The sequence below is a fragment of the Zingiber officinale genome, chromosome 2B (assembly GCF_018446385.1).
Source record: "Zingiber officinale cultivar Zhangliang chromosome 2B, Zo_v1.1, whole genome shotgun sequence".
Lineage (NCBI taxonomy): Eukaryota > Viridiplantae > Streptophyta > Magnoliopsida > Zingiberales > Zingiberaceae > Zingiber > Zingiber officinale.
Window position 1 is genome coordinate 108,682,354 of NC_055989.1, and position 71,320 is coordinate 108,753,673.

General features: G+C 40.6%; 4 protein-coding genes and 1 long non-coding RNA gene across 14 annotated transcripts; 3 read left to right on the forward strand and 2 right to left on the reverse strand.

Annotated features, from left to right (window-relative positions):
- Positions 1-18,414: 18,414 nt before the first annotated feature.
- On the forward strand, positions 18,415-22,194 carry LOC122046739 (protein BRICK1). The gene is made up of 2 exons (XM_042607583.1): positions 18,415-18,696; positions 21,794-22,194. The coding sequence occupies exons 1-2, from the start codon at positions 18,564-18,566 to the stop codon at positions 21,913-21,915; spliced, it is 255 nt and encodes an 84-aa protein (XP_042463517.1). The 5' UTR covers positions 18,415-18,563; the 3' UTR covers positions 21,916-22,194.
- Positions 22,195-25,446: 3,252 nt separating this feature from the next.
- On the forward strand, positions 25,447-26,984 carry LOC122046743. The gene is made up of 4 exons (XR_006130372.1): positions 25,447-26,367; positions 26,434-26,528; positions 26,631-26,731; positions 26,924-26,984. It is a non-coding gene; the product is annotated as an uncharacterized LOC122046743 (long non-coding RNA).
- Positions 26,985-27,977: 993 nt separating this feature from the next.
- LOC122046742 (ubiquinone biosynthesis protein COQ4 homolog, mitochondrial-like) lies at positions 27,978-33,851 on the forward strand. Of its 7 annotated transcripts, none has more exons than XM_042607586.1 (5): positions 27,978-28,069; positions 29,072-29,137; positions 30,358-30,423; positions 30,522-30,718; positions 32,165-32,838. In XM_042607586.1, the coding sequence occupies exons 4-5, from the start codon at positions 30,539-30,541 to the stop codon at positions 32,657-32,659; spliced, it is 675 nt and encodes a 224-aa protein (XP_042463520.1). In that variant the 5' UTR covers positions 27,978-28,069; positions 29,072-29,137; positions 30,358-30,423; positions 30,522-30,538; the 3' UTR covers positions 32,660-32,838. The 7 variants fall into 7 exon arrangements, with proteins under 7 accessions (XP_042463520.1, XP_042463524.1, XP_042463525.1 ...); XM_042607590.1 differs by having other exon boundaries at positions 30,369-30,423; XM_042607591.1 differs by having other exon boundaries at positions 27,978-28,040; positions 30,369-30,423.
- A 704-nt stretch (positions 33,852-34,555) lies between these two features.
- On the reverse strand, positions 34,556-39,928 carry LOC122046741 (photosystem II stability/assembly factor HCF136, chloroplastic-like). Its single transcript, XM_042607584.1, has 8 exons — positions 39,434-39,928; positions 38,074-38,309; positions 37,541-37,671; positions 36,771-36,903; positions 35,806-35,928; positions 35,103-35,177; positions 34,870-34,985; positions 34,556-34,753 (listed from the first exon to the last, which is right to left on the reverse strand). The coding sequence occupies exons 1-8, from the start codon at positions 39,777-39,779 to the stop codon at positions 34,687-34,689; spliced, it is 1,227 nt and encodes a 408-aa protein (XP_042463518.1). The 5' UTR covers positions 39,780-39,928; the 3' UTR covers positions 34,556-34,686.
- Positions 39,929-52,746: 12,818 nt separating this feature from the next.
- LOC122046744 (auxin efflux carrier component 3a-like) lies at positions 52,747-55,802 on the reverse strand. Of its 4 annotated transcripts, none has more exons than XR_006130373.1 (6): positions 54,402-55,802; positions 53,982-54,332; positions 53,749-53,906; positions 53,574-53,650; positions 53,380-53,499; positions 52,747-53,286 (listed from the first exon to the last, which is right to left on the reverse strand). XR_006130373.1 is itself a non-coding variant. In XM_042607594.1 (5 exons), the coding sequence occupies exons 1-5, from the start codon at positions 55,555-55,557 to the stop codon at positions 53,433-53,435; spliced, it is 1,794 nt and encodes a 597-aa protein (XP_042463528.1). In that variant the 5' UTR covers positions 55,558-55,802; the 3' UTR covers positions 52,747-53,432. The 4 variants fall into 4 exon arrangements, 2 of the variants coding, with proteins under 2 accessions (XP_042463528.1, XP_042463527.1); XR_006130374.1 differs by having other exon boundaries at positions 52,747-53,292; XM_042607594.1 differs by having other exon boundaries at positions 52,747-53,499; positions 53,982-54,317.
- Positions 55,803-71,320: the final 15,518 nt, after the last annotated feature.

A 71,320-nucleotide genomic window follows, 5' to 3' on the forward strand; every position in this document is an offset into this window, starting at 1 on the left:
AAATCGGCTCAGACAAAGCATAAAAACCTAAAGGTGATGTGAGATGAAACATCGTCAGAGTCAGAGATTAAAACTCACGTCGGACTTGTGCTAATGACAAGTCATCAAGAAGAAGACGAAGTAAGCTCATCCGAAATGAGCATCGAGAACATCGATGAAAGGAGAACAACGTCAGACGGAAGCGACACTATAGGGAGAGCATCAGATAACGAGATCAACGAGGTAAGTCAGGTACGATCTCTACCTCCTGACCAATTAAATAAATTAATTAAAATGATATAAAAAAATCTTGTCAATTAGAAAATAAGAATAAAAAATTATTAAAAGAAAACCAAGAGCTAAAAGGAACTTTAGTAAAATCTTGTCGACTATAGAAGATTTTGAAAAAATAAAAATAGAAAATGAAAATTTAAAGAATAAATAGAAAATTTGAAGAATTCTGCATGTTCGAATTTTACTACTTCAAATTTTAGAAATTATCAAGGACTAAATTGACATTTTAAATATTAGAAATGCCAAATAAGAAAATTAACATGAAAATTTATTCATAAAAAGTATATGGTTAATCAAATAGGAATGAACCTATATTGAGTTCAAAAATCATGCTTAGATTAAAAATCTTTATGCAATGTATTATTTTTAAATTGATTTAATATTTTTTAGCTTAAAATTGTTTAATATTTTCAAATAATTTTTTTCATATAATTTCTATTTGAAATTAGTTAGATATTAATTTTTTTGAGAAAGTCGAGCTCATTTCTTATTTGTAGAAAAAATTTAAATTGTTTTTACTGTTATATTATTTTATATAAATTTTTTAACAAAAATTAGATTTTTTAATTTAAAATTATTTCGATGAGTCATTTTTAAAAATTTTATTTTTTTGATAAAATATCTTGTTATCTATCATAGAAAATAGTTTCAAATTTTTTTTACCGTTATTGAATTTTATGTGAATTTTTTATAAAAAAAATAATTTTTAATATTAAAAATTCTTGAATGTTTAATTTTTGAAAATTTATTTTTTTTTCAAAAATACTTGCTCTATCACATTTTCAAAAATTTTCAAACTTAAGAACTATTTTTAAGTATTTTTTAAAGAAACAACATTTTACTATAGAAAATAATTTATTACTACTTAAATTATTTTTATTTTTTTAGTAATTAAAAAATAATTTTAAAATTATGTTTCCAAAACTGATTTATAAATCACAAAAGTTCAAATTTTCAACATTATAAACTTCATTATTTTTCTGAATGTTGATCATTTTTCCCCCTTAGAGATTATTTTAGATTTATTTCAAAACTTCAAAGATTTTTCCAATTTTTAATATGATCAAAGAGAAAGAATTAGAGATTAAGTCTAGGGAAGGGTGCATTTTTGATTTTGCATTTCATGTTATAATTGTAAATTATGTACTTGTTATTTTACTGTTATTTGTTTTGGTTTACCCTAACTTAATTTGGGTTGCTCACATTAAAAAGGAGCAGATTGTAAGTACCCTATGATAGTTTTGATGTAATCAGCCAAGTCAAGTTAGGTGTTGTTGTATTTTGATCATTGTGTCTAAGTGTGCAGGAACTTAGGAGCACAAGAAGTCGAGTGAAAGACGCAGCTAACGAGAAAGATGACACGGGAAGAAGTTGACGGGCTCAGTGTGTCCGAGGGACAAGGTGCTGCGGAAGAATACGTTGGCAGATGAGAAGGAAGTGCGCGGAGTTTCTGAGGGACAAGAAGCCAGAGCGACATATTGCTCGAGAAGGCCGGAAGATGGGTTCGAGTGAGCCCAATTCTAGATGGCCAAAATTGTTGGTACCCCAAGGTTGTTTTGACGTGATCAAACAAGTTAAATTAAATCCTGTTGTGTTTAATCTTGTGTCTAAGTGTGCATGAACTTAGGAGCACAAGGTATCGAGCAAAAGATGCAGCTAGCGAGAAGGACAGAATAGGGAGAGAGCCAACGGGCTCGGTGCGTCTGAGGGTCGAGGTGCTGCGGAAGAGTACGCTGGCAAACGAGAAGGAGGCGTGCGGCGTTTCTGAGATATGAGAAGCCAGGAGCGGAAGCTTGCTCGAGAAGGTCGGAAGTTGGGTTCAGGTAAGTGCTATTCTGGATGGTCGAGATCACCCAAGCAAGAGGAACCGGAGCGGAAGACCCGGACCGAGGCAAGCAAAACCAGAGCGGAAAGCTCGGACTGAAAAAGTCAACTTGGTTGACTTTCCTAGTACGGGTGCCCGGAGTCCGGGCGTTCAGAGTCGAATTTTACCCGGATCATATTTGACCGCGATCCGTTGCGAAGGGGATAAAATTTTATCCCCCTCCAGGCACCTAGAACCCTTCCAAGCACCCCGAGCAAGACTATATAAGCAGCCTTACTCCTAAAGCTAAAAAACAACGTGAAATACAAAGAAACAACACTTGTGCGTTTTAGTTTTTGTTTAGCTTCTTTTCTATGCGTTCATTGCTGTAAGAGGCTTCTCCGTCTGAAGGAGATTCTTAGTGCGATTCAACTTCTTTTGATTAACAACCTCCCCGGTTGTAACCAAATAAATCTGTGAGTCTCGTCTTTTTTGTTTATCTCTTATTTTGTTTATGTAAGTGTTCATTTTATTTAAGTTATAAGTCCATGGAAGATATTTTTGTTTGTTTTTGTACAGGGGCTATTCACCCCCCTCTAGCCGGCCGCCAAGGGTCCCAACAAGTGGTATCAGAGCCAGGATGCTTTAGGAGACTAATCGCCGAACAAAGCACACGAGATGGCCGGACCGAGCAACTATCCACCGAAGTTTGAGGGGGAGTTCACGAGCTGGAAAAAGAAAATGGAGGTATTTTTTAAAATCGACTTTCAATTACTTTTAATAATGAAATTCAGTTTTGTAACGCCCGAAGGAAAGGAAGAATACCAGTGGATGAAGAAGGAGCTGGCCAACTTCATGGCAAACAGCAAAGCAGAGTTCCATCTACTGAGCATCCTACCGCCACAAGAAGTCAACCAGATCGGCACCTACGACTCGGCAAAGGAGTTTTGGGAGAAGTTCCTTGAGCTACACGAAGGGACGTCCGAAGCTAAGTTCGCGAGATGGGATCTGCTAAGGAATCAGTTAAGCAACATAAAATTGGAAGCAGAAGAAACCATTGCACATCTTCACTTGAGAATGAAGGAACTAATCACCAGACTCACGAATCTCAGAGAAAAGGTAAGCAACTGAGATTCGCTAAGGTACACACTTAATGCATTTCCTAGATCTACTGAGTGGGCATCATTAGTAGATGCTTACTATATTTCTATAGATTTAGATTCTGTTACCTTAGAAAAAATGTTTTCAATATTTGAAGTCCATGAAATGAGATGTGCAGATCCGAAGAAGGAGCCGAAGTACAAGGTTGCCTTTAAGGAAAGGATGGTCGAACGAGATTCAGAATCCTCTCTGGATGATGACGAAATGATAATGATGGTAAGACAATATAAAAAATTATTTAAATCTAGAAAAACTAACCATCTGCAGGGTAGAAAAAAAATAACAATCAGATGGTACCACTGCAACGAAGAAGGGCACGTTAAAGATAACTGCCCCAAGTTAAAGATCAAGGATAAGGACAAAGGAAAGAACAAGAAACCTATCTAATCCAACAAGTACAAGACACTAAAGGTGACATGGGACGAAACTTCGCTCGAATCATAAGTTGAAGTTGTTGTCGAACTTGCATTAATGGCAAATCATCAAGACGACGAAAATGAAGCAAGCTTGTCCGAAATGAGCATCGATGAAGGGGGAGCGATATCGGAAGAAAGCAGCAGTTCACAGGGAGCTACGGATAACGAGATCGACAAGATAAGTCAAATACGATCTCTTCCTCCCGATAAGTTGTTTAAATTTGTTAAGTTATTATCTAAAGACGGTTGTAAATCAGAAAAAGAAAATACAGAATTAAAATTAATTCTAGCCAAATCTTGCCTATTAGAAGATTTTGAAAAATTAAAATTGGAAAATAATGAATTGAAAATACAAGTAGAAAACTTGAGAAATCATGTATATTTAAATATTAAAAATCAAAATATTAGGAAATATAATAATTTGAACTGATATTTTAATTACCACAAGGGACAAATTAGGAAAATTTCTCAAAAATATATCTCTAAAAGATTTTTAATTAACCCAGTTGGCTGGAACCTATATTGGGTTTCAAAGTCTTGTCTAAATTGAACTTTAATTAGAGTTAGGGCTTTCAGGGAGAAAATTAAATGTTTGAATTTCCACTACAACAAAAATTGCAAACGACAACAGATATTATCCATTGTCATAGGGTCAAAAAATCATTGTAACTGACTATGTTGTAAAAGGCATTGCCCTATGACAACGGTTTTGAATTCGTTGTCTTTGTAGACATTCAACAACGGTTTTTATCTGTTATTGTTTATATGCTCAAAAAATATTTACCCTATACGACAACATTTTAAAATCATTGTGATAGATAATTTCGATAACAGATATAAACCATTGTGGTAGACCCTTTTTTCAACAGATATAAATCGTCATGGTAGATAATATTTACTGTTTTGTATTTTACAACAGTTATAAACTGTTGTAGTATATAATTTTTAATATGTTTTTACAACGGATAAAATCGTTGTCTTTAATCACTTTTCACAAAAAAATACCGTTGTGGTTTATATATTTTTTACAATGTTTCTAACCGTTGTCTTTAATGTTCATGTTTGTAATATGATAATACCAAACAATCAATACAAAACTAAATATTTACTACATTCAATCCAAAATAAAAGTCCATAAATCATCTTGTAGCCACACATATTACAAAATATACAAAATGAGTTGTACTCATCAAACTAACAAAAGTATCAAACCATAAATCACATGTTTTCCAGTACTGTTCTCCATATGGCTTTTACACATTAGCAAGGCAATCTACATGCAACCTAACAAAGCTCACTCCTTGTATCAAAAATCTCAAGCCTCACGAATTGGTCGAGTTACGTACCTAGCTGCAAGAGAAAAATTAAAGAAAACTTATCAATTCCAGATTTAGATTTATTCATATAAATCTACATAAAATACAAGCAATATAACCAACTTATAGTCTAAGAAATAAAACTTATGCAATACAAACTTATGCAATACAAGCAATTCCACGATTTCGCGTAGCTCTAATATAAAGCAATTCCATGACAACACTCAACTCCAGAATTCCAAACTTTTGATTTAGATTTATTCATATAAATCTACATAAAATACAAGCAATATAACCAACTTATAGTCTCAGAATTTAACTTATGCAATACAAACTTATGCAATACAAGCAATTCCAGGATTTTGCATACCTCTAATATAAAGCAATTCTAGGACAACACTTAATTTCAGAATTCCAGACTTTTGATTTAGATTTATTCATATAAATCTACATAAAATACAAGCAATATAACCAACTTATAGTCTCAGAATTTAACTTATGTAATACAAACTTATACAATACAAGCAATTCCAGGATTTCACATAGCTCTAATATAAAGCAATTCCAGGACAACACTCAATTTCAGAATTCCAAACTTCTGATTTAGATTTATTCATATAAATATACATAAAATACAAGCAATATAACCAACTTATAGTCTAAGAAATAAAACTTATGCAATACAAGCAATTCCAGGATTTCACATAGCTCTAATATAAAGCAATTCCATGACAACACTCAATTCCAGATTTAGATTTATTCATATAAATCTACATAAAATACAAGCAATATAACCAACTTATAGTCTTAAAAATAAAACTTATGCAATACAAGCAATTTAACCAACTTAGAGTTGTCTTGGTAACTTCCATAATAAGATAATCACTATACGTCTCTGATATATGCTTTGTTCCTGGAAAAATATCTTTATATACAAAACATGCTCATAATTCCAGTCAACATGATACAGACTCCATCTACTAACTCAGTCGAATTTAATCACTATATGATGAGATTAATTATTTCCCGGAGGCAAAGTTTAATAGACAAAACAAAAACAAAATTATAAGGACACCACAACAATACCTATAACTAAATTCACAAAATGTTCAATCAACAAGATAACACATGGATGTATATTAGGTATTGACATATCGAAGCAAAAGACGAGAACTAAGAGAGGCAATAAATTATTGGGCAAAGGAGTCAGCTAGCAGTGAACAAAAAAAAATATTTGCAATAAGGAATCAAAATCAATGAGTCATGGAGTCACAAACAAACTATTTCAAATTGATACACACTTCGCCACGCAATGATACTTGGACTGAGCCTTCTTGCCTAAAACACTTGGATTCCAACTAAAACCTGGCATCCCTATCAATCACCTTTAAACCTTTTCTAGAAAGTGACATAAGAAACTACCATGTGCACTGCATTTATACTTCAACAATGAGGGAGTTAGGTTCAATGGTTTAAAACTAGGAACTAATGTAATAATAACTAGTAGTAGATCCAAGAACTAAAGAAAAGCAGAATTTAGAACTGATTTTAAAATGAGAGAAGGATAAAAAGAAAATCATCAACCATAGAATTTACTAAATGATTCAGAAGTATCCTAAATGAAGTTCAGCCATCTTTTGAAGTTTAGTAATTTATACCTAGTAATGAATATAGTCTAGTACACAATTCGCCCATTCGGAGCGCACTTCATCAATTTCTTCGTTAGAGTAAATTGTTTTCATGAATTGTTAAGAAACCCAGATTATATTAGTAAAAAAATCAGTAATAAAGAAGCAAAATCAAATAAAAGAAATTATTTGAAAAAAATTGAGAATATGTCAAATATTACCATTGAGATAAGTGAATCATTCGCGCAGGTAGCATTTCCTTCAATAATTTCTCTCATACATTTCATCACATAAAACCCACATTGTTTCACATCAGCTTGTTGAGGACCCTATGTTAACAAAAAATTGTCAATGAATAATGCACATTTAAATATTTTTTAATTAATTACAAGTAGACATATGTGTGTATATATAATATACAAACCTTTACAACTTCCCACATAGGCTTCTTTTTCCCTTTCCTTGTTCGAATTGAACAATTTCAAGCTCCTTGTACAACAAGAGTTGACATATGAGTAATAAATTAAATGCTTAATTAAAAAAAAAATATGTACTCACATATCCATTACGTATTTCCAGTCCTCATAATGATTGCGATGATTAAGTGAATCGAACAAATAAACCATCTCCACATAAGGGTCGATGATAGTCTAAATCCAATGACAACTATGCACAAAAGAGATAGTCTATGCATAAATTCAACAAAATTGTCAAAAAAAAATCTATTAGAAATAAAATATTAATATTTATTTACCCAACATTGTGTGGTGCAAAAACTAGTTGATTTCTTGCTGCACCACTCAACCTATCAGCTAAAACACTTGCCTAGCTATTCAAGTATTCAATCTTTTCATTTTTGTCCAGTTTGGATACATATGGCATTACTGGGAGGGTTTGTGGATCCACAAATCTAAACTTATCGACCTTATTTTCTTTTTTCATCTTTTTGAAGAGAAACCTTCCATTCAAGCAAAATAATATTACTATGTTAAACAAATAAAAGGAAAAAATTCGAGTGTAGCGAAAACTTACCACATGTAAGCAACCCGACAATTAGCAGATATTGGCTCCAACTCATAAAAAGGTGTGATGTCTTCAATGTTCACAAGCAGTTCGTACTCATTATCAAAGAAATCATGATAAAAAAATAATTGATATATTTTTTTCGGGCTGTCCAAAACACGCTTAGAGTAGCAGTATAATAAATGTAATGATCGTGGGACATTTGATGGCAAGACAGGATTACTTCTTGCCACGACACTTTTCTTCCTTTGAGGCTTCTACAAATTGCAAATATAAACATGTTAGTAGAAAGTTCTATCTCTTATGTTCAGCATCTTAGTGGAAAGTTCTATCTCAAAGTACAAATTACATGTGTGTGCTAGCTCTTTAAGTTAAAACGTTAGAACATGAAGTACAAAAGTATTGATAAAAAATGCAGTTTAGAAGAGTTCGACATCATAATATTTCTAGAACAAAGATGGAGCAAGCATGTTCTAATAAATGCCTATCCTTTTACAAGTATTTCCCTTATTGTTCTTTTTCATCCACCTTTTGGGGAGGAAACTGACTTGAGACATGATCATTCATCCTTCAGGATTTTAAGATTTCGACACTAGCAGTTGATGAATTTCATAATCTAGCAAAATTTCCAGCGCCTCTTTTGTTAAAAGTCCAACAAGAGGCAAAGAAAAAGGGAACCGGAAAAGCGTTCTTCAAACAAAAGCAAGATATCTAACGTCACACACACACACACACACATGAACGCACAAAGTGAAGTCAACAAATGAAGAAATAATTTACCATAATTGCCCTGATTCTTTACGGCGACGACGCCGCCCTTCTACCTCCAATCGATGGAATCGAGCAGATCGTCCCCTTCTCTCAGCCGGCGCCTGCTGCTGAACTTCTGGGAAGTGGATCTCCTCAGCCGGGAGAAGTCCTTGAGGTACTCCTCATTGGTGAGGTCAGCGAACTGGTTCATCGCAAGGCGAAAGGTGTGCTCCCCACGGTTGGCCGTTGTATCGTGCTCATCCACGAACCGGAGGTTCTCCTTGAAGACCTCAAACCGGTATTCATCCAGATCTCGGGATTTTTGGGAGTGGTGATGCTTGGCCCTCCACTCCAGGTAAAGCATTCTCACCTCCTCATCGCTGCGGTCGGGGACGACCTCAGATTGCCTGGAGAGGGTGAGGACATTCAGATAGGGAACGACGAAGATGGTAGCAAGGGCGGAGGACGAGAGGAGAAGGAGAGAAATGGCGACGACGGAAGCCATGAACTACAAGAGAAGAGCAATGTTTGATGGAAAGGTTTTCTTTATATAGAAAAGAAGATAGTGAGGTAGATCCAGCGGAGGTGGACGGTCGGTTGACAGGATGGCATGAAGAGATTGTATGAGGAGAGGGAAAGAAATATGGCTAGGATTCGAGAATGTGAAGGGGAAAATACGACACCGAAAAGATATTCAGGGAGGGAAAGCAAAACTGCGCGCGAGGGGAAAAAAGACCAAAGTCAAATTACAACGGTTTTATCTAAACTATTGTGTAGCCCCTAAAAATGCGCTTAAAGACAACGGTTTAAAAACCTGTTGTAAAAAGTGTTGTTGATTTAAAAGAAATTGCTCAATGACAACAGTTTTCACAAAACCGTTGTCTTTTATATTTAATGGGGAGTTCAACGACAACGGTTTTGTCAAAAACTGTTGTCTTTGATCAAATTCGCAATGATTTCTCTTAAAATCGTTGTCTTTGGGGTGTTGTCTTTTAACATTTGTTGTTGTAGTGTTCCTTAAGAGGTTTTGTCTAGAAAGTGGTTGTTGCTCCAATAACCAAGAAGGTCTAGTGTCTCGCCACAGCCTAGAAGCCAATTAATGAAATAAAATATTTAATTTACTAACTGATAAAGTATTTAATTGTAATTAAATAATACTTTAAATAGTTACTCAAATTTTTTCGGTGTTTTTAACTTAGAATTTTTTTAAAAGACTTAAAATTTTTTTTGGAAGTATCAACTTTATTTTATCAATATTATTTCTACAAAATTAGTTTTTGCAAATTTGTTTAACTTAGGAAATTATTGATGTCAAAAATATTTTTTTTACTTAGAAATTTTTCTAAAATTATTGCACTTTTTTTTTAAGTGTTATCAAAATTATTTTCAAAATTTTCAAAAACTTGATAAGTTTTTCAAAATGTTGAAAATAAGATTTTTTTTTTAACTAAAATTTTTTGTATTTTTTGAAAAATTTACCATTAGATTTCTTTTGGTACCCTATTTTTTATGTGATCAAAGGGGGAGAAGGGAAAGGGAAGATTAAGTCTAGTGGGAGGTATTTTAACCTTTTCCAATTTTTTACACTTTTATCTCTGTTACTTTATGTTAGTTTACCCTAACTTAACTTGGGTTGCTTACATCAAAAATGGGAGATTGTTGGTACCTCAAGATTATTTTGATGTGATCAAACAAGTTAGGTTAGGTCATGTTGTGTTTAATCTTGTGTCTAAGTGTGCAGGAACTTAGGAGCACAATATATCGAGCAAAAGACGCAGCTAGCGAGAAGGATGACACGGGGAGAGAGCCGATGGGCTCGGTGCGTCTAAGGAACGAGATGTTGCGGAAGAGTACGCGGGCGGACGAGAAGGAGGCGTGCGGCGTTTCCGAGGGATGAGAAGCCAGGAGCGAAGCTTGCTCGAGAAGGCCGGAAGTTGGGTTCGGATGAGCCCTATTCCGAATGGTCGAGATCACCCAAGCAAGAGGAACCAGAGCGGAAGACTCGGACCAAGGCGAGCGAAATGAGATCGGAAGGCCTGGATTGAAAAGTCAACTTGGTTGACTTTCTTGGTTCAGGCGCTCGGAACCCTTCTAGGCGTCGGAAATCAAATTTTATACGGATCGCATTTGACCACGATCTGTTCGAAGGGGATATAATTTTATCCCCCTCCAGATACCTGAAACCCTTCCAGGCACCCCAAGCAATACTATATAAGTAGTCTTGCTCCCAAAGCTAAAAAACAACGTGAAATACAAAGAAACAACACTTGTGCACTTTATTTTTTGTTTAGCTTATTTTCTGTACGTTCATTACTATAAGAGGCTTCTCCGCCTGAAAAATATTCTTATTGCGATTCAACTTCCTTGGATTAACAACCTCCCCAATTGTAACCAAGTAAATCTGTGAGCCTCGTCTTTTTAGTTTATCTCTTATGTTGTTTATGCAAGTGTTCATTTTATTTAAGTTATAAGTCTAAGGAAGGTATTTTTGTTTGTTTTTGTGCATGGACTATTCACCCCCTGTAACGACTCAAATTTCCTCATTTGGAGTCCTAATAGTATTTAAAAAAATTTAGAAATACTTTAGAAAAATTCTGAGGTTCGAACCGGAGACCTCCAATTAAGCAAAGCCTTAAGTTGTCTCAGCTAACCAAGTGCCCAAGCAGGCGTTGCTGATTAAAGAAGAAGCAGAATTAATTTAAGTAATAGTTAATAAATAGAAAATAAATAGCCATAAAAAGGATTCGACAGAGGATTCAAAGCCGCAACCCCCTGCCGAACCAAGAATCCAGCTGACCAAGTGCCCAAACGGGCATTGCTGATCAAATAAGGAATAAAATTTATTTAAGCAGCAGTTAGGAAATAGAAAATAATCAGGAATAAAAGGGTTTCGGCCGAGATTCGAACCCACAACCTCCGACCCGACCCAAACCTTAAGCGAATCCGGCTGACCAAGAATCCAGGCGGACGGATCTGTTTAGAAAAGGTAGCAAATTTATTTAAGATAGTTAACAAAATATTGGATTATAAAAGGGATAAGTTGATATTGGATTTGCCGGTGACCTAGCTTTTCCCCTCTCTTCTTCTCTCTCGCGTCCGCGACAGTTTCTTCTCGGGCGAAAATTGAAGAACGAAGCTAGGGCTTCGTCTCGGTGACCGGCCAAGGGTTCAATCTGGGAAGTTCTTCCCGTCTTCGGGATTCCCTTGTCGAGGAAAGCACGAAGATGCAAGGAGTCGCTGGAATTTGAGCTATCCAAAAACCCTAGAAGCCTCCTTTCGCTCGGTTGTAGGTTTAAGAAGAGATAAGTGCTCTCACCTGCAGTAAGAGTAGTTCCGAGATTTCCTTTACTTGCTGCCATGAATTGAGGTTTCGGATTCTTGCTTCCTTCTTGATTTCGTAGCATGTTGTAAGGGCAGTGCTCTTGATGTCTGCTGCCGAGAATCTCAAAGAAAGAAATGAATTGTTTAGTTAGACATATGGTTTAGATTTCTACAGATTTCGGATTATGCTGTAAAGATTTGTTGATTGAGGTTTTGCTGCCGTGAGTTTTATAAAGAAGATGAGAAGGGGTTTTAATGGATTTGGCATGTAGGTTAGACTTCTCAGTTCTTATAATTAGCAACTCATAATTGGATTTTTGTTAATTATGGTTACCTCAATGGACACAGTCGGCTCATATGGAGCCTTGCAAGTTCGGTTTGTGCTAAGGAAAGGGCATGAATAATTTTAGTTCCGAGGTGTTCAATGGATTGCTGTGGCACAGTGTATGAGGAATGATTGTTCAGTATTACAGATTTTGATTTGTTTAGCATTGCAGATTTTGAATTGTTTAGCATTGCAGTTTTGATGGTTTAGCATTGGAAGATCCAATTTGATCTCTAGTAGCTTAATTAGATTTGTAGATCTTTGATTGTTTAGCATGAAGTTTGGTTGGAGCAATGAAAAGGGGCACAAGTAGTTTCCTTGGGGTTGCTGTGCAATCCGGTCATTCTTGGCTATTAGGCAAAGAACATGAGATAGTATAGATTGGTTGTTGAGCATGTAAGTTTCGGTTAAGATCCTCTTAAGATTTTTGATGGAACTTGTAGTGCAGAGTTTGGTGGAAGTTTATAGTGCAGATTTTTATTTAAGCTTATAGTGCAGATTTTAATTAAGCCTATAATGCATATTTTAATTAAGCATATAGTGCAGATTTTTATTTAAGCCTATAGTGCAGATTTTTATTAAGCTTATAGTGCAGATTTTAATTAAGCTTATAGTGCAGATTTTTTTTTTTTAATTAATCTACAATTCTTATATATAGCATGCTTAGTCTTGCTTTAGTTCATATGGGACTACGGTCCAATGGGTGGGCTCCCATAGTCACCCCTAGGTTCAGATAACCTAGCTCTAGGTTCAAATAACCTAGTAAGAGCGAGATAATATAAATCAGCTTATGAATCAGTATTTTACTTTTATCAGTGGCATTGTGCTGGAATCTTAGTTGTCCTTGGGTTGTGCTCCCATAGTCGTCCCTAGGTTTAGATAACCTAGTAAATCCTACTAGATTCGGGACTAGCTACCTCGGGACTGGTAAGGGATGCGCGCATAGCAAGTACAGTTGCCGGGCCCATCAGCAGCTTGATTATTATTTTTATCTATTATGAAAATAGTTTTCAAAACTTCACAAATCAGTTACGTGAATACAGTTCAGATTTAGCATTAGCCTAGCATCAGTTTAGTTCAGCTTATGTATCAGTTCAGTTAAACTTATTATTCTGAAGTATAAAAGTATAAGTTTTGAACAAGTGAAATAAGTTTTACATGTTTAGCATTTCAGCATGTCTTGTTTCTTTTGTTATTAGATGAGCATGTGTAGTATTTCCTTTAAAGCATTCAGTTTTAGATTTATTTTATTTACATGCATATTCGAGTTTTGTGAGTTAGATAGTGATTACTAAGCAATTTTGCTTATAGTTGCATTTCCTCTTACTGCAGATAAAGGAAAGGAAAAGTTATAGCAAAGGAAGGCGACAAGGAGGTGCGGATGGATGTGCGATGCCTGGACTATAGAAGCCTTGGGACATAGCATAAGAATTTATTAAGATTGCCATGTATTTAGACTATTGAAATTATTTAGTCTTCCTCTGCCAGTTAATTGCATGTTTTGAGTTTTTGTGAGTTTTAAGTATAGATATTTTCACGCGAACAATTTTAGTTAAGATATGTTAGTAGTCCAGTAGCGCTCCGCCCTCGCGGACTAGTAGTGAGGAGGGTGGGGTGTTACACCCCCCCTCCCCCCCTCTCTAGCTGGGCGCCAAGGGTCCCAACAGAAATCACCCAAGTGAACGAAGCGAGCAGGAGCAGAAGGTCAGACAAAAAGTCAAGTCAGAGTTGACTCTTGTTCGGGCACCCAAAGCTATTTCGGGCGCCCAAACCACCTTGGTGATGAATGGGCGTCTTGACGCATTGACGCTACGTATTAGCGTCGGCAACAGTTCGGGTGCTTGGAGCGGGTCTAGGTGCCCGGAGCGAGTTCGGGCGCCCGAAGAAGGATAAAACTTTATTGTTTGTCCATTGCGTAGCCATTTGTAAGAAGATGAGATTTACTACGCTGGGGCACCCGGACCGTGCCACGTTAGTTTCGACCAATAGGCTATAAATAGAGCCTTGATCTTCTCCATTTTAAACAACACACTTTGTATTTCGAATCTCTTTATGTTTTTCACTTCCAAGCTTTCTTTCCGTGTACGAGGCTTCTTCACCTCCGATGTTTTGTTCGAGAAGGAGATCTTTATAGTGAACTTATTTTCCTTAGAGTAATAATCCTCTGATTGCCAACCAAGTAAATTGTTTGTCTCATACTCCTCTTAATTTTATTATTATTTCTTTAAGTATGTAATTGTCTGAAAGCCTGATAGATTGAGAAATGTATTCATTATTTTATTGTGCAGGGCAATTCACCCTCTCTTGTCGGTCATAAGGGACCTACACTTAAGACTTATTGGAGTAGAATATTGTTAAACTCACATATACTCTGGCTATCCCAACTGAAAATGAATCATGGTTTGAATTTCATAATTTGAATTTTTCGTCAGATACTTCAAAAATCAATATATACCAATGTCACCTATTATTAATAGGAAAAATTATATATCTGTATCTTGTAAATATATTTTTATTTAGATCCTGCAGTCTTCCCCTGGTGGTAGATGTCAACCTGACAAAAAAAGATTCGTAATCCATGTTCTGTAACTACCTATATTTGCCATTTACCTCCAAATGCAGTAACTTTTCTTGCTAAGTATTTAAAATACGAGTATAAATGTTATCTTAATTCATCTTAATCTAATAAGAAGTACAATTAAATATCAATTGTGCTATGAACTTGCACAGTAATGTCCATACAGTATATCTCAAATTCATAAATCGGACTTTGTTTTTTCATAATCCTCATGTAAACATTTATGATTTGACTATCAACATGCTTACCAAATAAAAAAAAAGACAAAATACAGGTCCAGTCAAGCTTAGGAAGTCATCCTGCCAAATGACAACACTAGATGGAGAGAAAAATTATTTCCATTACAAATACTGAGAAAGAAGTGTTAAGACAAAATTTAACATATTCAAATTAAACTTACTCCAAATCATCCTTAGACAGAAATTCTATTAACATCATTCTCTCTTCTTCTGATCCTTCTTCATGGCTAGAGAATCACCTCTCCCTTTATATGCATCAATTTTATTCTTAGCAGGACTTTTGTTACCCTTCTCAACATCTACGATGGATTTTATTTATGTGGCAACATATTTAGTAATATAAGTTAAAATCCATATATGTTTAGTAATGATATATAATAATACATAGAAACTGTTAGGCTTCAAAATAACTATTCTAGGTTATGCTTTATCTACCTATTTTATTTTCTTCCTCCTACGTTTTTGTGTTGAGCTAGGGGGAGTCACAAACATTGACGCCCTTTGCTACACGATTAGCTATATTCCTTATAGTATCTACAATAGAAGATTAAAAAGGACTGATCTTCTCTGTTTTTGAAGTAGCAACGTTACTACCAGGAACATATGAACCACTATTCTTTTCTACTTCCAATCCATCACAATCAGATTTTGCCAATCCAGTGTTTTCTTTATTCAATTGAGAAATAATATCTTTTACCATCAAATCAGTATTATCATCCAAGTTAGGAGTTAGATCTTCATTTACTTCCACATTTAACTCAAATAACCGGACAAGTTCAATCTCACCACCGACTTCGACTTCAACATTCTTATTCTCTTCAAAATTAAAATTTTCTTTCTCACCACCTATTTTTTCACTAACTGGTTCTGCCTCCACATCATTATTACTCTTTGATATCTCACACAATACTTTACTATCAAAATAAGAGCAATGTCGTCAAAAATATCTTAGCATCATTATTTAACATAAATAATTTTATTATTTCTATATTTACTAAAAAACTTCCTTATTTGTCGCTTAACAGAATCTCCTCATCCGGAAATGATACTATATTCAACACCTTTTCATAATTATAAACAAAACATCACTTCTACAATCATACTTAGAAAAATATATACTAAAAACATAGCAATTTACCCCTGCTGAAATCAATGCTGGTAAATAATCTCTCGACAGCATCACGTTGGATGGAAATCTTACTCCTTTCACAATGAAACAACCGGGAAAATACTATAAAGACCATGCGTGTCCAAATGAAGGTATTATTTCATATAACCAAGCCTGAATACACAAAGATATTATTACAATAATATGAAATATATCACAATCGCATTTCAAAAATTAAAAACTCACCATTAGGCCAACAATATAATCATTTATATACTTTTTGCTTCCTTCCAGCCTATTGCCATTACTAGCGATATATAAAATAAGTTGGCGACACACAAATCTATATGCTGCATCTCCTCATGAGTAATTAAAGAACCTCGATAGGTTATTAATGTAGGACATAATAAATCGAGGAGTGGAATAGTTACCAATAAGAAAAATAACACAGTTTAATAGAAGATAAATAAACAGCCTAACAAAATCATCCACTTTAGAATCCTTCTCTGATCCAGTTAATACAAGCATTTTATCATGAATTGTAGTCCTATTTACGTTACCAACTTTTTCTCCAAATAACCGAGCCATAAATTTGGACTCCATGCTGACATCCAAATCAATAGGTTGCCCCACATGGGCTAAATCAAGGATGATGCAAAACTAGGTCGATGTGAATGGAACTGCAATGTTGTTACCAAACAATAATGAACACAAAGACTGTTGGAATCTGTTTAATACTAAATCTACTCTAGTACTACTAGTTGGCATCTCAAGAATCTCAAACCCTGGAGCAAGTGGAGTGCTTTTGATCCTCTCTTTTTGCTTATTACCCAACTTGGGTAACACTTCATCCAACACAACTTTTAAATATGTCGGTGAACAATGCAAACATAATTGTTTGCTGCTCTGGCTCTTCTCCATAGATTTTCCCTTAACCTCCTTTAATTTTATAGCTATGGTTTTCTTGTTCATTTCTATATAAAAATAAATTACTTAATAATTCATATCATAAACTATAATCAATGGAAAATATGGACATCAAAATGCTTAAATTAAGTATATTATTCAGTTTATTGATAATCACTAGACAACAACCACATATCTCATTCAATCATTCAATTGAATAAGATAAAACACAAACACATTCATAAAACAAGTTGCAATTAGAAATCCAGAACTCATTTTTATGCAAACTAACAAAATCAACCACACTCAAACAACAAGAATAATTTATAATTCATACCATAAAGTACAAGTCATGGAAAATATGAGCACCAAAGCACTTGAATTGCATATATTATTCGGGGTTTTGCTAATCAATATACAAAAGTAATATATATCTTTCAAATTTTCAATTAAAGAAGATAAACAAACAAACAAAATCATAAAATTATAATTTGAACATCAAAACTAATTTTATTATAGCTAACAGATTATGCAACATAAAAAATTTAAACTATTTACCCATTTATACCCTAAAGCACAAATCCTAAATATTTTGGACATCAAAACGCTTAAATTGAGTACTTTATTCAGTTTATTGATAATCAATACCCAAAACTAACATATATCTTTTAATTCTTCAATTGAAGAACATAAAACATGAAAACACTAATAAAATTGTAATTCAAAAATCAAAACTAATTTTATTCGAGCCAACAGAGTGGACAACACCAATACTTATAACAATTTATCCATTCATACCTTAAAGTACAACCCTACATATTTTGTGCATCAAAGTACTTAAATTGAGTACATTACTCAGTTTATTGATAATCACAATAAAATTTACATATATATCTCACATTCCTTAAATTGAAGAAGAAACCATACAAATTCATTCATAAAATTGCAATATAGACACATAAATCTAATTTTATCCAACTTCAACCTCACAAAATTGAAAACACCTATGAATTAAAGCTTTGATTTTTCACAAAGAAATAACAAATTAGTCGAAATCTAGGATACACAAATTTTACTTACCGATGATTTAAGGGTTTAAGATGATTTAGTTGAGTTCTACCACCTTTTTTGTTTTTACCTTCAACGTCAATGGAGATGGTTTAGGGACAAAGTCGGGGAGTACGTCGCCGATGGTTTGGAGTCATGGAGGCGGAGTGTGTCACCGAGTTTTGGAGTCGCGGAGGCAGAGTCCATCGCTGAGGTTTGGAGTCGTGAAGTAATATGTCGAATGTTGGAAAAGAAAGGAGCAGTTGTGCGTTTTAAATCCAAACGAGGGTAATATGATAATTTCACTAGAGTTAGAGAGTTGAAACTAATTTGGTCATGTATAAAAATAAATTTATATTTATAGACTGAATGTAAATGTTTAAGTTTACACGAGGATTTAAAGACAATTTTCTGTTAATATAATCGAAAATGTTATTTGATTTTAAAATTTTTATTTAAAATCGGGAAAACAATTATTACCAATTTAAGTATATCTTCAAGAAAAAGGGTATTACGCATATCTGTGATCCATCGACAGCTCGGCCTACTCCTGGGCTTACTCCGTTGCTCGAAGGGCGGCATTGGGCGCAGCGAAGCATCGGCGCGCTTCAGCCGATCATCTTCCTCCTCCTCCTTGATCGGCGCGCTTCAGATCTGAGCAAATCGAGATGGCGAGGGCGGGAGGGATGACCAACGCGGTGAACGTAGGGATCGCTGTCCAGGCCGACTGGGAGAACCGCGAATTCATCTCCAATATCTCGCTAAACGTTCGCCGACTCTTTGACTTCCTCCTGCAGTTCGGTCCGTATTCTTCTTCGCCCTCACCTTTTGGTTTGATTCGAACTGATCGGTGAGGCTAGGGGTCTGATTAAGCATGGGATGGTTGTTGTGTAATGATTTGAGCTTTTCCTTGCACCCCTTCTACAGTCCAGGTTCTGTTAGGACGACGACTTTACAGATCTTGGTGTTGGAACACCAGAAATGCGTTCTTCAATTCATCTAGGTCAATTAATTCTTTGTTGGTGATGTAGATTTAGGATCTTAGTCTTTGGTTGTTGTTAACCGAGTGCCAGAAAAGAGAATACTTAAGTTAGAACGTAAAAAATTCAAGCTTCAAATAAGACGAAAGTGACCTATAAACCTTCAAACTCTACGTAGCACGAATCGTTGTGATTGAATCGCACTGTCATTATGCATATGAGAATTTGTGTACATAAGCCTATTTGTACTGCTGAAATTATGATCAACTCTGACAGCTCTTTTTCTACTTGCATACCCAAGGATCATACTGAGCTAGAAATCTTAAGTCAAACTTAAGCTTCCCTAGCTCAAGCTAACAAAAAAAATCTCTACATGCATGTGAGATTTTTTTGTACATAAATTAGCGAATTTTCACTGCTGAAATTGTGATCAAGTCTGCAAATCACTATTGGCAGCTCTAGTTCTACTTGCATACCTAAGGATTATCCTGAGCTAGAAACCTGAAGTCAAACTTCAGCTTCCCTAACTCAAGCTCACAAGAGAATCTCTACATGGCTCAACTAATCCTTTTTACACAATCTGTTACAGCATCTTGACATTGCTAAGTAGATTGATGTTATGTTAAAAAGTTGCTATACATAGTCTATTGCCTACCATGACATTGGCGTTCAATTTAGATAATAGTACACAGGAGATCCTAACATAAGGTCTGTTTTGTTGTTGTTGCGCCTTTGTTGTATTAGCACATGCCTGAACCTCAGTTGTACTGGATTATGTATAACAGAGTGCAATCATATTGATTGGAGTATTTATCTTTCAAAAATTTTGGTAGTAACCTTTAGTGTCTAACCATAAATGATTATGTATTTCTTTTCTAGTCTACTATAAAGCATTGCAGTTTACTAAGCTACATAGTGAAATTCTTTCAAATTTTCTATTACTTTACCTCAGATAGTTAGTCTTGGGTTTATTCACAATGTATCACCTCCATATTCTCCTATTGCTAAATTAGTATTCTTATCAACAAGTCAGTATCCCGAGCCATAGTTGATCAATTCTTTACAATATTTGATAAGCGTGTTCAAAATAGTATTTGTATCAGAATCTTAAGCCTATTGCTAAAGCTCACTCGAGAAAGCCATCTGATTGACTTGAGAAGCCTGAACTATTAATTGAGACTCATACATGCCTTGTAAACCCTCTTAATTAGCAACTTCCAACATGGATCTTAATTGAGATGTCACAGAAATTTCCCTCAAGGCTGTTACAGAAATTTCTATAATCTCGATTATTTATCACTTTTGTTTTTAAGTTGTGAATTGTTTATAAAACAATTATCTATTTAGCATGAACTTTGTTTCTTTAGTGGTTTCCTTCAGAAAGAGAATGTATTTTACTTTCTGCATGTTTTCCCTTTTTTAATTCTTCATGTCTAACTCTCAAGTTCCATTGCACATCATGCTAGCTTATATTTCTCTGATGGTAACTGGATACACCTGTCTTCATTTATTTATTTGGCTTGGGACTTCTGTATACTGTTTTTTCTCTTTTTTTTTCCTAGAGGGTCTAGGAATCTCAGAAGCCAGAAAATAAGATTGGACATTTGCAGCATTATTGACGAGTCCTCTTAATGGTTTTCATTTTTTTTCTTCTTGCAAGTAGATTGGTCTCGATATCTGGTCCTCAAACAAACTTGCATGTTCTGAAATTTCTCATCTTTTATCTAGAAAATCTTGAATTACATGCTAGGTTTCCAGGTTGTAGAATGCTTGCCATTAAGAATAATTATAATTGGCAGTCACATGGTGGCAGCTTGCCCGTTATTGTGAGGTCTAATGATAATCAGTTTTCATTCTTCAGTAAATACTAGCTGATTTGAGATTCTCTTATTATTATTTTATTAAACGGAATCCATCTTCTTTTAGAAGATAATTGATTGCTTTTTTTATTTGAAAATGTTCCTTTTTAACCAATTTATAAACTCTGAATGGCTATAAACATCAGGCTTTACTGGTTTTGCAAGGAAAGCTTACTATTCTGCAATTAGATAATTGATTGTCCTATTGATACATTTTATTCCAACATTTAGGATATCATCAACATTTGTCGCTGCTCATTTTACTATCTTAACTAATTGCTACTTCTTATTGTAGCAAAAGGTCACAGCCCGTCCCTAGGTTATATAAAGGGAGGTAAATCACGGGTCAGCTTATAGTTGACCATCAAGTGGTTAGGGGGTGAGAGGAGTTTTTTCCGAGGACATGTGCTCGTCAAGAATTGATCTCTGTTCCATTATACTAAATCTGCCACCCTCTAGGGTACCCAGTGGAGACAATTGCTACTTCTTATGATCTCACATAAAGTAGACTAGTTGAGTTTCTTCCCCATCTAGTCTATTATTTTGAATTGTCTTTCTTGTCTCAACATTGTTAGTCTTAATTCCTCGACACCAGCTGTATGGAATTTTTTGCAACTTAACTTTGTCTGATGGGGCCTTTGTTTCACGGAATTTAATAAGATAAGGAATGGAATAGTTATTCCTAAAGACTAGATAAGCAGTGCTTTAACAATATGAAGGATTTCTATATGGTCTGGCTGGATGCGAGCCCGACTTATCCATTTGGCCTAGAAGATTTGTCCTCATCAAAATAACCAAGGAATAAATAAGAAATAGCCATTCCTATGATAGAGCTAGGAATAACTATTTGAGAATCATAATTTCATGACAATTGTTCATTGAAATTCAGAGGAAGTAAAACCTCTGCTCTCTAAATCTAACGAACCAAACCGACCATAATGCTTGCATATGTGGGTAAGTTGTCATAAACTATACTGAACAGCATGCTCCAGATTTTTTGTCCCTCCTTTATATGTCTATGCATGTGTTTTGGCACTCAAATTCGCCCTTGTTTTCCAGAGGCTACAACAAAGAGCAAATTGGCTGCTTTGAATGAGAAGCTGGATATCTTAGAGCGCAAATTGGAAGTTCTTGAGGTCCAAGTGAGCAGTGCAACTACGAACCCCTCCGTTTTCACCTGAAAACTGTTCTCCAGGTCCATTGTTAGTGGATCACCGATCTCTAAAGTTATGTCACTGTACACAATCTCATGTTTGTCACTTGTACACCATGGCAACCTACGTCTTTGCCACATTTTGGCATATGGAGTATTTTTTTTTTTTTTTTTGTTTCCAGTAGACCCCCTTTGTTTCTCTAAAATCATTTTTACCGAAATTTTATGGTTTACATGCCATTAGTTGTTAATCGATCTCACCTAATCGGGTAACTATATTGCTGTATATGTCATTTGATTTTGGTCAGACTTGACTCATTCTGATGTAGTTTAAAAGTTTAGGGTCGTATTATCGATTAAATTTATTTTGTTACTGTTTTTAAGAACAAATAAATAATTTCAAATTTTTATAATGGCATTTGTAAAAATAAAATTTGAAATGGTAAATATACAGAATGGTAGATTGATAAAGATATATATGCAGGGTAAGCAATCGGTTTTAAACCGATTAAATTAAAATTAAATAAATAAAATATTTTTGGAATTAATCCGATTTTTCTAACAAAAAATTTAACATAAAAGATTTCAATTTTTTTTTTTTTTTTTTGGAACTAATCCGATTTTTCTGATAAAAAATTTAACAATCAATGGAAAATCGAAGTGTTGATTTTGAGAAATCAACATCACCCTATGTCCTCCCGGTGCGGTGAAATGTTATCAAAACTTAGATCAAAATTTATCGTGTCTGAGCATACCTCCTTCTATACCTTGCCACCTACACTAATGACTAGTAGTCATCTGAAATTTATCTCCTTCGTGTTGACTTAGGGACGGGTTGGCGGGGGCCCTGGTATATATCGCCCTCAGGCTATGGTGCAACGACAGGGAATTGTCACCTAAATATTTGTGGTTCGATCTTCAATTATGATGAATTTGTAGGAATTTTTTCTCCAAATAGGGTGCGTAACCAAAGGATGTTGGACTTCTTGGCCGCTCGTCGTGAGCACTTCCCATTTACCCTGGTAGTCGGTGGAAAAATTCTGTAGGGCCGGACCAGTCACCTTAGGACTAGTCAATGAGGCTAACTGGGTTTATCATGAGCATCACTTTGCAGTGCCCCTAGGGCTACGGTGCAACTGTAGGGTATCCAGGTTGTCACCCAAGTACTTATGGTTTGATCCCCAGTTACGATAAATTTGTAGAAATTTTTCCTCTAAATAGAGCGTGCAACCAAAGGATGTTGGGGTTCTGGGAAGGTTTATCACTTTTTTTATTATTAGCATCACTTTGCGGGTCCCCTCGAGGGTGGTTTGGTGGTTGAGATATGAGGTATTGTCGCATTAGGCCATGAGATCAAAACTCAACACATCCGAGCATGCTTTCCCCCCTGTCTTGGTCACTGCACTAATGTCTAGCAGCTATCCGTGATTTACCTCTTCCGTGTTGACCTGGGGGACGGTTGACGGGGGTGCCGAGACGAGCGAATCGCCTTTTGCCATATTAGCATCACTTTGCGATGTCCATTCGGGGCGGTGCAGTGGTTGAGGTATAGGATGTTACTACATTAGGTGATGGGGTTGAAACTCGACATATCCGAGCATGCCTTCCTCATATCTTGATCACTGTATTAATGGCTAGTAGTCACCCGTGATTTATTTCCTCTATATTGATTTAGAGACGGATTGGCGGGGGCACTGGGAGCAAGCGAATCACTTTTTTATCACATTAGCATCACTTTATAGCCCCGCTATGGTGTAACAATAAGGATGTTTAGTTGTCTCCTAGGCACACATGATTCAATTCCCAGTGACGACGTATTTGTAAAGATTTTTCTTCTAAATGAGACTTGTAACTAAGGAATGTTGGATTTCTGGATCGCCCGTCACAAGTACTTTCCGATTAATCCTGATAACCGATGAAAAATTTATATAGGACTTATTGGTCACTCCAAATTCAATATTACTTAACTTGATTAATTATTTTTTTATTAGCATCACTTTGCGTATAATTTTAGTTGAGTTGATAATGTTGATTTAATTGAATTAGGACTTTTAAAATTGAAATAGAACGAATTACCTGAAATAATTAATATTTTATTTTAAAAAATTAAACTTTCAAAATAATTGAATTGATTTGGTAAAAGTTATTTATTTATTTTCATGATAATCTATTTTTAATTATCTCTCTTCTAATCACTTGGTAATTGGTTTTGTTTTGATCTTCTCTTTATGCTACAATACAAGGATGGTCAGAGTATTTATAGGAATTTTTCTCTAAACAAGAGGTGTAATCAAAAGATGTTAAGTTTCTGGATTAACCGTCACGTGTCCTTCCCGATTTACTCTGGTGGACGGTGAAAAACTTCCGTGGGACCAGGTCGATCACCCTAGGCTCAACGTTACCCAGTCTGATTAATCATTTTTCGGTCACCCCATACTCAACGTTACCCAACTTCATTAATCATATTTTTTACAATATAAAGTTGTGATACGCTAGATGTCTCTCGTGCGTGCTTAGCATCTGTAAGAGAGAACCTCTCGTCCCTAAATATAATTGTGATCGGATCTGATTTTATCATAATTAATTATGATCTTTTTATTAGGTTCATCGTCTCTTTTAGATTATAATTTAGATCGAGATGGATGGTCGGAGGTCGTCGACAGTGGACAAGTAACCAAGCAACATAACGCTGAGCGAGGGACGACCTTCGAGTAGTCTCCGACCATCCGTCCCAATCCACACTATAACTTAGAGGGATAGTAAACTAGAAAAAAAAAATATAATTAATTACAGTTGAATCATGATCTTAATTTAATCATAATTATAAATGATCCATCTTTTAATCTATTTTTATTTTTCTTTTAAATGACCAAAAGATTCCCGAGGAGATCCGACATGTAATATATCAAAACATATATATCAATTCAAAACGTTCAGTTATAGAGAAGAGTGATACTATCAAATATTGCTATTTTCAATAGATAAATTTATTGATAAATTATAAATCTGTAAATTAAATGTGAAATGATAAATATATTTATATTAAGTAGAAATAAGAAAAAAAGATTTTTTGTGTATACAAAATAATTGTTAGATTAAAAAAATATATCCAAAAGAAAAATTGCTTTTTATTATCTAACATCTTATTTTTATTCATAATCAATGAAATATACAATAAAAAAAATACCACATAACAATTTCGGCCTCAATACTGGTTATTTGCCCTCTCTCCCCTCCGGCGACCCGAAACTTCCTCCTTCACCTGGAAGCGGAGCGCAGATCGAAGGCGCCGGTGATCGGAGACTTCGCCACTCTTTTCTGGAAATCCTAGGCTTTCTCTGATTCTCTATCTCTCCCTCTCCCTCTCCCTCTCCCTCTCCCGGTCTTTTTCTCGCGTGCTACCCTTCTTACCCGCAGTGACCGCCTTCGCGCGAGGACGTCGGAGGGTATCTGCCCTCCTTCGTAGGGCCGTTGGCGAAACTTTTACGCTCTTCTACTCTTGTCTTCTTTGGATCCGGAGCAACCGATTAACATTTGCTTTGGGTAAGGTTTTCCTTCGGTGTTTTTCTTGCTTATTTCGGAGCCACCTGCTTTGTCATGGTGAAATCTCTTAATGTACCAAGTGGCACAGTCGAAACGCACGATAAATTGCCAAAATCTCGTCATGCAATATTGAGATAATATTAGTTTTTTGTTGTTTGTGTTCATGTAAGATATTATCAAAATCCTACCATTTAGATAGAACACAAAGTATATAATTATCTCATTTCTTTTTTCTTCTTCAATTATGTAAAATACATGAAAAATGATGAATAAAGGTAAAAGAATTTTTTAAAATTTTTAAAATTTTTTTCAGAATTCATATGGACAAATTAATGGAGATAAAAATAAGACTCGAAAAAACCTGTTTAAATTACCCCGTTTTAACAGGAAATATAGATTTTCTTTATTTCCTTTTCTTTTTATTTCTTCGTTTCTTCCCTTTTATCGCCGAACCCCCCCCTCCCCCGCGCGCCTCTCTTCCTTTCCTAGCCGAAGCCCTCTCAAGCCCTAACCGTCGGCGGTTACTCCTTTCCCTCGCGTGCATAAGGCCGGGACCAAGAGAAGCCGACATTTTTCTTCTCCCTCTCCGCAGCCGAGCTACCTCGCGTGTGCCCTAGCACCGCCGGGTGCCGATCCTCCTAAGCCCTAGCGCCGACATTCAGTCCATCTTCGCTGCGAGCCGCACACTCGACGCCTTCTTCTTCCTTTTCCCCGGCGACGAATCTGCCTCCGCCGACCCACTGTCGCCCTTGTGTGCCGACGCCGCCGCCGCCGACTCTTGACCCGAGTAACACCGACCGCCTCCTCTCTGCCCTCTCCTGATCATGAGGGTTTCTGTCGTGCCGCCACAGTGAACCCTGCTCTGATTTCTACAGCCAACGCCCTCTCCACAGTCCTCTGCCATTGTTGACCTAGGGTTCCGGCGGCCAGTATTGAGGTAGGTTTTTCTCTTAAACCTAGATTTAGGTTTGGGTGTGCTGATAAGGTGGCTAATCAAAAACAGATTAGGCAACGAGGTGTTTTCCAGATAAGAGCTTGGATCTTCTCCTCTGTTCTTGATTATTTCCTTCCTTGCGGTGGATTTAGGTCACGGTTGAGGTAAGTTTTGGATCTTCTGTTCTTGATCCGAACGGTGTAGTTTGTTCCCAGCTATGAGTTGTTATTGTTTGTGATCTGGAATCTGTGCTTGTTTTCTAGCAGCAAAGCTTTAAACTCCAGCAGCAAAACTTTAATCAGTAGCTGCTCATACTCGGTCCAGCAGCAACGATCCTTGCTATTGAGCCACAGCGACTGGGGTTGAGGTATAGTGTAGGAATTGAACATTGTTGTAGATGATTGCTAGTTTTGTTAGCAATAGTTGTTAATTTAGATTTAGAATTAATCTAAATTAACAAGTAGGGTTAATGAAGCTAACCCTAGATGATTGGTGGATTAGGAAGTTGTTTAGCTATTTGTTTATAGTTAACTTAGTTAAACTGTACGATTTACTACAGGACTTTGACGCGAGACGAGTATCTCGACGTCAGATTTAGACCAGATTGGATCCTTTCTTATTGGAGGCGAGTACTTCTGACTTTATATCGTTTGATATGCATAGTAGTGAATTTAACAAATTGCAATAATTATGTTTCTTATCTGTTTCGGTTAGTCACTATCCGATACTTGTTACATGCTTGGTTGATACTTGTTTTGCATATCATGTTATTTCTTACCTGCTTATACATACTTATAGGGGGTAGTGATATACCATGCTTCACCATGTTCAGGACCTAGGTTTTTATACCTTATCTTATCTGTGTACCTTTGATTTGATTCATTGACTTAAGGTGCACTTTCTATATATCTATGGTTTAGCTCAGGATATTTACATGGTTAGTATCATGTACCATTCGCATGATTGCATGCTGTGCGATAGTCCGCTCCATTATTGTTGAGCACATCGTCAGTTACATGGATCTGCACACACCACCACTCATGGGTTAGTGGTCGATTCAAGCAGAGTGTGTTGCAGCAGAGACTCTGTTTGGCTTCGTTGGTCCGCTCATGGGTAGTGTGATGTGGGTGCAGATTCCTCCCGTCGTGATGTCGGAGTTGAGAGCATTCGCTCCCCATTTATGATTTGGGGTAGGAGGATAGATGTACTCGACAGATCCGTTCACTTGGTCACTCATCGGGAGCAGCGGTGGCGTGTGAGTGCACGTTGTCACCTACCTCATCTCACTATTATGTGTGAGATGGTTGGCTGGTGTCAGGGGAGACCATCATCATACGCATTGATGCATTTATTTCTTGTGATTGTGTTCGCGATTTATTTGCTGCATTTTGGTTGGATGGTCTGCTTGACATGCATCTGATTTCTATACCTCTCGACTGTTTATCCTTGTACCAGGTCTAGTATGCGGTTTTCTCCTATTTACTACAGTTTGCATTTACCTTTATTACGTCAGGAGACTGTACGCATGATTAGTGCTAGATGTTATTTCCTTACTATGTATATCAGTTGTTATCCGCTGAGGAGTTGACTCATCCTGTGGATATTTACTATTTTCAGGTTGATGATGTCAGAAGAGAGTTCCAGTTGCTAGTTCCCTGCTGAGCGTCGATCTTGTGGTTTTCTTTATTAGACTGTGTTTAGACTTGTTACGTTTTGATACTTGGATCTTGTGTATGGATTGTTTTACTTATCGATGGGTTTGAATTTGAATTTGTTTTACTACATGCCTGCCTAGACGGCAGAAGAGGTAAGTTGGTCTTATCGTCGGATTTGAGTTTTATGAGTGTAGTTGAGTAGGGTGGATTTTGAGTCATATTATCATTTGTTCAGTTTGTTTACTATTAAACTGCGTGGTTGTGTCAGCCAGAGGTTGAAATTGATATAAATTGCGTGGATGTCTGTGTTATTATTTTGTTTATTATTGTTATTAATCCAGCCGCATGTGGTTGAGGTATTTGGTGATGTAGTAAAGTTTCAGATTGTCCGTCGTACAGGGGAGATGTTGTCGAAATTTCTTCGGACAGGGACTCCTTCGGGGCGTGACAATTTACTCACTTGGTTATCAGGATTCATAAACTCTAATACTTAAGCCTGGAGGTTTAGAGTTCGAATCCTGGGGGAGGTAAAAATCCACTGACTAGGAGTGGAAAGTCCTAGTGAGTAACGGCACGGCCAAGGGTCGTCGGTCGACGACATTAGAGGTCGCCAAATGGGCCGACGATATAAGGGCCGACGGTCGACGACATGAGAGGTCGCCAAATGGGTCGCCAAATGGGCCAAGAGAGCTGGGTCGTTACAAATTATTTCCTCCTTCCATCTCCAATTTGCCACCTGCACTGTTCTGTCACGATACCAAAATAATATTGTTCTGCTCAAAAGCTAAAACTCTGCATCACTTGAATTTTTGAACCTTGATACTTGTTAAATGCCAAAATTGGATTAGTCCATTGATTTGCATTATTAAAATTCCTACTGTTACTTCCTTTATGGCGGGAGTTGTTAGGATAAGAGTTTTATCTTTTATCTTTTTTTTTTTTTAGAATTGATTTGGGTACTAATAATGATGTTTGTGGATATTTTTGGGAAATTCAAATACTAATTACATTTTGGGTTCTTTCTAAGGTATTCTTATATTTGTTTTTTGCAGATATTTATTCAGGAACAGCACAGAAAGCCCATAAACTTTTGGGTTCTTTTCTCAGTACATATTAAGGTGAGTAAAATCTTCTCTTATTAATTGATCAGTGTGCATGAATTAAAAGTGTGAAAGATTATACACACACACATATGGTATTATATACTGCTATGAATGTTTTTAAGAGGAGATTAAAATAATGCTAATTTTTTCAAACAAGTTATAAATGAAATAAGTTGTTGGGTTTAACCTCAAGACAAAAAAGATATTATGTTTTCATGCTATATTGTTATGTGAGCTATCTTGTGAGAATTAACTTGGGGATTTTTTTTTAAAATTAACATGATGCTCTAATTATTCTTCAGTCAATACTTATCTTCTAATTTGCTTCATCTTCTATGCTTAATGATGATTTTTATACCAATGTCTGTATGCTTCACTTAAATGCAAAATTGTTGTATAGTACATAAACTCAAAAGTGGAATACCCGAGTTGTGAAAATCCTAAGACGGATAAAATGGTTATTATAAATGGAAAAGTAAATATTAAAAAATGAATACTCTAAACCTAGTTATCATCAAAACTTCTAGTCGCCAATGGACTACGTAGCAGCATGTGTTGCATACGGTCAACTTTGCATGCAACATTATATTGCAATTTTTCACTAGTGAGGCTTCCAACCCATATTATAGATGACACCATTTGGACTCTATAGGTTTAGCTTTAGTGGTTTGGTTTTTAGTGGATTCACTTACTTTAGAATGATATGCAAAAATGTTAATATGGATACAAGTAAAAGTGTGATAATTAATAAGTGGTAAAAAATTTAGGAGCTAAATATATGCTTAAGTGAAGTCTAAAAAATTGGAATGTGAACTATAATCCTTGTGAATTCTTGAGTTCTTTAATAAGATTATGATTCATGCATATTCTTTCTATTTATTCACTTTGCAATTGATGCCTTACTATGTGCTTCCTTTACCTCTATTTTTGCACGCAAGGCTCAATTTTTTTGAATCTTGTTGGATTAAACCAGAGGATCGAGTTACTTGATACCTGATTAGTTTTGATTTACAAATATTTTGTTTACTTTCCCAATATTATTTTAGTAGCACATTGTGGCATATTTTTTTAAACCCAAACATACCCGTTTGAATAACATTTTGCTTTATTATGAGATGACCTTGTTTATAAGATGAAACTTGTTATGATCTTTTGAAAATGAATAAAATACATGTTTTGCCTTATAATACTTGCTTATCTTGTGTTTTTTTTTTCATATCGTGTTTATTTTCTAGCACATTGTCAGGTGGGGTGCCTCCTTGTTTGTGCAAATATTCCCAAAACTTGACAAGAACTGTGTGGTACGTACTCCTGTGGAGTGCTTATTCTACTACCATGTCACATGTGTATAAATGTGCCATTAGTTACTAATACTTACACATAACCATTCATGGATCAGGTCTGAATTCAGAATCAATGGAAGGTGCACGTGTTCCTCTGAAGGGTTGGCAACAAGCTGCAGTTGCTCTGGGTTCAGCGATAGGTGCACTGATGGATCCCAGAAGAGCAGACTTGATAGCTGCATTAGGTGAGACCACTGGAAAGCCAGCCTTTTATCGGGTGCTTGAGCGAATGAGGAATAGCAGTGAAGGCAGAGTGAGTTTATTGACTTTTCATCTTAAAGAAACAAGGCTTCCTATAAATAGAAGTCAACAATTTCTCCGTTCAAGCTTAATAATAAACTAGAGCATCTAGGAATGAAATGATGTTATGAATTATCCATCTTTCTTATTCCTTTATATCACACTACTATTCGCATCAAACTGGTTAACACATGCACCAAAAGTACAAAAACCTGAGTAGTAGTAATTGAACTAAAGCTAAAATGACCTAAAAAAAATCCAAATCTAGATTTTGTTCATAGAACTTACCTAGATTAGCATTGGGGGCTGAATTTGTGTAGCACGTGACACAATAAGCCTCTATTCTAGCTTGTGTTAACAAAGAAAATTGAGGAAAAGAGAAGAATGGTAAACCCCATAATTTTCCATCAGGTGGAGAATTAATTATTTACTATGACATGAAATTCCAGGTACAATTGAGCTGGCTCAGCATGTGAAATTCCATTGAGCGAGGAACTGATGGCTCAGTTGAGCTTGTTTGAAGTTTAGGCTTTTCTCGTAGTTCCAATACTAATTAAGCTGGCCTGTAATTTTGATTTTATAAAGAACTCATTTCTAAGTCTCTCTTCTAAACATTAAATTTGCTTCAATAACAATGCCATGTGTACATATTGTCCCACAAACATTGATGTACCCTTTCTAAACTTGTTGAGCCCAACCATATGGTGTTAGATTTGGTTATTTACTATTCACTGTTTAGGTTCAATTCAATACATGGTTTAATGGTTTGGCTTCTCCATATCCAGTTAGAATGCTGATTTCATTAATTTTATAAACTTTGTGCAGCCTACAAAGCAAACTAGGATCTAGGCTGATTTGGATTTAACAGTTTGCTAGATTTGTTATAGTTTATTTACTCTGAAACTTAGATCAGTAAAAGACCTGAAATCTGGGCTTGATTCTACAGTTATTCCAACAAAAAGAAATCAATTCTTTTTTCTGATCAATGCACACTGCTTAGATCAAATGATATGCAATGCTGATTACCATGCTAACCAAGAAGCAATATTAGGTACAAATAGGATCATCCTGATAATTGAATAAATATGCAATGCTGGAGTCATTTAGATGCTATTTAGATGTTACTATCATGTGGGTCATAAGTTGATTTTACAATGTATTTGTAATTTTTCTCATAAGTTGAATTACAAGAAATATCACAAGTGGTGAAGATGGATCTACGGGAAAGAAAAATAAATGCAGGGCTATTGAGTATCTGCCCCCACTAAATCTATTGTTAGATAATGAGGTTGTTTCTTGGAAATAGTAACAGATTGACTTTGGTTTTTTGTGTTTGCCCATCATTCTACGGCACTAAAAAGGCTAGTTTGTTATCATGTCAGCCAAAGCCAAGTCTTTATGTTTTTCTACTTTGCTTGCTGAATTTTTACCCATTATTGGCAATGTTTTTTCGATTCAGGAAGTTCTTTTAGAGCGGCCACGAGTTATAACTTCGCAAGTATCACATGCTTGGGACATGCCTGAAAACACATTTGGCTCAGCTTATGCAAAATTCATGGGATCTAGGAACTTCTCTCCCGACGATCGTCCCCCAGTTCGCTTCATGGATACAGAGGAACTGGCTTACGTGGCCACGCGTGCTCGTGAGGTGCACGACTTTTGGCACGTGCTATTCAGGCTCCCGACCAACCTGATTGGGGAATCTGCCCTTAAGGTGATCGAATTTGAGCAAATGCTTCTTCCCATGTGTGCCATGTCAGTTGTTGGAGGTTCAGCAAGGTTTAGCGAAAAGCAAAGGACTCTCTTCTTCCGACATTATTTCCCTTGGTCCATGAGGGCGGGCATAGCTTCCACTGATCTGATGTGCATCTACTATGAGAAACATTTTCATGAAAACCTTGAGGATGTTCGGAAGAGATGGGGCATAACCCCTTGCCCAAATCCGGTAGCCTAAAAGAAAACGAGAAGTGTGGTAAGTATCAAACAAACTAAATTGCTGCCTTCCAATTTCTTTCTATCTAATCCTTTGGTTTACTTTCGCTTCTTGTTGGTTACTGGAAATCCAAACTATTTATCATTTTGTTGGTACCTACGTGGCATTTTCATTCCCTATGAGAAAAATTATGAACTTAATAACGTGAGTATATTAATCAATGGCAGTAGGAGGATATATGGCAACGCTAGGGATCTCCCTTGATTATTGCTTAAGCATAAAATTTAAGGGGAGAGATGATGATGACTGTTTTATTCTGTGTGCTAATCACCACTCACTGCTTTACATGTATATCTATCTGCACAAACACAAATGTAGTAATTAAGAGTTTATAATGGGACTAAAAGAACCTGCTCCCAACATGTTTTGCAATATTGTGGCTGACTTGGATCTCGCTCGGTGGCATAAAATGTCTATGTTATCGTTTGTAGTTAGGAGGTAAACGAGTTGAGCTGAGTCGAGTTTAGTTGTCTTCAAACTTGTTTATTTAATTTTATTGAGCTTGTTCAAGTTTATTTATTAAAATCATGTCGAGCTCAGCTCGAGCCTTTTATTATGTTCAACTATTTGCGTTATTTTCCTTATAAATTAGGGTAAATAATTATCTAATACATGACATATATGTTATTATTTATGGGTGGGTGCCCCTCAGGTGTGCACGCGGGCACGTGCCGGGGCTCACAATAGATTAATGCTCTCTCTATATAGATATTTGACTATTGAATGAATATAAATGAGCTTTATCGAACTAAGCATCATCGAGTTTGTTCAGGTCTAATTTGCAACACTAAGAAGTTTTCTTAGAAGCATTGGTCCACTTGTTTCTTGCAATATGAATTGGAATAAACATTTTCTTTTTGTATTTGTCTAAAATAATAAATTTAAAATACTATTAAAAATTAGTCTTTCCTAAATCACTTGGTTTGACTGATCCAAATCATATTTTAGACAGTGAACTTTACCCAGGACTTTTTAATATGGAGTCATATTGGGAAAGAAATTAATATGTATGCATGCATCCTTAAGACAAAGTGGTTCGAATGTAGATGAATTAAATAGGTCTAACAAACCATAGGAACCAAGTGAGATCGACAAGAAGACTGAGTTAGTTGGGCTGGATGAACAAATCAGATGAATCGAGTGTGGGGCCGAGTAAATTAAGCAAGCTAAAACAATCGAGCTACTTGAGCAAACTAAGTGAATCTTAGAACGAACCTTGTTGGATAGGTAAACTACACGAGCCTATGAATTAGACAAGTTGGATAGATTATGTAGGTCGAGCAAAATTGAATAAACTAACTAAATGAACAAGCCTAATAAAGGTGATTGGCCCAACACACCTAGCATGCTAAGCAAAATGGATAGTCCAAATGAATTGAACAAAGTCAAGCGGATGGAGTTGATTACAAACAAATTGACTAGCTAACCCAGTTGGACAAGTTGAACGGGCCAACAAATAGGGTGAGCTAAGGGGCCTTAATCATCAAAATAACACCGACAATTTGAACAAATCAAATGGATTAAATGATCAAAGTGAATCAATCATGATGACAAACAAAGCAAGATGGATTGAGTGAGTGAGATAGCCGAATTGACTGAGCCAAATAAATTACTAAGACAAACTAGCTTGATAAGCCAAATGATCTATGGGAATGATTAGGTGGACCTAGCAAATTAGGCAAATTAATCTTTCATAATTAGTATTGGAAAAGTTATTTCTTATATATTACCTATACAATTCCTATAAAAGACATCTAAATTCACATAAATAAGAGAAGTATACTCTTTCATGGAAGATCTGACTTGTTAAAATAAGCCGTTCTCCTCAAAATTCATGTGCAATTGTGCAAACCTCACTTTACAATTGCAAAGTCAGTTTCTTGATTCGAATAACAGAATCTAGAACAGATTGTAGAAATCTTAACAGATCTCACATTGACAATATGAACATAATTAATACTCATCTTTACAAAAGCTAAAGATTGCTCTTAACCGAGATACCGAAGCAAGACTCCGTCATTTCCCAGTACAAATCCTTTGTTGTCATCGATAAATCTGCGCAAAAAGGGCTTGTCATAGTTTGATCATCACGCTAGTATTGGAATGTTATTTGGCTACTAACAGGAAGGCAAAAATGACTGATACAAGGAGGAGCTCGAGCAGAAAATTACTTCACTGAGTACAAATTTGCTGCAATATTATCTGCAGCTTTATCACGAGTCCATGTCTTTCCTCCATTTGTGGTTCGCAGAAGAATGCCGCTCCCCCCAGCAGCCCAAGCTTCTTCCTGGCATTGAAATTTCGTGAAACTTGCTGTTTTATCCGCATAAGAATAGTCTCTAGAACAAACTATTATTAAGATGTTCGGTAATTCATGAACTTATTTCTGTCTCAAGATACATACCTTCGAGCGAAAGCCAACATCAAGGATTCCAAATCCTCTACTCTGGACAGGAACTTCCTCGAAATCCTCCGTTATCTGAAAAATATATCACTGACCATTACCAACTCATTTCTGAAATCTCTTGCAAGAAAATTCCTAACAAGGAGAGTTCAGCATACTCTTTTATCAGAATTTCATCAATCAGAATCAGGAATCATTAAAATAAAAAGTACATCCAAATAGAGTCAAGAATATTGGATTCCATCAGTCGACCAATTAGTTCTCCAACACTTGTGAGGGAGAAGTTATTCATTAACTTTGAATAAGCTGATCAAAGGACTAGTGTAGCATTTGTCAACCAGAAGAAGTATTCAGTTTGAAAATACTAAAGAGCTCAAGGAAAAGGATGAAAAAACTTGTTCCTAAACTAATTTAGGAACAAAAGGGGCCTTGGCATTGTTTTCTTATTAATATGAGTTTGTGGAAGTATTTGGTTACGATGAGTAACATTTTCAATGAATTTTAATTAGGTAACGACAAGCCATGTCTCAGCTACTTTCTACATCTATATAGATCTCATGTCACTGTTGATACCTATGCAAGGTCATATGACTTCTAATATTATGGTTTACAACTCAAATGATATCAGTGTTGAAATTAAACTCTTTCCACATTCAAGGCGTCAAATGATGAAAACAAATGGCTTACAAATAATTGGCATTACCCCTGTGCCTTTACTGAGAAAAAGACCACCACCACGCACAAGAAGCCAAAGACCACCATCAGCTCTCCATCCCATATTTTGAATACGGCGAGCAACTGCTCTGTTATGGGGTTGCCAGAACGCCTAAAGAAAAGGGAAAATTTTGAGCTTTAAGCTAGACAAAAACATCATCTTACGTGAATGTATGACAATAAACAGAGCTAATTTTATGTTTGTAGTTGGTATACTTTATCCCAATAGAAAACTATCCACATGAATGGTTTGAGTGCCATTGTTAGCTGATAGAATGCAGAAAAGTTATATCACCCATGTATTATCCACTAAGTGAGTATTATCTCCATTAATGTATTGAGTTCCTGACAACAAAGGCTTTACCTGATAACAACTTTGAGAGACTGTAATATAGAGAGCAAAATGTCCAGCAAGAGAGTGACAATAACAGATAGGAAAATGCAAAGTGAAATGTAGATCAATGACAGTATAGGGCAACACATTATATACATTTTAGCTTTATCTACAGACGTGTCAATGTTGCATTGAGTAAACTAACCTAATCGGACCATTTCTTTTGCAATTTACAATGGTATTGGAACAGAAACTGAATTATTTTGTTTGAGACTGGTATGCAAGCTCACTATGCTCAATCACAGACAAAATGCATTACCAAAGATCCCTTTCTTCACATGATAAGAAATAATGTAGAAGAAAAAATAGTTCATTTTATTCTCTTCCAATAAGAGTATAGACACTGTCTCCTTACCTCTAGGGTTTTCCTTTGTTGGAGGACTAAGGTTATTATTCTTTTGAAAACATGTACCAAGTCCCAAATACTAACATGGTTAGCTGACTGAAATAAACTTACTGTCAATTAAAATGTCTAAGAATCACAAAACACTTAGAAGGATACACTACTCCTTTTGATTTTGTCAAAAGGCAGATGGAAGAATAGAAGATCAAAGGAAAACCTGTCCAGGTTCCCAGGTCAAGTAGAAGTTCCCACGACTTGAGACAGCAACATATTTACCATCTGGAGAGCGATTTACTGTGTTAAAGGTTCCTGTATAGTAGCTAGCACCACTTATGCCACTAGAGACTGTTCTGCACAATGTATAGTCACAAGTAAAAAAAAACAAAGATTTTAGTCATCACAGGCCAGAAGTATAGTAATTTGCTCATGAATCATGAGGCAGAAGAAAGGATAGCAACCAAAGCATTCATGTTCTGAACTCCACAACATTGTGTCACTTAAGATCATTGATTTGTGATTTTAGTTGGAGCATAAATTACTTTGATATGAGAGCAATCCATCACATAAGGAACCATCCAATGCATATCTAATAAGGGTCAATTTAGAATGTGCAATCCATGTATGAGGCCAATTCCATATCCTAAATATTTGTTGCCTAGGTAGCAAATAACTTTACTATTGGCTGCAAGCAAAAGTTTTACTAGCCGTAGGGGAAGTCATTACTAGCATATACAACTAAACATTCATGCACTAGCTTCTCAAAGATTACCATAGTTCTCAATAGTTTTCATTAGAAATGAGTAATCTATCAAATTTAAAAGTCATATAAATGGTGTAAATAATGATCTTCAGAGAAGTATAAAGATAGGTGCACTGAAGAATCTATTTATCTTCTATCTAAAACCATAAAATAAAAGTCAAATGCTTTGATAATTCTAGCATAGTTGACACTGGTGTTGATTATTTTAAACATCAAAAGAACTATACCTGTTAAGAGTAGCTGAAACAGTCTCTTGAACAGCAGCCTTCCAGTTGTATCCTCGATTTGAGGTGACATAGATTGCTCCTTCATCAGTGACCATTTCTGCACTCTTTTCCCCTGTTGCTTTGATATAAACCTGCAGTGGTAGTAAAGTAAAAAAAAAAGTGATGATGCACATATGGAAAAATCTGAAATTATTATTCTAGCACCTTCTTAAAAATTAGCCCATGAGAAGTTTAAAAAGAAGGGTCCAGGCAATATAAATGATGTGCAAGAGCATCATCTTTTCTATCAAACCAGTTCCAATATCAATTATCTTCTTAGGTTCCATGCAATATCAATCACATAGTAAAGAGTTTCACTGATGCTGAAATCTTGAGAGTTGAGATGCAAAATGACCTAAACAAAATGTATTATAAATGAAGAAATAAGAAATGTGTCATGAGTTCTTGCATATGCATTAGCAATGAGCATAAAATAGATAGGATAATGTATGGATATTTAAGTTGTGTTTAATGATGGGAATAAATTCCTTTACCATATCCCCTGGAAGCTGAGCACTTAGAGGTATTCTGTCCCAGCTTTCACCAGCATCTGAAGTGTACAATAGAATAGCAGGTTTTCCAACAATCCACCCTTCCTTCCCTTGGAAGCTAATGGAGTTAAATCTGTAATTGAAATCTTCATCTTCAGCAGAAGGTATAGACCGTGGGAACCAGGTGTTTCCCCCATCTTTTGTCTCCATTATTGTCTGCCTTGTCCCCAGTAAAAAACCTGAATACAAATGACACCAGTATCAAGTTTTTAAAAGCACACTCAAGAGAGTTTTCATATACTATGAAAAGTTTACGCTGAACATGAAATAAATAATGGAATGTCATAGAATAGCATCAGAACAAGTCTCAATTATTTGTTACCAAATGATACACCTAAACCCCCCTTGGTGTAAGTAACTTCAACACATTCTCTTGTTGCTTGTCTCAATCTTATTTGTGCTTTCTTTAGGTGGTAGTTCGAGTTGACTGATGTTTCATATGATAATATCTATGTCGAAAATGCATTCATGTTTGAAGATCTTTATGAATAAGTTTATATAAAGCCAGGTTAGGTTGCTCAAGAGAGACTAGAACATGCAAACTCAGAAAGCAATATATGGTCCCAAACAAAGTCAACGGTTGTGGTTTGAAGAGTTTAATCTAGCAATCACTCAGCTTGGTCTCAAGTTCAACAAAGCATAGTTCAGTTTTGTCCAACATATGCTAATAAGATCATACTTATGTGGCAATCTATGCTGATGACATTCTTTTAATAGACAATTATGTACAAGGTAGAAGTTGTCTGCGGAAACCAAATTGTTTATAAAGATTTGGAAAAGGCATTTTTTATTTTCCTAGCACAGAAATCCTTTAGTAGCCTGAAAAAATATCTCCTACTCAAAAAAAAAAAAAAAAAAAAAAAAATTGGAAAAAGCTGGTTTACATAAAACATAATTTGTTGTCATAATATATTGTTATCAAAGATTTGTCCCGAAGTTCATATTACTAGGCCACATGTGTCTTTTGTAGTTGGTATTTGTAAGTCAATTCATGTACATAATTAGCTCTATCTCACGGCTAGGTGGTAAGCATAATAGAGCAAATAAAAATGTAGTGATACATGAGTTTCATACTAACTAGATTAGTGTTTAATTTTATCGATATGATCACTAATTTGTTTATTAGGCTGGAAGAAATAGTGAAAAAAAAAATTATCTTGATTACAAGTAGATAGTTGGAAGGAATTCAATTTCAACCAATTCCTCTGTTCTAATTCCCTGCGAATTGCGCGAGAACAAATGGAAATGAGGTTTAAGCATAAAGGAAAGGAATCAAGTTTCTAAGGTAAACATAAGGTTTTACCGTGGTTCATGTCGTCGGGGACGAACGCAATGTCGAGGAGGACGACGCCAGGGTCGATTGGGAGGTAGACGCGCTCCCACTCGGCGAGGGCGGGCTCTTCGGACCTTGCGGGGGCGGAGGGCGCGGCAAGGGCGGCGAGCGCGAGGGGCGCGATTGCGGTCTCGGCGATGAATTCCCGGCGGGTCTTGGAGCCGGGGCCGGCAGGTAGAGAGGCCACGGGGCGGCACAGACGGCGGCAGCGGCGGTGCATGGGCCTCCCTATACAGGCGGCGGCGGCGGAGGAGGAAGAGGTGGAGGAGTGGGGGAGGAGGAATTGGTGGAGATGCGCGACTTGGACGCTCGCCATTGGAAGGGCAGAAGGAGGACTGCAAATCGCAGCCTTGCCCTCGGCTTTTGGTCTGCGTTCGGGAGGGGAAGGGGGAGGAGGAGGAGGAGCTGATGAATGGATGGTTACTTGCGGTCTGTGGATTTGGTGGTGGCTGTGCTGACAACGAGCGCAGCCAAGCGGAATCAAGATCGGACATTATCTTTCTTTCAAATAAATATGAAAAATTAAATTAAATCACTTTTCCTACTTTTCTTAATTACTAAATCGGGTTACAAACGAGGATCCTAAGTTATTGTGTATTTAAAAAAAAAAATTTCAAATGGAGTGCACAATCATATGATACTGAACTTCTAGGCTGTTCGCCACGAATACTTTCATCTGATGAAAAATTTCTATGGAATCAGATTGATTGTCCTAGATTTGGTGTTATCTAATTTAACCTTCTTCCTTTATTTACTAAATCACAAGCCCAAAGTCTTTGGTGCGTTCATACGCGGTGGGACAAACGGTTATATTTTACTCTAGGATTTTAACATAGATATTCTGGTAATTAATCAGTAATCTAATATTCGAATCTTAACTACGGCATATTATAGAATATTTTTCATCCAATAGGATGACAAACTTAAGGATGCTGATCATTTTAGATGGACAATCATAAGAACTTTTAAATTTACTTGATATGCGGAATATGAGGTCAGATTGTTTATCTCAAAATTAGACGGGATGTAAGACTTGGATACTTGATATAAAAAATGGTACGGATGGGATGAACTTCCTAGGCAACGCGAGTTTGAATCTCATTTGGAGTACATTACATTTGAGGAGTTTGAATTACTTATGATGTTGGGTCGTCTATTAAGACTCATCTGTATTTCTTGATTTAGTTAGTGAGAAATTTTAGTTGAGCCGGATTGGTCCCCTTCAAATTAGCTGGATTATATATGTGCTTCCTATCAAGTAGAACATTTTGGTAGGAATCACTTTCCAAATTAATCGGATCGGAATAACTATAATAACTGAATACCTAAATTATATAAAAAAACAATTAATTACTAAATCACACCCTGCGGTCGCTCCCGACCTCTGCGACTTTGCTCACGATAGTCGCAATGAGACTGGAGAAGATGTTGAGGACGATTAGAAGGGTGATGGAAGAGAAAAAAAAAGGAATTGCATGAGATAGAATACAATATTATAAATAAGTGTTATTGTCAAAAGTGTAATTAAATCTGAGATATTTATACATATTTATAAATCAATTATTAATGCTGAATTAAACCTATATACAGATTTATTGGGTAGTGTATATATATATATATATATAGTAATCAAATTGTAGAAATACTGAATTTAAGAGAAAGATTTCAATTCGTGATCCGGTGGTAAGGAAGAGGGATCACTCGTTGGCGGGAGGTCAACGACACGTGGAGGTCAATGGTCAAGAGGGTCAATCCCAAGGTCAGGACGAGCGGAGTGGCGGGCCGACCGAGCATCCGGTCGACCGAACATCTAGCCAAGGGTCTCCCGCACCGGACGAAAGATAGCCCGACCAGGGGTCGGGTTTCCGATGCTCAAGGTAAAAGGGTCTATGGGCCGGGCGGATAGGCCGTTCGGCCGAGCCGCATGATAATAAGCTGCAATTCCATCCGAGCACATGAGCAGGGCTTCCCGGAGGCCATGAGCGCCGAGCGGTTGGTTCGCTCGGCCCGGGAACAGGTAATAGCGCTAGGAGACAAAAAGGACAACCGGTAACTTTATCCTCGAGACACCTACCGCCGACAAACAGCATGGTCGGCGGCCGGAGCGGACAGAGTATCGTACGGTGGAAGCTTCCACCGTCACATCCGGGATATGCTCGGACAATTGCGGAATGACGTCAGACATGCTTTTCTGACACAACTTACTGAGGTATGTTTGGGGAAGAGTGCACGCATCAAGAAGCATGTCCACGCCTTCCCGGGGTCCTATATAAGGACCCCCAGACTTCGACGGAGGTATGCAATTCTGATCACTATAGCCATAGTAATGTTGCCTTGTTCTTCTTCTTCGCTGCCTGACTTGAGCGTCGGAGGGTCGTTGCCGGGAAACCCCTCCCGGCTCGGCTTCTTTGTAGGTCCGCCGGAGGTCCACATCACCAGTCGAAGACACCGGAGAGCACCACGTCCCCAGCGTCCATCGACTCAGCGCTCGGACAGGATCAAATTGGCGCCGTCTGTTGGAACACACCTGAATCCGAGCAAAGACGATGGAAGAAGTTGAACGCCAACTCACGGTGACACTCTCTCTCGAAGAACTAGACGCGCTCATCCAAGCGCGGGCGACCAAGATAGTCGAGCAACAGCAAAAGGCTCAAGCCGATTGGATAGCGCAACAGGCAACGTCGGCATCAGGCGGTCGGGCGGCACTAGACGACCGGCCGGAGCAGCTCTCAATATGGGGGCAGAACAAAGGTCTGACCAGCACTCAGGTGGAAGCTCCGCCCGCCCCGATACCGTTCCATCGAGCTTTATTCCAAACTCTGTCAGAAATCGCGCAAGCCAACCTCGACCGGGGCTCTTCGTTTGACGAGGCGCCCATCCGTGACGCAAGGAAGGGTAAGGCGTCTCGGACAGATTCGTCCCCCGAGCGGATCAATCGGCAGTTCTCCGAAGCCATCCTACGCGACCCACTACCAAGGCATTATGCGCCCCCGGCGATCGGGGAATACAATGGGACCACTGACCCGGACGACCATCTGGGGTAAGTTCGACAACAACGCCACTTTACATCAATATACAGATGGGGTAAAGTGCCGAGTATTCCTCACCACCCTTTCTGGGTCAGCGCAACGGTGGTTCCGGAGGCTGCCAGACGGATCAATAACAAGCTTCAAAGAATTCCGCACGGCCTTTCTCCACCACTTCGCAAGCAGCAGACGCTATCAGAAAACTAGCGTCAGTCTATTCGCCAACAAGCAAGGATTGAGGGAGTCGCTCCGAGCTTACATCCAACGCTTCAATCAGGTGGCCATGGACATCCCGACGGTCACCTCGGAAACTATGATGAACGCGTTCACACAGGGGCTTGTGGACGGTGAGTTCTTCCGATCGCTTATCTGAAAGCCGCCTCGCAGCTACGACTACATGCTGAACAAAGCCAACGAGTACATCAATGTGGAGGAAGCTCAGATAGCAAGGAAAAAAGAAGTACCCTCCGAGCCACCATCCCCAGCCGAGCGGAAGCCACCCACTACTCACCAACTATCGAGAGGACCACGGGCAGAAGCAGCTCGTCCTCATCAGCACACAAGGCCTCACGCCATTCAACAGGTGGCAGCCGATCGGCCTAAGCTCAAGGGGAAGGTATGGACTCCCATGTTTTGCTCGCTCCATCAGTCAGTAACTCACAACACCCGCGACTGTCGGAGCCTCCCCCCAATCGCTCATCCTACGTCGAGGAGTTATCATCGTTGATCACCTTCGTCGAACCGACAACATCAACACCAAGGTCCCGCCCGACTTACAGAAAGAAGATCTCTCGAGCGGCAACACGACCAGCAGCACAGGGTCATTCCTCGGGCATCGCATGAAAGACCCCGACAATTCGCTCGGGAGGAGGAGAATAGAGGCAATGAGTCGAGGGGTGAAATCAACATCATCGCTGGAGGGCTGACCGGAGGCGACTCCAACAGGGCACGAAAGGCGCATGCAAGACAACTCATGATCCATGCAGTTGGTTGTAGTCAGGAGCGGGCGAATGGGCCCGAGATCAGCTTTGGGCCTAGAGACCTCGAGGGAGTCGAAGTCCCGCATGATGACTTCCTCATCATCCAAGCGGTAATAGCTAACTATACTATTCACCACATCTTTATTGATACAGGCAGCTCGGTCAACATAATCTTCCGGAAGCCCTTCGACCAATTACAAATCGACCGAGCCGAGTTGCTGCCGATGACAACCCCCCTCTACGGGTTCACCGGTAACGAAGTTTTGCCAGTCAGACAGGTCCGGCTGGCTATCTCGCTGGGGGAGGAGCCACTCAGAAGAACGCGGAATGCCAACTTTATCGTGGTCGACGCTCCCTCCGCGTACAATGTTATCTTGGGGCGACCGGCTCTCAACGAGTTCCGAGCGGTCGTCTCCACCTTCTGCCAGAAGATCAAATTCTCGGTGGAAGACCAAGTTGGGGAGGTCCAAGGAGATTAGCTTGCCGCTCGGCGATGCTATGTAGAGATGGTCCGAACCGAGACTAAATCCGCTCGGAAAGTGCCACGAGTCGAGGTAAATGCTATAACCGAAAAGCCACATTCTCTAGTTTATGAAGAAAATGAGGAGGTACAGATCCACCCTGCCCGACCGGAGGCCACGACTTTCATAGCATCTGACCTGGAAGCAAGCCAAAAAGAGAAGCTGGTCAGATGCCTCCAGAAAAATTGCGACGTTTTCGCTTGGTCGACCCACGAGTTGCCATGAGTCTCGCCGAGCATAGCGCAGCACGAGCTTCACGTCCGACCGGATGCTCGGCCGGTAAAGCAAAGGAAGAGGGACTTCAGTGCTGAACAGAATATCATCATCCGAGCGGAGGTTGAGAAGCTCTTGGAGGCCGGCCACATAAGGGAGGTACAGTTCCCGAGCTGGCTCGCAAACGTGGTGCTGGTCTCCAAACCAGGCAACAAATGGAGAGTTTGCATTGACTTCCGGGATCTGAACAAGGCCTGCCTGAAGGATTTCTACCCTCTACCCCGGATCGATCAACTAGTAGACTCCACAATCGGGTGCGAGTTGATATGCATGTTAGATGCTTATCAGGGCTACCATCAAGTGCCGCTCGCCCGAGGAAACCAAGAAAAGGTCAGTTTCGTCACTGCAGACGACACTTACTGTTACAACGTAATGTCGTTCGGGCTGAAGAACGCAGGAGCTACCTATCAGCGGTTGATGGACAAGGTATTCCGGGAGTAAATCGGGCGCAACTTGGAAGTATACATAGATGATATACTTATCAAATCCATCCGAGCGGCGGACCATTATACGGATTTGGAAGAAACTTTCCAGACACTGAGGAGATACGGGGTCAAGCTGAACCCCCAGAAGTGCTTGTTCGGAGCAAAATGCGGGCGTTTCTTGGGCTATATTGTGACCGAGCGGGGCATAGAGGCGAATCCCAGCAAGGTGAAAACATTGCAAGATATGCCGCCTCCCAGAAATCTTCGAGAAGTACAGCGCCTCACCGGTCGGATAACGGCGTTATCACGATTCATCTCCCGAACGGCCGACCGAAGCCTCCCTTTCTTCAAGATTTTGCGCAAAGCTACCAAGTTTCAATGGGACGAGGAATGCGATCGGGCGTTCGAGGAGCTGAAGACTTATCTCAATTCTTTGCCCGTGTTGGCTAAACCGGCTGTAGGAGAGCCGCTCTGTATTTACTTGTCTTCGACCGAGCATGCTATGGGCTTGACATTAGTGAGGTCGAACAACGAAGAGCAGCCCGTGTACTTCTTAAGCCACATTCTAAAGGATGCTGAATCTCGCTACACTGGTCTCGAGAAATTGGCTTTTGCCTTGATCCTCGCAGCGCGGAGATTGCGCCCTTTTTTCTTGGCACATACAATCATTGTGATGACGAACAGCCCGCTGGGAAGGGTGCTCCTGAATCCAGAAGCGTCTGGGCGGCTCATCAAGTGGACAACAGAGCTGAGTGAATTCGACATTCAGTATCAACCCCGCTCGGCGATTAAGTCGCAGTCTTTGGCAGATTTTGTGACCGAGGTGCAAAATCCTGAGCCCGAAGGTATGTGGAAAGTATTTGTGGATGGATCGTCCACTCGGCTCGGAAGCGGAATTGGTATCCTGTTACTTTCCCCTCAAGAAGAGCGGATGCACCTGTCCGTCCGGCTGGACTACCGAGCAACCAATAATGAAGCGGAGTATGAGTCCCTCATAGCCGACCTGCAGGCCGCGCGGCATGTGGGAGCTAGCCGGGTGACGCTATTTTCAGACTCCCAGTTGGCTGCTCAACAACTCTCAGGGTCCTTCGAGATAAACAACGCGGGGCTCAGGCTCTACGCGGAGGCCTTTGAAAAGCTAAAGACCAACTTCGTCGAAGTTGTCATACAGAAGATCCCCCGAGCCGAGAACCAGTCTACGGACGAGCTAGCCAAGCTCGCCAGTTCGATTTCGTCGGTCGTCATCCAGCAACCAATCGAGCAAGTGTCCCTAGTGGCACACATCGACCGGATGGAAGGCTTCACATTCCCGAGCGATTGGAGGACATCCATAATAGAATTTTTGCGATTGGAGGTCATGCCGTCTGATCGGGAGGAAGCCCAGCTGTTGAGGAGGAGAGCCGGCCGGTTCACGCTCATCGGGGATGAACTTTACAAGAAGGCGTTCTCCCGACCGTTGCTAAAGTGTATCAGCTTGGAGGACGCAGAGTACATTCTCCAAGAGGTACACCAAAGATCTTGCGGAGGTCATCCGGGCGGCCGGTCTTTAGCTAGGAAGATCCTGCTGGCCGGATACTTCTGGCCAACACTACAGGAAGACGTCGTTCGGACCGTCGCTACCTGCCTTTTTTGTCAGAGGTACCACAACTTCTCCCATAGGCCTACGAAGGAAATGAAGGCGTCCATAGTATCCTGCCCATTTGACCAATGGGGCATGGATATCGTAGGACCTTTCTCCATGGCGACCGGTCAGCGGAGGTTTCTACTGGTGGCAGTCGACTACTTCTCCAAATGGGTCGAAGCCGAACCACTAGCCAAGATAATCGCGCAGATGGTTAAGAAGTTCATCTGACAGCATATAATTTGTCGGTTCGGCATCCCTCGTCGGCTCATTTCGGATAATGGTCGGCAGTTCATCGATCAGCAGCTCGGAGAATGGTGCAAGGGGTATGGCATCGAACAACACTTCACCTCCGTAGCGTACCCTCAAAGCAATGGTCAAGCCGAAGTGGCCAATCGGGAGATCCTGTGGATACTTCGGGTTCGGCTCGACCACGTAGGAGGAAGCTGGGTGGACGAGTTGCCGGGCGTACTATGGGCCATTCACACAACCCCAAAGGAGGGAACGGGGGTAACACCGTTCCACTTGGTGTACGGAGGTGAGGCGGTCGTCCCAGTCGAGGTCGGAGTAGAGTCCGATCGGATCCAAAGCTACGATGGGGACAACGCCGAGCGGAGGCAGCTGGAGTTGGACCTAGTTGACGAAGCAAGAGCTAAAGCAGCCGTCCGGCTGATGGCGTACAGGCAGAGAATGAAGCAGAATTACAACAGGCGTGTAATTCCCAGAGCCTTCCAGGTCGGCGATCTTGTGTGGAAGAAGGTGAAGCCGGTCGGCGATGTGAGCAAGATGGAAGCTCCCTGGGCGGGCCCCTTCAGAGTCGTCGAGAAGCTCCGATCGGGTGCATACTACCTGGAAGATGAGGACGGACGGCGGCTAAATCGACCATGGAGCGCAAACCACCTCCAGCCGTACCGTGCTGGATAAAAGGTGCACCAGTGTAATTCATTTCATGTATGTTTCGTTCGTCTGTATCCTTTGGCTGCAGGATTGAAGATAAGAAAAATTGCGAAGAGTCTGAGCGTTATTCGCCGAACGACAACCTACATGAAGACCGTTGAGCGGCGACGTTAAACTCTAGAGTCAGACCGGCGACTATAAACCCCCCCGGCTTGAAGACCGTTGAGCGGCGACGTTAAACTCTAGAGTCGGACCGGCGACTATAAACCCCCCGGCTTGAAGACCGTCGAGCGGCGACGTTAAACTCTAGAGTCGAATCAGCGACTATAAACCCCCCGGTCGGAAGACCGTCGAGCGGCGACGTTAAACTTTAGAGTCGGACCGGCGACTATAAACCCCCTGGCTTGAAAACCGTCGAGCGGCGACGTTAAACTCTAGAGTCGGACCGGCGACTATAAACCCCCCGGCTTGAAGACCATCAAGTGGCGACGTTAAACTCTAGAGTCGGACCGGTGACTATAAACCCCCCGGCTTGAAGACCGTCGAGCGGTGACGTTAAACTTTAGAGTCGGACTGACGACTATAAACCCCTCGGTCGGAAGACCGTCGAGCGGCGACGTTAAACTCTAGAGTCGGACCGGCGACTATAAACCCCCTAGCTTGAAGACCGTTGAGCGGTGACGTTAAACTCTAGAGTCGGACTAGCGACTATAAACCCCTCGGCTTGAAGACCGTCGAGCGGCGATGTTAAACTCTAGAGTCGGACCGGCGACTATAAAGCCCCCGGCTTGAAGACCGTCGAGCGGCGACGTTAAACTCTAGAGTCGAATCGGCGACTATAAACCCCTTGGTCGGAAGACTGTCGAGCGGCGACGTTAAGCTCTAGAGTCGGACCAGCGACTATAAACCCCCCGGCTTGAAGACCGTCGAGCGGCGACGTTAAACTCTTGAGTCAGACCGGCGACTATAAACCTCCCGGACGGGACAACATCGCGCATAGGCACCTCACCGAAACGCTAGCAGGAATTCCATATGGATTGGAAAGTTATTTGACCGAGCGACGCAGTCAAGAAAAAAACACTTCAACGAAAAATAGAAAATCCAGGCAGGATGGAAGGTTGTTCGACCGATCGGGGAAGTTAAGAAAATACAGCGGAAAAAAGGTCGAGCGACCGGTCGACACAGTTGCAAGGAGCACTCAAACAAAAGGTTGACAAAGCAAAAGTTGTCATTCTAAAGTTACATTTAAAAGTTCGCCGACCGGGGGAAAAAGTTACAGATGCAGTTGATTAAAATTAAGGTTTAGCCGATCGGGAGGATTACAGAAAATACTTCATTCAAGGTAGTTGAAAACATGCTTTGGGATGGCGGTGAGAAGCGCCACATGCTCCGTAGCAGGGATGACCACGGATTCGGGGTGCTGACCCTTGGACTTCAAATAATCCGCCGTGGCGGTGATGGCCAACTCGAAGGCGATGACCATCCGGTCGCAAACCTTCTCCATAAATTCCGCCGAGCGGATGTATGTTTGCCTCAAGGTGGCGACGCGGCTGGGCTCCGCCTCTTGGTACTCCTTGAAGGCGACACGGGAATCATCAAGTGCCTCCTGCAGAGCCTTCAAATCGTCCTTAAGTTTGGTCACATCGACCGAACGACCCTTCTTCTCATGGTCCAACAGATCCGCCAACTCCTTTACCCGCTGTTCCAGGGCGCGGGCCTCCACGTCCTTCACTTCCAAATCGGAGATGGCGGTATTCTTCCGAGTGGTTGCAAGTTCTATCTTGCGGTCATAAGTTTTGACCTGTTTTTCGAGCTGGTCCAGCATGTAGGCCTGGTCGACCGTCTTCTTTCACTCGGCCTCTAACAGGTCCTTGGTTTTTGCGAGCTCCTTCTGCAGCTCGGCATAAGAAGGACCTCGAGAAGAAGACGGGCCGCCCGGACTCCTTAGTCTCTTTAGCTCCTCCTCTACCATTGCTAAGCGGTTGACGACATCAATGTTTTCCACCCATTTCTGATATACACAGGAATGTTAAAAGGCCGACCGGGAAGGCGACATAAAAGAGCAGAAATGAAGCTTACCCCTGTGGACTACTGCATGTGACTGTCAGCCAGTTTGTCGAGTGGTATCATGCCCACATGGGCCCGAGCGTCCGCCCACATCTTAGCAAAGGGCCCCTTGATAGTGATCATATGTTCAGGAGCCGTCGGCTGATCGGACTCGGCTATAAACGCCTCAGTGGGGAGGTGCAGGGTGGCCCTAATAGTGCGGCGCCGGCCCGGAGTCGTGTGAGCGGACGCCGAGGGATCGGAGGCGGGGCTGGACATGGTGGATAGAATGCTCGAGCGGCGAACTATGCGGGGTACAGGAGGAAGAGAGCTGACCGGCACCGCTTCGAGGGGGGCAGCAGGCGGATCCAGTTGGGAGGGGGTCCGGTCGGAGGAGAGCACCTCGACCGATGGTGCTTTGCCGCGTTGAGAGGCGATGCTCGTCCGCTCGGACGCTTGCACTGCGGAGGTGGCCTAACAGAGAGGCACCTCAACACGACGTCTTTTCCTGTCGAGCGGGAGCTCGTCCTCCGGATCAGAGTCTTCCTCTCGAACGGTCGGTTCTTTGCTAGAAGTTGCACCGCCAGCCGCATCCACAGGTGAAGCTTGAGCGGCCAACTCCCTTGCATTTGCCTCGCTCTCACCCTCGTGAGAGCCGACCGAAGTAATGCCCAACTGCTCCATTTCCTTGGCCGCTGCCGCCTCGAGCGCGACTGCTTTTTTCTTCAAAATCTCGAACAACACAGACTCCATTACGATGTTCGCTGCCAGGAAAGGAGAAGGAAATCAGTTAGAACTCAAGGGAAATGTACAAGTGAAGTTCTTACCAAAGCTGCTCGGGAGTGGAATCCGGCTCGGACTCAAACCGAATATATACATCACTCCTTCAGGTAGGAGCTTGTTGACGTCGAACTTCAGACCGGCTAGCAGATTCGCTGCTTGAAGATAGTCCGGTCGGGTCTTAAACTTCTTCAGCTCGGGGGAGGTGGGTGGTCCGACCTGCCATTTGGTCCGGAAAGGAAGCCGACCGGGGATACGAAGAAAAAAGTAGTTCTCTTTCTAATGTTTGTTGGAAGAGGGCAGTTTATCAAAAAAGACCAAACCAGGCCGAGCCTGAAACAGATAAGTGTCCGGCTCAGACTGCTTGGGTTAATAAAAATAATAGAAAACTTTCGGGCGGAGGGGAATGTTGTGTATCTTAAATAAGACCACAACTCCGCACAAAAGGCGAAAAGTGTTGGGAACCAATTGGGCGAGCGGAATGCCAAAGAAGTTGCAAACTTCAACGATGAAGGGGTGGAGGGGAAACCGCAGACCGGCTACGAATTGATCGCGGAAAAGACAAAAGGTGTCGCGCGGAGGTTTGTGCGGCCGAGCGGAAGGTGAAGGTAAAATCAATTCGAAATTGAGGGGATATCAAAAGCGTTTAGCAGGCTCTCGGCATTGCGCCGATTGAACCGTGACTCCATGGTGGTATACCATGGGCCAAAAGCGGGGTCCGCGGGCTGAGAAAAGCTTGTCATCGCCGGAACAACGGAGGAGGCAGAAGTCGAAAGGAAAAGCAAAGGCGCGAGTGAGAAGATGAGCGAGATAGTACCCGAAAGACAAGAACGCGGGCAAGAATGAAAACACGGGAACCAACGAGAGAAAGGCAGAAGAACCTTACAGAAAAAGATAATCGAAGGAAGAGGGCGAGGGGTCGCCGGAATGCCGGGGAACAAGATCACCGGAGCGAGGAGCGCAAGGAGCGAGGAGCGAGGAGCGCAAGGAGCGCAAGGAGAGGCTTCTGAGCACGCGAAGGTAAAGATGCGGCGGTGGAAGGCGGCGAAAGCCTTATAAGGGTGGACTCGATCCGCCCAATCCGTCGGATGCAGGTCACATAACCCGAGGCCCGCATCCAATCGTCCATTTCAAACCGACGGATGTCGCATCGGGCGTAAGGCGGCGACCGTACGATGACGTCGACAGTGCCACGTGGAACTCGGTCACAGGAAGGCATTTAATGAGACCATCATGAGGCAGAACCCGCGTGCTCAACCATAATGGCGGAGATTTACACGCATTCCGAGAAGATCCCGAGGACATCATCACATGCCAGTGGGGAAGCCCTCGGCAATTAGCCGACCGGCTCTATTCGACCCCATAGGGGTCGAGCGGAGGTACACTTTCGGGAGTGGCGGGTCGGCTGTCGCTTGGCCAAACTCATAGTCCAGTCAGTCGGACTTAGCGCCTCCTTCGACTAGACTTGAGGGGGAGGCATGTGATCCGGTGGTAAGGACGGGGGATCACTCGTTGGCGGGAGGTCAACGACACGTGGAGGTCAATGGTCAAGAGGGTCAATCCCAAGGTCGTGCTGAGCGGAGTGGAGGGCCGACCGAGCATCCGGCCGACCGAACATCTGGCCAAGGGTCTCCCGGACCGGACGAAAGACAGCCCGACCAGGGGTCGGGTTTCTGATGCTTAAGGTAAAAGGGTCTATGCGCCGGGCGGACAGGCCGCTCGGCCGAGCCGCAGGATAATAAGCCGCGATTCCATCCGAGCACATGAGTAGGGCTTCTCGGAAGCCATGAGCGCCGAGCGGTTGGTTTGCTCGGCCCGGGAACAGGTAATAGCACTAGGAAACAAAAAGGACAACTGATAACTTTGTCTTCGAGACACCTGCCGCCGACAAACAGCATGGTCGGCAGCCGGAGCGGACAGAGTATCGTACGGTGGAAGCTTCCACCGTCACATCCGGGATATTCTCGGACGATTGCGGAATGACGTCAGACATGCTTTTCTGACACAACCTACTAAGGTATGTTTGGGGAAGCGTGCACGCATCAAGAAGCGTGCCCGCACCTCCCCGGGGTCCTATATAAGGACCCCCAAACTTCGACGGAGGTATGCAATTCTGATCACTGTAGCCACAGTAACGTTGCCTTGTTCTTCTTCTTCGCTGCTTGACTTGAGCGTCGGAGGGTCGTTGCCGGGAAACCCCTCCCGGCTCGGTTTCTTTGCAGGTCCGCCGGAGGTCCACATCACCAGTCGAAGACAACGGAGAGCACCACGTCCCCAGCGTCCATCGACTCAGCGCTCGAACAAGATCAATTCGATTTTCATTAATAATTGGATTGGTAGATGTTACTTTAAATTGTTTTTTTTATCGATATTTTAAAAAATAAAATCCAATTAAATTATAAAAAATATTATTAAAAAAATTGACTAAAAAATCAATTCAAGCACAAAGTGGCTATTGATAGCTTGCTTCAACTGCGGCTTTTCCTCGAAGTTAATGACAGGTATGATGCTCTCCATGCTTCTTTTGTGGACATTCGTTTTTAGTTCAATCTCCTCATTTATGCCTTTGAAGGTTAAGATGTTCAACACTACTCTAGTTGTCTATGTTGAACTCACTTTCTGGGAAGTGTTTAACTGCATTGTTTGATCACATGCCTTCACTACTGTTGTTTTCATTTGGATTTTCACTTGGTGACTAGGTCATTTCTCACATAGAAGCCGAGGAAAATAGGTTTGCTGCTTTTATTTGCAATTGCAATGGGACTTTACCAAGATGAGTACAACTGTAAGATTGCCAACCTTGGCACTAGCTCTCATGACTATATTTCATTTGTTCAGGAAGTATTCAAAGCAGCATGCGATTTTGAAGATGATTATGGACTTGTACATCGATGAACAAAAAGATAATACACTTGCATGCCGACTTGTGTCTAGCCTGCCGCGACTATCCGCATGCCCCGCTCGAGGGCGAGCCTGAGCCGGACCAGCACGAGACATGAGCCACAGGATTCCCGCTTCAGCGGACCACCACCCATCAATGTGACCCCTCCATGTGCTGACTGCCCGCCGCCCATAATTGGGACACACTTGATCGACCACACCGCCATCCAGCCAATGGCTCTATCGCTTCGGTCCCGCAGGCCATGCCGAACCAAGAAGCTAACTTTAAGCACGGATGCCCACCGGAAATCGGAAACGGGGTATATATTCCAGGTAAAAGGATGGATGCTTTGGCAGAACAAGCATCGTCTCCTCTTTTTCTCAGAAGAAAACAAAACAAAAAAAAGGACAAGATTTAACATGGAAATCAAAAAGATCCGATGCCAAAACAACAGTTTCTCTCTCACGAGAGTCGCGGCGTGATTTCTTCTTGAGCAGAGGAAACTGTCGTCAGCGAGCTTCACAAGCCGAGGAGGATGTAGTAGACCAGCGTGATGGGAAGGGCAATTAGCATCCCAAATATTACTCTGCACATTGAATAATGAATGAAGGAACGAAAGGTAATTGATACGATGAATGAATGAATGATGGGGTTGCTTACGCTGTGCTTAAGATGGCAGGGTGGACGTTGTACTCCTTGGCGAAGACGAAGGGCACGATGCCCTGCGGAAGAGACGCCTGACAGAACAAAGAAACAAAGAAACAAACAAAAACATGGCATGTGAGCAGGAGCCTCTCGGGTCGACATCGCGCAACCACGCACCAGTGCAATGTACCTGGACGATCGCCACGTGGAGGAGGGTCCCGCGCAGGCCGACGGCGATCGAGGCGGCGGCCATCACCGCCGGTCCGGCCAGGAACCGGACCGCCATCGCGAACGAGGCCGCCGTGTTGCCGCACGCTATGATCCTCGGCTGCAGCGCCATGAACAGCCCTGCACGCGTGCGTTTCGTGCCCCGGATTAGTTTCGGAGCGTTAATGGGGTGGGGGGAGATCGAGTCGGACTTGCCTAGGCTGAACATGGCCATCCCCAGGCCGGCGTCCGAGAGGATGGAGATGGAGTTCTCCACTATCTTCGGCATCGCCACGTGCCACCGGAAGGCGACGAGGGACCAGATGAGGCCGATGAGGCTGGAGTAGGTGTTAGGGTTGCGGATCAGCTTGCGCCAGACCATGATGAGGATCAGACGGGTCATAACGCTCGCGGGGGGCATCGGACGGTTAGGTCTTGTCCCATCAGCCGGCCCTCGCGCACCGCCCCCTTCCCCGCCGCTTACCTCCGCTGCGCCCTTTCCCCCGCCGCCGCAGCCGAAGTTCAACTCCTCCGCCCGGTATTCCTCGGCCTCTAATAAACCCCACGCTTATTTAAATAAGCAAGAGGGTTAAGTTAATTGATTAGTTATTAAGGGAATTAATTATTATAATTAACCTTTGGCGGTGGTGCGGAGCTCCGTTGGGACGAGCATCCGGATCTCCTTCGCGCCGTGGTCGAGGTCGGGATCGTGCCCGGCGAAGGAGGGGAGGGCGGCCACCTCCGACACCGGCGACGCGCTCGAGCTCCACACGAACATGTGAAGCTCTTTGGCGTCCGCCGCCCCCGCTCGGTTAGGATGCGGGTGCGGTTTCTTCGCCGCGCTGACGACGGAGATTTCCGGCTGCAGGTGGTGGTGTTGATGGTCGTCGAAGTTGGAGGGGCGCGGAGTGGGGCCGCGGGATGATTGGAGGGAGTGGAAGTCGGCGGCGCCGAAGCTCGAGGGACGGAACGAGGGGGCCGCCGCTCCGCCGGCGCCGGCGCTGACCATGGCGAAGAAATCGGCGTGGTTGAAGCTGGATCCTCTCGGAGTAGGGTTCCGGGAGGAGCTGAGGGAGTAGATCTCGGCGCCGGTGAGGTTGGATGGGCGGGGTGTCATCATCGCCGCCGATCGCCTCGAGGAGGTCGACTTGCGGACGGTGACGTGAATCTTGCCGTCGCCGCCGACTTCCGAGACGGCCTCGGTGGCGCCGGCGTCGAGCGAGACGACGTCGGGGTCGATCCGGAAGGAGACGATGGAGGCGGCGGTATCGGGGAACTGATCCGCGATGAGGAGTCGGGCGGCGCGGAACTCGAAGAGGAACAGCATTAGCGTGTACCAAATGATGCACTGCAGAACGACGATCTGGACCATGAGCGAACCAGAGTAAGGCCCGTACATAGCGATGAGGAGGGGGATGCCCATCACCAGAGTATTAGGAAGCGTGGAGAGGGAGAAAATAGTGATGGACCAGTCCAGCGGCGCGGCGCCGCCGGGGAGCGGGCGGCGGCGGCGGAGAAAATTGGACCAGGCGGCCAGGGCCGCCAGGACCAGCAGCTTCTGCAGGGTGTCGGCGGCGATGAACCGGAGGTTCATCGCATAAGGGTTGTTGGTGGAGATGAAGTGGAACGAGAGGAGAGGCACGGCGAAGATGGCGACGAAGCGGTTGATCCCGGAGCACTGGTCCGGAGAGAAGATGCCCCACCATCGCACCGACCCGTAGGCCAGTATCATCGCCACGTACAGTGGCACCACCGCCGCCAGCACCGTATACAGGTCATGCCAAGATATCATCTTTACTGCCGCCGGCGATCAATCATCAACCTCCGAAGCTAAATTCGACTGATTTAGGAAAGATCAGTGACTCTCCGAAGATAAAGGAAGCGCGATGGAGGAGCATGAAGCGTGCTGTGTGACCATTTATAGTGCATGATCGGGAATGAAGGCAGGAAGCAGACGACAAGCTCTGTGATTGGCTTAAGCTTTGCTGAGTTGAAGAAACGGGCAGGAAGGAAGTCTTCAACGTGGAAGCGGCTGAATGTTCAAGCAAGCAACTGCTGGATTTTTGTGGGCAGAGTAAGTAGCAGCAGCATGAAGCCACCTAGTTTTACTCCTTTTTTTTTTAAAAAAAAAATTAACTTCCTTGTTTCCTGGATAAACTCACAGGTGGATCATCAATCGAGCCGCACTGTTTCATTAAATCCAGGGACTGAATCCACGATACCTTCAATTTCCTATCCTCAAATTATTATAAAAAAACTGTGCAGATAGCGAAACCTTGCATGTGAGCTGCTTCCAGTTATGCGTGCTTTCCCAGCAGCCACCGACGCCGAATCAGATACAAATCATCAGATACAAAACTTTGTCAGCGTTGGTAAATTTTCTGGAACCATTTAAGCTTCGGCATTTTGCTGAATGAGTTTCTAGGATTTCTTATTTCACGTACCTAATTTTCGTAACACGTAAATCACGTAACATAGTTTCTAAATGTTCCTCCTGTTTCTTAAAATCTTTCAATCAGTTTTCATAATCCATGCACACAGATTTGAATTTGGTAGCGTACATTAATAACAGTAAATTTTTAAACTTGTAAAATTTCAAGAAAATTTATCACAAATTCATTATAACATTTATGACACTCAAACATTTATGACAATGAGTGTTTACGATTCGCTTGATTCAATAGATATTAGATTTTTAAATTTTTAAATGATATAGGTGCATCATGATTTAGAGAACTCTTAATTATTTTAAATCAAAATTAATATTCTTTTAAAATATTCTGATTCTGTTTGAAAGTGTGAAATTGGAAAGTCGGAGATATGACGGCTCTACTGGATGAAGATCTCGCTCCTCTCTGCAAAATAAACTAAATCAAGGAAGAAGTCTCTGATGTTTGTCCTCCGATACTCAAGTTAGAAATAATAGTAGGAAGAGAAATTGAAAGTAAAAGAGAGAGATGAATCTTACCTTTCTTCATATCTAGCATATTTTTTTATACCTTTTTTAGTGACCTTCCATCTGTAGGTACAACGGAGGCCCGTAAGAGGGGGGTGAATTGCTGAAAACAAAAATAAACTATACCCTCCTCGTGCTTTCAACTCAATTAGTGCAAGAGTAAATAAAGCAGTAAAGTAGTAAAACAGTAAACAGAAAAGAAACAAGAATTTAACCTGGTTACAACCAAGAAGGTTGTTAATCCAGGACAATGAGAAGCGCACTAAAAAGAATCTCCTTTACTGAAGGCGGAGAAGCCTTTTACACTTTGGAAGCTTAGAACTATTGCTAGGAATGACTACACAATTGATTGCTTGAATTATCTTGAATTCCTAGCTCCATGGGCCTTTAAATAGCCTCTGGAAATATGATCTCGAGAGTCCAAGGCGCATCCAAGGGGTGAGCGGATAAAACTTTATCCACAACTCGAAACGGTCAGTTTGACCTGTTGAAGGCGCCTTCAACAAGGCTGAAGGCGCCTTTAAGTTGGAGGCGCCTCCAAGCCTGATGGAGGCGCCTCCAAGCTGGCAGCTCGAATTCCAGCTTGCTTTCTTCAGCTTCCGACGCTCCGTTCTTTTGGATGATTTCGGCCAACCGAAATAGGGCTAACTCGAACCCAATTTCCGGCCTTCTCCTCGAGCAGCCTTTCTCCCCGGCTTAACGTCCCTCGAACGCTACGCACGTTCTTCTCGCCCACCGGTGTACTCTTCCGCAGCTCTCTCGTCCTTCGGACGCACTGAGCCCGTCGGCTCCCTTCCCGTGCCGTCCTTCTCGCTAGCTGCGTCTTCCGCTCGACTTCCTGCGCTCCTAAGCTCCTGCACACTCAGACACAGGGATCAAACAAAGCAGGACCTAACCAACTTGGTTGATCACATCAAAACACCCACAGGGACCAACAATCTCGCCCTTTTTGATGTGCATCAACTCAAGTTCAAGTTAGGGAAAAAATAGACAAAAAAAAGTAATTTTAAAAGAAAAATTACTAAACTTTCATATTAAGCATTAGTTTGCAATAAATAAAATTGTAACTACAAAAAGAATATTTTTAATTTAAAAAAAAAAATTTCTCCCCCTAAATATGTACTTCTCTAAGCTTGTACCTTTCTCTCCCCCTTTGATCACAGCAAAAACGGGGTAAAATTTTTTAGCATAAAAAAAGTTCTAAGATAACTAAAAAAATATTTTAGAAAATATTTTTAACTTTAGATAAAATTTCTATTTAATAAAAATGATATCTCAGAAAATTGAATTTTTTTAAAAAAATTTTAAGTAAGAATGAGGTTTTTGAAAAAAAATTTCTAAGTCAAAAAAAAAATTTCAAGTCAAATGAATTTTTGAATTTTTCCAAAAATTTTCCAAGGAAAAATTAATTTTTAAAAATAATTCTTAGTAAAAATAACTGAGATTTAAAGAAAATTCTAAAAAAAAATCTATGACTTTTTCACAATAATTTCTAAGTCAAAATCAAATTTTTAGAATTTTTCAAAAATATTTGAAAAACTTTCAAAGCATTATTTAATTCTTGTTTAATGTTTTTTCAGAAAGTTAATTAAATATTTTCTTTCAATATTTTATCTTCCAGGTCGTGGCGAGACACTAGGCCTTCTTGGTTATTGGAGCAACAACCACTTCTTTAGACAAAGCTTCCATAAAGAATTTCAATGTTTAATTTTCTCACTGTAAGCTTTTAACTAAAAGAGAATTTTAAACTAGCAAAGATTTTGGAACCCAATAAAGGTGCCTTCCTACAGGGTTGGTCAAAATCTTAGGGGGTATATAATTTCTTGAAATTCGTCTAAGTTGTCTCTGATATTTTCTTATGTACCAGTTTAATTTTCCATAAACTTTAATTTTTGATTTTTGAAAAATATTAGATTTTAAACATGCATCAGATTTTAACTTTTCAATTTGAAGTTTTAATTTATCATTTTCAGATTTCACATTATCTAACATTTTATTTAAGTGGACAATTTCTTTTTCTGATTCAGCTAAATCTTTAGAAAGAGCTCTAATAAATTGAAACGATTGTTTAGAGTTCAGAGCACATACCTTACTTACCTTACATTGTAATGCTCCCCCTTCATCATAGCTTCCCTCTTCTGATGTTCCTCCCCCTTCATTGATGCGCATCTCGGAGCAACTTTCATCGTCGTCTTTAGGTCGGTGTTCGGCTATTAGTGCTATCTGGTGGATCTCCTTGATCTCAGATTCCTCTGGTGATGAAGCGATGTCCATGGAAGAGTCAGATTCTTCTTTTCTTGACGTTTTATGATGTTCTAAGAACTTTTCCCAAAGTTCTTTCACATATGTATAGTCACTGATCTTTTCGAGTTCCTGCACAGGTAGAACGGTAAGTAAATGAAATTCAGCCTTACCATTTGCCATGAATTCGATCCTTTGTTGTTCGTTCCATTGGTATTCCTCAAGTACTATTCGTATGTTGTTTTAGGTACTTTGAAACCCCTCTTCATACTCAACATGATGTCGAAGTCTGTCTTGAAGAAGACCTCCATTTTGCGTTTCCAGAACTCGAAGTCTCCGTCAAACTTCGGGGAATGGATGTTCGCTCCGGCCATCGTCTTGATCGTAGTGCTTCAGTTGACGGTTAGTCCTTCTGAGGCGATCTCGCTATGATACCAATTGTAGGTACAACAGAGGCCGGCAAAAGGGGGGTGAATTGCTGAAAACAAAAATAAACTATACCCTCCTCGTGCTTTCAACTCAATTAGTGCAATAGTAAATAAAACGGTAAAGTAGTAAAGTAGTAAACAGAAAAGAAACAGGAATTTAACCTGGTTACAACTAAGGAGGTTGTTAATCCAGGGCAATGAGAAGCGCACTAAAAAGAATCTCCTTTACTGAAGGCGGAGAAGCCTTTTACACTTTGGAAGCTTAGAACTATTGCTAGGAATGGCTACACAATTGATTGCTTGAGTTGTCTTGAATTCCTAGCTCCAGGGGCCTTTAAATAGCCTCTGGAAATCTGATCTCGAGGGTCCAAGGCGCCTCCAAGGGGTGAGCGGATAAAACTTTATCCGCAGCTCGAAACGGTCAGTTTGACCTGTTGAAGGCGCCTTCAACAAGGCTGAAGGCGCCTTCAAGCTGGAGGCGCCTCTAAGCCTGATGGAGGCGCCTCCAAGCTGTTGGTTGCTACTCGGAAAACCTAATGGTTCCACTGTACAAAAATTTTGTACAAAGGTCCGAACCTTTTCCTAGCTACCATGTGTTCTTTTAAATTAAACTTGGATCGCCTGCGGAACTTAACACGTTTGATCCAAAATTTAATCTATATGTTCTTTTAGGTTTTGACTTGGATCTCCTGCGGAACTTAACACGTTCGATCCAAATCACCTAAGTTATTAATTCCATTAAATATTAATTTTCATAATTGGTTCCCAGTACTGACGTGGCGAGGCACACAACCTTCTTGGATATGGGAGCAACCACCACCGACTAGACAAAACCTTTTAAGGAAAGCTAATATTTAATTTCCTAAAATAACTTTAGGTCAACCGAAAAGAAGAATCAAATCACAAGGAAAAGAACAAACAAAAGAACACTACATCGAAAGCAAATTCAAAATACTAAAATCGTATGCCTCTTGTATTTGGTATTATTTCCTAAAATAACTAGTATGATGCGGAAAGGAAAAATACTAGTCATACCTTTTAGAAAAACCTCTTGATCTTCTACCGTATTCCTCTTCTAACCTCGGACGTTGTGCGGGCAACGATCTTCCGAGATGAGATACCACCAAAGCACCTTCTTCTCCTTTCTTCAAGTTTCGGCCAAGCACAATGCTTCCAAAAGATGAAGATCTTTTTCCACCAACCAAGCTCCAAGGGATGCATGAAACAAGACTCCTTTCTCTCCTTTTCTCCAAGCTAGATCCGGCCACTTCTATGCCTCCAAGAGATGATGAAGTCTCAGCCACAAGAAGGAGAAGAGAGAAGGAGAAGGGGAACCTCTAGGGGCCGGCCACACCAAGGAAGAAAAGAGAGGAAGAAAAAGAATAGAGTCATTAGCCATAAAGCCTCCTCTACCCCCTCTTTTATAATCCTTGGTCTTGGCAAATAAGGAAATTTAAATAAAAACTTCCTTAATTCTTTTGCCATGAAAAGGAAAATTTATTCAATTAAAAATAATTTTCTCTTCTCCAATTTATTTGTCCGGCCACCTCTTTCCCCAAAATAAGGAGAGTTTTAATTAAAACAAAAATTAAAACTTCCTAATTTGTTTCTAGAAATTTATAAAAATTTCTCCAATAATTTTTCCCTTCATGATTGGTTAATAAAAAGGAAATTTTATAAATTAAAATCTTTCTTTTAACATGTGGATAAAAAGAAAGTTATCTCTAAAAATTAAAATCTCTTTTAATCTACAAATAAGGAAAGATATTAAATCTTTTCTTAATCTTTTGTAGAAACTAATAAAAGAGAATTTTTTAATTTTTAAACTTTCTTTTAAATAATAAACATGATTAATAGGAAAGTTTTTACCAAAATTAAAATCAATCTTTTAATCTACAAATAAGGAAAGAGATTTAGCTCTTCTCTTAATCTTTTGTAGAATCTTATAAAAGGAAAGATTTAAATTTTTAAACTCTCTTTTAAATCATGTTATCCACATAAGAAAATTTTTAAAAATAAAAATCCTTTTATTTAAGTTTGGCCGGCCACACCAAGCTTGAACCCAAGCTAGGGTCGGCCACCTTGAAGCACCCATGAACCAAACTTTGGCCGACCCTAGCTTGGTCTCCAAGCTAGCTTAGCCGGCCCCTATGGGATGGGTAAGAAGGTGGGTATGGGTGGATATAGTACTCTATAATTAAGAGGCTACGATAGGGACCGAGAGGAGGAATTGGTTTTGATCTCCCGATAAAATTAAGCATCCCGTGTTCGTCCCGAACACACAACTTAATTTTATCAATAATAATTCATTCCACTAGAAAACTATTATTGAACTACCGCACCAATCCCAAATTACATTTTGGGCTCCTTCTTATTATGAGTGTGTTAGTCTCCCTGTGTTTAAGATAACAAATGTCCACTAATTAAGTAAGTTACTGACAACTCACTTAATTAATATCTAGCTCCAAGAGTAGTACCACTCAACTTCATCGTCATGTCAGACTAAGTCCACCTGCAGGGTTTAACATGACAATCCTTATGAGCTCCTCTTGGGGACATTCTCAACCTAGATCACTATGACACAGTTTCCTTCTATAATCAACAACACACACTATAAGTGATATCATTTTCCAACTTATCGGGCTTATTGATTTATCGAACTAAATCTCACCCATTGATAAATTAAAGAAATAAATATCAAATATATGTGCTTGTTATTATATTAGGATTAAGAGCACACACTTTCATAATAACTGAGGTCTTTGTTCCTTTATAAAGTCAGTATAAAAGAAACGACCTCAAATGGTCCTACTCAATACACTCTAAGTGTACTAGTGTAATTATATAGTTAAGATAAACTAATACCTAATTACACTACGACCTTCCAATGGTTTGTTCCTTTCCATCTTGGTCGTGAGCTACTGTTTATAATTTATAAGGAACCGATAACATGATCTTCTGTGTGTGACACCACACATCATGTTATCTACAATATATATTAATTGAACAATTACATTTATCATAAATGTAGACATTTGACCAATGTGATTCTTATTTCTAGATAAATGTTTTTACCAAAAGCTAGGCTTTTAGTATACATCCTAACACAAGCTAGCAACTTGAATTCCATCTTGCTTTCTTCAGCTTTCGACGCTTCGTTCTTTTGGGTGATTTCGACCAACCGAAATAGGGTTCACCCGAACCCAATTTCCGGCCTTCTCCTCGAGTAGCCTTCCTCCCCGACTTAATGTCCCTCGAACGCCGCACACGTTCTTCTCGTCCACCGGTGTACTCTTTCGCAGCTCTCTCGTCCTTCGGACGCACCAAGCCCGTCGGCTCCCTTCCCGTGTCATCCTTCTCGCTAGCTGCGTCTTCCGCTCGACTTCCTGCGCTCCTAAGCTCCTGCACACTCAGACACAGAGATCAAACAAAGCAGGACCTAACCAACTTGGTTGATCACATTAAAACACCCACGGGGACCAACACCATCTTCTCCTGTTTACTGATATTAATTATCGACAGAAGGTATTTTTGTCTTGGCTTCTTCACATTCAATGATAGATGGAGTGTTCTCTTTTATTTTCCCTTCCCCTTATAAAGTATTTGTCTTTTTTTCTTTTATTATTTTATCGATTCATTATTAATATGTACAATGCCAATGTTATACCCCGAGCCGGACGGGTGGCCCGCTCGGCCCACTCTCCTATCGATAGGGCTGACCGGACATTGGTTCATCCAGACGGCCAACTGGACAGTAGTTACTCTGATCGGATGCTGTAGCCACTTCCCACTCGGGTCAGCCTAGCTTACGCCATGGTGTTGACCACCTTGGCTTTGACATACACTGTGACAATTGACTCGTGCCAGGGAGGCTCCTCCTTATATCAGTATCACAAGTCTCCCTCTCAAGTCTAGTCGAAGGAAGTTGCAAGTCCGACTGACTGGATAGGTGGTGCCTTAGGTGATTTCCACATCCGATTGGATTGTGCTTGGTCCTTTATTGTCGATCGACCCATAAGCCAACGCCGCTCGACTTCATTTTGTCGTTGCCAGGTTCAACCCCGTGACCCATTCTTCGTGCCGATCAGGGCGATGAGCAGCAACACTTGGCAAATTTTTGTCTTTTCCTTACACTTCCTTGGGCTAGCGCGGTCTCAGCTGACGTCATCTATCTTTCTTGAAAATTGTGCAAATCCCCGATAATTATGGCCAAGTACACGACCATACCTTTTAATTAAGTGTCTTAAATGTTGCCCGATGACCAATGATCGAAGGACGCATGTCCCATACTGTCGTTACACGCTCGATGCGACAGGCGAATATTCGCTTGCGATGCGACATGCGCTTTTTCAAATTCAACGATTGGATCTGCTGTTAGGTTTTCGTAATTCTAGATCGGACGGCTGAGGTCGATCGACCGCGAGGTTTATAAGCCTTGCGTGTGTCGCCATCGTGTTCATTTCGTGTGCCTTTGTCTTCGAGCTTCCCCTCGATGCCTTGCTTCCTCTTCCTCTCCGACGACCTTTTTTGTAAGCTTCTGTTTCCCTACTCAAATTTTTTTCGTTGTTCTTAGCGTCCTCTCTTTCAATCGAACGTTCTCATTGTTTCCCGTCGACATTTGTTTCCTATGGCAAGCTCCTCGCAACCTCCCGTCTCCATCCCTGGGCTCTGGTACACGTCCATCGAGTCTAGATTTGATGGAGACGACGCTGAGAGTTTGAGAGCCGCCTTTGAAATTCCACTTGATTATCAAATCGACCTTCCTTCGATTTTCGACCGCCAGAACGAGCCATCTCTAGGTTTTGTATGTTTCTTTAGGGACCAATTCACCACTAGTTTGCGGTCTCCTGTCCACCCTTTCTTCTCCGCAGTCTGTAAATATTTTCATATTTCTCTCCACCAATTAGTCCCGAACTCCTTTAGACTGTTGTGCGGGGTCATCATCCTTTTCCGCCTGCACAACATTCCTTTGACCCCTCGGCTCTTCCACTACTTCTACTATCCTAAATTGTTTGAGACGAGAATCTTCTTATTCCAATCCTGAGTGAGCTTGGTTTTCTTCGATAAGATGTCGTTCTCCAATAAGCATTGGAAGGAGTACCATTTTTTTGTTAAATTCCCTGAGCAACCCGATTTGCTAACCGACTGGCAGCTTGAAGTGGCGAACCCACCGGAACTCAAGAAGTATAAGAGCCGATAGGACTTTATGCGGCTTCACACTTGGCCGGTCAGAAGTATCACATCCACAAGTTGCTACATGAGGGAGTCCTCTACGTGTTTGGCTTGAGCCTGATCCGCACGAAGCTCCCGTCCAACCTAGGTATGCTCTCCTTCTTCTCCTTCATTGGATCTAACTGATTTTTTCTCATTTTTTGTAACTCACATCCTGCTAAGGGCGCGTCTGGCTGGCAAGAGCAAAATTATGGACGCAAAGATCAACGTTGCGGCAATAGCCGAGTTGGAGAGCCGTGTCTTGTAGCCGGTCGGCTCGCAAGAAGATCCGCTTGGAGAGAGTGCGGGAGTACCAGCCCAAGGGAGTGAAGGGGTAACCAACCAGACGGCTACTGGTGAAGCGATTGGTGCAGCGACTCCTCCACTAGAATAGCTTCCGATGATTCCGATCGACGGGGCCTCGGAATCAACTTCTTCCGAGGAGCCGCTGATAAGCCGGAAGAGGTGTCGCGCGGAGGCTGCCTCCCGATCTACTACCTCCGTAATGCGGTCCCCAACCAGAACCAACCCGTGCCTTCCTTCTGAGCGAGGTGAAACCTCGACGCCTGCTAATAAAATGACGGTTGTTCCCCATACGTCCTTGTCATCTGATCAGATGCCTTCCCTGTCCGGACTGCCACAAGGAACCATCTACATGCTGTCGGTCGCTTTCATACCGCCTCTGTTAGGGTTAAATGTAGCTAGAGGGGGGGGTGAATAACTCTTCGTGATCTTGTGCTCTTCGTTGCTTTGTTTCTTCGATGATGTGCAGCGGAAAATACAAGAAACAACAACTACAATGCTAACACAAGGGATTTACTTGGTATCCACCTCAAGAAGAGGTGACTAATCCAAGGATCCACACACTCACGCACCCTCCACTATGAAATCACTCCTTTACGGTAACTACCGAAGGCGGAGAAGCCTTACAACACTCTCAATACAAGAAGAAAGCAAGGGAAGACAAATACAAGAAATATCTTACAAGATATGCAATGAAAACCCTAACCCTAGCTTTTTCTTCTTGATGTAGATCCGCCTCTTGACTTTAAAATGCCTCCAAGAACCTTCAAGATCTGGCGGTGAGAGCTCTGTGGAGAAGCTGTGGAATCGCTGTAATCGCCCGCGGAGAAGAGAGGAAGGACTCCGCAGAAAAACGCTCGCCAACGGCTTTATCCGCGCCAACAGTCGAATTCCAATCGATTGGATTGCTCTCAATCAATTGGGGAGGCTTTGGATCGATCGGTTGATCGATCCAGAGCATCTCTGTGCTCTTGAAAAACACATGAATCGATTGCCCAATCGATTCAACCTGTCTTGCGCGATTTCCAGAGCTATCGCGTGCTTTTCCAGCCTCCCAATCGATTGCCTGATCGATTGGAGGTTTCAATCGATCAACGGATCGATTCAGAAGCTTACTGTTCGCTAAAAAACTCTCTCAATCGATTGACCAATCGATTAGGGAAGTTTCAATCGATTACGCAATCGATTCAACTCATTTCTGCACAACCAATCGATTGACCAATTGATTGAATCCCCCAATTGATTGGACAGCAGAAAAATGGATAGAGCTTGAAATTAGCTTCATTTCGTATCTGAGATCACCTCATTCCGATATCTGAGTCAAAAGTTATGGCCTTGGAAAGTTTACTACGTCCGAACTTCCTAGTTCCATGTCAACTCCCTATTGGACTTACGACCGCTAAGAGTTCGGTCAACTTTTGACCCATCTAGACTTTCTCTTTGCCAAATGTCAGGTCAACCATGACCCACTTGGACTTACCGTCTTGTGTCAAGTGTCCGATCCTCCATGACCCACTTGGACTTATCGTCTTGTGCCAAGTGTCTGGTCCTTCACGACCCACTTGGACTTTCACCAAATGTCTGATCACCCTTGACCCATCTGGATTTCTACTTGCCTGGCTTCACTCACCAAAACTTTCACCTAGCTTCACTCACTAGGATTTTCATACTGCCTAGTTTCACTCACTAGGTCTTCCACATGACTTCACGCACCAAGATTTTCCCAACTGCCTGGCTTCACTCACCAGGACTTCCTTTCTGCCTAGCTTCACTCACTAGGACTTTCACCTGGCTTAACTCACCAGGACTTTCCTTCTGCCTAGCTTCACTCACTAGGACTTTCACCTGACGTCACTCACCAGGATTTTCCTTATGCCTAACCTTCCAGTTAGGACTTTCCCAGTCAAGTATCTGGTCAACCTTAACCTACTTGACTCTTCTTCACTACTGTTCAACGTTGACCAAAGGGGAATTGTACCAACAATCTCCCTAAATGAACAATTACACCTGCAATCTCCATGTACTGTCTCCATGTATTGTCAAACATCGAAACCCAAACATTAAGACTCAAGTTTGAACCAACTCAAGCTTAATCAACCAGGTCAACCTTGACCTACGAAATATTGCACCAACAATCTCCCCATTTTTGATATTTGAATGATGATTCCCTTCATTCTCCTCCTTTTCTAGAGGACAAACTCTCTCTTAGATAATGAAGACCTAACTTAAACCCTACATTCTCCCCCTATTGGCATACATCAAAAATTCTTTCCCTGAAGAGTTACCAACATTGTTCACAACTTCATATGTTGTGTACAACACTATAATGAAAGTCTCATACCTTTCATTTTCCTTAATGCTCACCCTTGAGCATTACCACTTAGTATATTCAACCACGATTCAACTGAAGGTTCCATACCCTTCATTTTCATCGAATGCTCATCCTTGAGCATATACCACCTAAACAATGAAGATATCCACTCCCCATTGTATTCAAATGTCCAACCTTGAGCATTTTCACGAAAAAAGGTTAACCACCTTCCAAGGTATATGAAAAATAGATTTTCATGTCCTTAAAGAGTAACTCCCCCTAAAGACATGCACGTAACTTCTGTCATTGCACCAACAATGACTTGGAATCCCTAAACATATAGGAAACCCAAATTTAGAAGTTTTGAGGTTCAAAAATTCAATATTGAAAGCAAACCTCAACCTAAACCTCTACTTAGTCTTCCTTAACCAATCCATCCTTATTTTCATCATGAAAACTCCCCCTAAATGTATACAAATATGTTTTGAGGGGTAAGGAGTGGTTATATAGACAAAAAAATGCTGAACTCTAGCTTACCCAGTCAAAATCAGTATTTCAATCGATTGGAGTTGTGTCCCAATCGATTGAACCCAGCTGAATCGATTCATTGATCGATTCAGACTGCGTGGATCGATCGGTGGATCGATCCAGCGAGCTTCTGCTTGAGAAAAATGCCTTCTCAATTGATCGCCCGATCAATTGAGGCACTCCAATTGATCGGGTGATCGATTGAAGCTTTGAAAATGCTGAAATTCACTTTCAGTCAATTTCAGAAACTCCCAAAAAGTTCTACAAAATTCGAAACATCATGAAAATTCATGTAGTCATTCCTTAGGGCATATACTATCAAGAAAAAATAGTTTTCTATGAAAATACTTTCTATTTTTCAAGATTGACACAAACTTGAAAACTTATAAAAACTTTAGTGTTTTCTTTTAGTTTGTGTTTAACTTTTTAATGATGATTACTATCAAAAGATAGTCTTCATCAAGGTTTTCTAAAATCATTTTAAAACCTTTTTCAAAACCAATATCCAACCATGTTATTTGGGCTCAATGCACATGACTTGTACATTAGCTTTCCCAATGATTGGAAAACACATAACTAGTGTTGTTTTGATGAACTTAAAACTCAAAAGAATGCACTTAATCAACACCTTGAGTTTTATTTATCACCCTAACATCTCACTTGTATCTAATGTGTACGAAACCATATACAAGTCCCCTTATAGTTCTTTAGTGAGATGTAAACTTTGGTTTTGCCCTAATCTAGGGATCATGCATATCTATCTAGGCATTTTGAGGTTAAGAACATCCACCAAGGATGTTACTTGTTAATGAATGTCATTTGTCCTTAGTTTGCAAGGAATTAAAATAATGCATGATGCGTTATGACATACATCAAAGATAAATAATTTTCAAAAGAAAATTTCCTATGACTACATGATGTATGTATGACATGACATGATATTTTTGTATTTTTCATAATAAGGCATGAGTGCAAGAATAAATATGATGTCATGACATATGATGGCAAACAAAGTATGACAAATTAGCATAAATAAAATACCTAGAATAACTATCTAAGTATCCTTAAACCTTAGCTAACTTAAAGTTTAAACCTAGATTGCCCAATATTTCCCAAGAAAATGCCAAAACCCAATTTTGACATTTCCTTTGCTTTTCCTATATTGTGCCAATTTAAATTAAGCATATTCCTCAAATTTTAGCACAAATTACTCTTTTAAAGAGTAACTGTTGGACCCCGTGGTAGTTTTGATGTGGTCAACCAAGTTGATTAGGTCCTGCTTTGTTTTTGATCCCTGTGTCTGAGTGTGCAGGAGTTTAGGAGGGCAGGAAGTCGAGCGGAAGATGCAGCTAGCGAGAAGGACGACACGGGAAGGGAGCCGACGGGCTCGGTGCGTCCGAAGGATGAGAGAGCCGCGGAAGAGTACACCGGTGGGCGTGAAGAACGTGTGCGGCGTTCGAGGGACGTTAAGACGGGTTAGAAGATTGCTCGAGGAGAAGGCCAGAAATTGGGTTCGGGTGAGCCCTATTTCGGTTGGCCGGGATCACCCAAAAGAACGAGACTTCGGAAGACGAAGCGAAGAAGCATTCAAGCTGGAAAAGGCTGCCAGCCATCTTAGAGGCGCCTCCAGCTTGAGGGCGCCTTCAACCCCTGTTGAAGGCGCCTCGGACCTGGCAGAAGTAAACATTGAGCTGTTTGGATAAAGTTTTATCCCCTCTCTCGTTGGAGGCGCCTTGGACCTTGTTGGAGGCGCCTTGGACCCTCGGGATAGACTTTCCAGGAGTTATATAAAGGCCCCTGGAGCTAGGAAAGAAACAACGACTGTGTATTCAACTCTGTAACAACTTCCTAGCAATAGTTTTGAGCCGTTAGTGTGTAAAAGGCTTCTCCGTCTTCAGCAAAGGAGATCTTCTACTACGCTTTTCTTACTACCCTGGATTAACAACCCTCTTGGTTGTAACCAGGTTAAATTTCTATCTTCTTGTCTCTTTACTGCTTCATTATTTTATTTACTATTGCACTATTTGAGTTGAAAGTACAAGGAGGGTATAGTTTTAATATTTCAGAAGCAATTCATCCCCTCTTGCCGGCCTCCGTTGCACCTACAGTAACAAATTAAAATAAGGCTTAGATTTGCCTTTGACTTTCCAATAAAATGTCAAAATCCCACCTTGACATTTCTTTACGATTCTCCCACTTATGCCAATTTAATTTAAAATTAATTTTATCAAATTATGGCACATTTGACTCATTTCAAGAGTAAATCATAATCCTTTTCATTTTCAAAGGTTAACAATAACCTTGAAAATGCTCTCCGAGTATCAACTTCATTAAAGTTGGGTTAACTACCCTTCTAATCGAAGTTGACACTCTCTAACCCATCTAAGGGGTAGAGAAAATGCTCCTAGGAACCCAAAACTTATTGGTGTTCCTTGGATGCTCTAGGTATTCACTAGGGATAACTTCCCTACATACCTTCCTAGTGACCTTGTTAGGCTTCTTAGAGTCCTTAGTCATCTTTTCTAGGTCAACTCTAGGGATTTCTTCCCTTGTGACATTCTTTGTGACTTTCTTAGACTTCTTAGAAGTCTTAGTCACGTTTGTTGTTGCAAAAATACTTCTAGGAATAACTTCCCTTGTATTTTTGACTTGACCACTAGGCCTAGGATTAGTTCCATAACTATATGGAACTCTATAGTAAGAAGGCACATCTTTTTTTAGTTTTAGGTTTGTATCCTAAACCTCTATGACCCTTGGATGATCCTTGTTGTCTTAAACCTAGATTTTGCTCATTTTGCCCTTTTAGGATATTTTCTATCCTTTTTAGGGTCTTTTCTAATTTATCAAGTCTTGACCTTAAGACTTGATTTTCTCTCATTAAATCCTTAGTTTTTGGATTTTCATTCAATTCTTGAGCATTTTTATTTTTAGGCTTGTAACTAAAATCCTTAGAATTCTTGCCTAAATTTTTATCTACCTTCCTAGACCTAGGTGTGGTAGTTTTAGCATGAATAGCTATATGTTTTTCCTTAATGCTATCATGCTTCCTATTTTTATGATAAATAACATTAAAATGATATAAATTAGAACTAGCATGCTTTTTACCATTATTTAAAGGGGTAGACTTAACAAATGATACCTTGCGTTTTACCTTGGAGGCTCCCCCTTGAGTTGTGCTTCCTCCTTGAGCCTTGACCACTTTCTTCCCCTTAGGACATTGACTACAATAGTGTCTCTTTTGATTGCAAGAGAAGCACACAATGTGTTCCTTGCTCTTCTTTATTCCGGGAGCGGTCTCTTTGGGCTTCTCATTGCCCTTTAGTACCACTTAGCTCTTCTTCTTGGCCAATTTAGGGCATTTGCTTTTGTAGTGCCCATGTTCCCTATACTCAAAACATATAATATGATTTTTATTCTTAATTGAATCATTTTTACCTTCATGTGTAGGGATGACACTTGCTCCTCCATTTGATGTTTCTTGATTTTTGGAGGATGCAACATATTCTTCTTCATTTGACCCGGATGTAGAACCTTCTCCTTCTTCTTGATCCGATGTCAACAAAGGTCTCTCCCCTTC

Bases quoted from the DNA above. Each gene is read 5' to 3' on its own strand.
- LOC122046739 (XM_042607583.1), top strand. From the start codon at position 18,564: ATGGCGAGGGCGGGAGGGATGACCAACGCGGTGAACGTAGGGATCGCT. The intron at 18,697-21,793 runs GTCCGTATTCTT...CTTGTTTTCCAG, and splicing joins TGACTTCCTCCTGCAGTTCG to AGGCTACAACAAAGAGCAAA.
- LOC122046742 (XM_042607586.1), top strand. From the start codon at position 30,539: ATGGAAGGTGCACGTGTTCCTCTGAAGGGTTGGCAACAAGCTGCAGTT. The intron at 30,719-32,164 runs GTGAGTTTATTG...TTTTCGATTCAG, and splicing joins GGAATAGCAGTGAAGGCAGA to GAAGTTCTTTTAGAGCGGCC.
- LOC122046741 (XM_042607584.1), bottom strand. From the start codon at position 39,779: ATGGCGAGCGTCCAAGTCGCGCATCTCCACCAATTCCTCCTCCCCCAC. The intron at 35,929-36,770 runs GTTTTCCTTTGA...CCTTTTCTTTAG, and splicing joins TGACCTGGGAACCTGGACAG to GCGTTCTGGCAACCCCATAA. The intron at 34,986-35,102 runs GTATGTATCTTG...TTTCAATGCCAG, and splicing joins ATGTTGGCTTTCGCTCGAAG to GAAGAAGCTTGGGCTGCTGG.
- LOC122046744 (XM_042607593.1), bottom strand. From the start codon at position 55,557: ATGATATCTTGGCATGACCTGTATACGGTGCTGGCGGCGGTGGTGCCA. The intron at 54,333-54,401 runs GTTAATTATAAT...TATTTAAATAAG, and splicing joins GCTCCGCACCACCGCCAAAG to CGTGGGGTTTATTAGAGGCC. The intron at 53,907-53,981 runs GCAAGTCCGACT...GCACGCGTGCAG, and splicing joins GATGGCCATGTTCAGCCTAG to GGCTGTTCATGGCGCTGCAG.